The 72,089-nt window shown below is 35.3% G+C and overlaps 1 protein-coding gene across 1 annotated transcript; it reads right to left on the bottom strand.

Moving 5' to 3' along the window:
- Positions 1–22,632: 22,632 nt before the first annotated feature.
- lrig3 (leucine-rich repeats and immunoglobulin-like domains 3) lies at positions 22,633–59,933 on the bottom strand. The gene is made up of 19 exons (XM_039760863.1): positions 59,442–59,933; positions 52,624–52,695; positions 51,668–51,742; positions 35,976–36,110; positions 35,735–35,884; positions 35,282–35,425; positions 34,531–34,674; positions 33,160–33,303; positions 31,941–32,021; positions 30,986–31,057; positions 30,440–30,511; positions 30,168–30,331; positions 29,203–29,523; positions 28,696–28,977; positions 28,068–28,520; positions 27,693–27,851; positions 26,623–26,697; positions 26,107–26,361; positions 22,633–23,641 (listed from the first exon to the last, which is right to left on the bottom strand). Exons 1-19 carry the CDS (start codon positions 59,642–59,644, stop codon positions 23,406–23,408), a joined length of 3,237 nt encoding a protein of 1,078 aa, XP_039616797.1. The 5' UTR covers positions 59,645–59,933; the 3' UTR covers positions 22,633–23,405.
- Between the last annotated feature and the right edge of the window lie 12,156 nt (positions 59,934–72,089).

Below are 72,089 nucleotides of genomic sequence, written 5' to 3'. Positions count from 1 at the left end.
AAATGCTTCAGAAAGCAAAACCTTTGGAAAAATTTGTTGTCTAGTGTTATATGATGATTATTTACTTGCTTTTTCTGTCTTAACACAGATCAAGATTCTATATTAAATACATTAAATATAATATAGTTTGTGTAATATAGTGCTATATAGTCTTAGTCACTAAGTATTGAAAAAAATGACATGTCTAAAAAATCAGAAACATAAGAAGTGTTTCCTGTCACCGTGTCTTCCAGTGTGTTTTTAAACAAATTAATTCCAAATGATTTACAGGCTTCTATGCATAGTATGACTTTGCCGAGGTCCTCACGTTTTCTAATTACTTGCTAATAACTCTGCATAAGTGAATATACTATTTTTGTATGGGTGACCGTGTGCTGTGGCTAGTGTACTTTCTATGGTTGGTGCCAGAATAGACTCTGTTTCCCTGTGGTCCCTTAGAAGTAAGTTAATAAAATGGATACATGACTTGTGTGAGAGAGCAGAGTGTCAAATAATAAGCATTGAATTATATTACAAAACATTGAACAAAAAATCTATTAGGAAGTAGCTTATTTTAGATTTTCATATAAAACAGTATCTACACCTGGTCAAAAAAGGAAAAAAAAAATCTCTGTATAACAGCTGAAGAGTTTATAATTTCCAAAATGATGCAATGATAAAAACAATAAAGAAGCAATAATAAAAAGAAATAATAAAGGTCCAGTCACATACATTTTAAATTTGCATATATTGATATATACATATACAGTATATAAAATTATATAAATGTGTACATATATATATATGTAAATCTGAAGATACAGAAGTATCACATTTTTAGCTCTAATAAAACATGTATGAGAAAAAGTTCAAATTCAGTCCTATTTTTCTCTTAAGATGACTGCCATAGCTGAAAAAGCTGTCAATGAATGAATAAAATCAACAACCCTGGAAGCTTAAAAGTAAAGTACATACAGTGAATTTATTCAAGAAAGAGAGAAGAATGAAAACACACAAATTAAGCTATGAAAATCTTTTCTTACAAAGGTTATCAGTGACTTCAATGTATATATGACATTATGTAAAATATAGCATTAATTAATCAAACATAAAAGCTTCAGAAATGTTCAGGTATGAAAGCTATTTAGCACATGCAGGCTTATGCATGTAATCCAGGACAGCTGTTTCCCATCCACATCATTCCCTGAAATCTCCGGTATACAGTATCTCATCTCCCTACCTACTCCTGTACTACATTCTAACTGTTTATGACCTTTTCAGTAATGGAATTTTTATGTCTTTCTGTGTAAAACCAGGGCATTCTAAGCTTCACTCATTCATTGATTCATTCATTCATCAATTTTCATTTATTTCAGTCCAGAGTCAAGAGTGAGCAGAGCCAATCCTGGGCTCAAGGTAGAAACTATCCCTAAACAGCACAACAGTACAGTGGCATCTCCTGACTAGAGAAGCACGGCAAACTGTACATAACATTCTATTTAACACCATATCTATCTATCTATCTATCTATCTATCTATCTATCTATCTATCTATCTATCTATCTATCTATCAATGATTATCAATTTTTAAAGCCACAGATCCTGGCTCATACTTCTTTGAATTCTCTGGCCAAAGGGAAAAATCTTCAAGACTGCCAGATTGATCATCAATAACCTGTAAGAGGCAAGGCACATGTGAATCTGTATTTACATTAACCAGCCACTTTATTAGGTATACCTGGTCAGTTGCTTGTTAATGCAAATATCTAATCATATGGCAATAACTCTTTGCATTTAGGCACATAGACATTGTCAAGATGACCTGCTGAAGTTCGAACTGAGCATCCGAACGGGGAAGAAAGGTGACTTAAGTGGCTTTGATTGTGGCATGGTTGTTAGTGCCAGACAGGCTTGTCTGAGTATTTCAGAAACTGCTGATATACTGGGATTTTCACAACCAACCATCTCCAAGGTCTACAGAGAATGGTCTGAAAAAAAAAATCCAGTGAGCAGCAGTTTTCTGAGTGAAAATGTCTTGTTGATGCCAGAGGTCAGAGAAGAATGGCCAGACTGGTTTGAGCTAACAGAAAGGCAATAGTAACTCAAATAACCACTGATTACAACCAAGGCATACCCAAGAGTGCACAACACATTGAACCTTGCCACTCCTGTCAGCTAAGAACAGACAACTGAGGCTACAACTTGAACGGGCTCACCACAATTGGACACAGGAAGATTGGAAAATGTTGGCTGGTCTGATGAGTTTCAATTTCTGCTGCAACATTAGGATAGTAGGGTCAGAATTTGCCTTCTGGTGGTGGTGGTGTAACAGTGTGGAGGATATTTTCTTGACACATTTTGGGCCTCTTAGTACCAATTGAGCATCATTTAAATGACACAGCCTATCTGAGTATTGTATTGTATGACCGCAGTCATCTTCTGAAGGCTAATTCCAGCAGGATAATGTGCCATATTACAACACTCAAATCATCTCAAACTGACTTCATGAACATGATAGTGAGTTCACTATACACAAATGGCCTCCACAATCACCAGGGCCTCATGTATAAACGGTGTTAATGCAGAAAAATGTTGCGTAAGCCCGTTTCCACACTCACATCGTGATGTATAAAACCTAAACCTGGCGTAAAGCCACGCACATTTTCACGGCAGCTAAATACTCGGTTTTGCAAACTGGCAGCACCCAGCGTCAAAGCAGTGCTTTTTTTTGTGTGGTTTCACTTTCTTTTTTAGATCCACATCAAATACACTGAAATTAACTGCATATTGTTTATTAGTTTAAGGCATCTGATTGTAATTAACCTGTAACAATATAATGGTCCATGGAATGGTCAAACTATTCCAAATACCATAGCTGCTTTGGTGTTGTTTCTCTCAATGCACCTCTAAAAGTATTTATCCCACTGTATCTGAGTGTGGAATCACAGCTCTACAGCAGCTGATCGGAAAGAGAATTATCAGTATACAGCATCAAGCACACTGTGCCTTACCCATGCGCAGTCTATTGAACTGCTCTCAAACGGCAAACGCTTCAGAGCCTTTCCTGTATGGACCTTACGGTTCAGAAACAGTTTCATCCCAAGAACTACAAACGCAGTCAATCAGTCCATCAAGTGTTCCTTGTAGAACACTTTGTACTTATTAGTACAATCACCTCACTATAAACTTGCGATAGAGATATAATATTGCACATCCTGAGCCACTTTATAAAGCAAGTATTTACATATGATGACGATTTAATTTTTAAAAAGAAATACAGTAAAATATGTTTATTACATTATACAGACAAATATTAGCATAATTTAAATACCATACCATACCATACCATATTTATTTGTTGAGCGCTTAAAAACACAGCATTACAACTGACCGAAGCGCTGTACAGAATTAAAACAGAGATACTAAAAACAGGTCAGGGGACCAAATAAAATAGAGAAAATAGCAAAAGGCACATGGAAAATGAAACAGGTTAAGAATTAAAAGCCAATGTGAAGAAGTGCGTTTTTAGGCGAGATTTGAATGTGGCGACTGAAGTGGCTTGCCTAACCACTGAGGGCAGGGAGTTCCAGAGCCTGGGTGCACAGACGGAGAAAGCCCTTTCACCACGAGCTTTAAAACGTGCCTTGGGAACGGTTAGGAGCAGCTGATCTGCGGATCTAAGAACACGAAGGGGATTGTGACAATGGAGCAAGACACTCAAATAGGCGGGGGCTAGACCGTTTAATGCCTTATAGGTTAGGAGGAGAATCTTAAAATTGATTCTGAATCTAACCGGCAGCCAGTATAGGGTTTTTAAAATCGGTGAAATGTGTTGGATTCTGCTACTTCCAGTTAGAAGCCTTGCAGCCACATTTTGAGCCAGTTGGAGTCTAGAAAGAGTGGCTTTACTGATACCAAAAAGGCAGGAATTAGAGTAGTCAAGCCGGGACGTAATGAATGCATGGATTACTGATTCCAGGAGGTGGTTAGACAGAATAGGCTTGAGTTTGGCGATTCGCCTTAGATGGAAAAAGCAAGATTTTACTGTGCTGTTGACTTGAGCATCCATTTTCAGGAACGTATCCATTTTGATTCCAAGATTGGAGACAGACGAAGTTACTGGAATGGGAAGAGAAATGAGACCAAGGGGTGGAGCCTGTTTGCAGTCGGTACTAAAAACAATGACCTCGGTTTTTGAATCGTTCAGGTGAAGGAAGTTTACAGCCAGCCAGTCCTTAATGTCAGATAGGCAGTCGAGGAGAGGTTTGGTGGAGTCAGTTGGCTTGAGGGAGAAATAAATTTGGCAGTCGTCAGCATATAGGTGATATGAAATTGCATGTTTTCTAAAATTGCACCTAAAGGCAGGATGTAGATTGAAAAAGTAGTGGCCCTAAAATGGAACCCTGGGGGACCCCACATGGGAGTGGGACTGATTCAGATGAAAAATCGTCTAGCATGACTCTGAGAGTCCTGTTGCAGAAATATGACCTGAACCAGTCGAGGGCTAAGCCAGATACACCAGCCCAGGATTCGAGTCGGGAGATCATGATGTCGTGGTCGATTGTGTCGAAAGCAGCAGATAAGTCGAAAGAACCATAACCACCTGGAGCCCTGAGTCCAATGCCAAAAGGACGTCATTTAGGACACGTAAATGCGCAGTTTCTGTGCTGTGTTGGGGCCTAAAGCCTGACTGAAAAAGATCCATTACCTGATGGTCCTGTAGGTGATGAGTTAATTGCTCATAAACTACTTTTTCTAGTATTTTTGACAAGAAAGGTAGTTTGGAGATTGGACGAAGATTGGAAAGAATGGCAGGGTCAAGATCAGGTTTTTTCACAATTGGATGTACAACTGCGTGTTTGAAAGCACAAGGAACTATAGCCGAGGATAGACTACTAGTTATGATCTTTAGGACATCATATCGAATCACAGGAAACACATCTTTCAGCAGTCTGGACGGCACCACATCGTCCGGAGAGCCCGAAGGCTTCATTGAGCCGACGATTTTTTTCCAGATGGGGGAGCGAAATGGGTTCAAAGCTGGTGAGGGAACCGTGCGCAGGAGCGGCTAAATCAACAGAGCCAGAAGAAGAAATGGAGATCTGGGATCTAATGTTCGTGACCTTATCCAGAAAAAACGTGAGGATCTGATTACAAAGAGCAGTGGAGGCAGAAGAGAAAACAGTTACGGCTGGAGAGAGGACAGCATTTAGTGTTTTGTATAAGACACGTTGATTGCCAGAGTTTTTTGAGATGATGTCAGCAAAAAAACGGTTCCTTGCACCTCTGACTGCTCTCTGGTATTGGGACCACGCGTCTCTCATGCAGTCGATGGTAACAGTGAGACCATCTTTCCTCCATTTACGTTCTAGCCGCCTACAGTTTTGCCTGATGGAGCGAGTTTGTTCGTTTAGCCATGGGTCATGCTTGACTTTGGATTGTCTCCGTTAAAATAATAAATAATCTATATCTATACTAATAAAAGGCAAAAAGGCAAAGCCCTCACTAGCTCACTCACTCACTCACTCACTCACTGACTCATCACTAATTCTCCAACTTCCCGTGTAGGTAGAAGGCTGAAATTTGGCAGGCTCATTCTTTACAGCTTACTTACAAAAGTTGGGTATTTTTCTCCATTAACTGTAATGGAGTTGAGCTGGAATGACGTGGGGGGGCGGAGTTTCGTGTGACATCATCACGCCTCCCACGTAATCACGTGAACTGACTGTCAACACAGTGCGTAGAAAACCAGGAAGACCTCCAAAAAGCACTTAAGAAAACATGCATTATATAATTGAGAAGGCAGCGAAACAATAAGAAGCGAGCGAGTGACATATACTACCATATTCATGGTAGGGCGCCAGCTCGTCACTACCACTGCACCACCATGTTCCCATGTTTAATAACATGCTTCAGTTCCTATCATCATGAAAATTATATCAAGTATACATCTCAGTATTTTAATTATTCAAAGAGCTGTAATATCATGAATGTAATGGATTCTGTGTCCTGTCGGAGGAAGAGAAAGCCCGTTTAAGAAGCATGTAGTGATTCACACACATAGAGCACATAGAAGAACACATACAAAACAAAGCATTTAACATGCTACTTTAGTTAAGATGGTATTTGAGAAACTAGTAAATTAAATGATTTAAAGATGAAGTTCATGATGTTCTACTTTAATGACAAAATAAACTATGTGATTAAAGTGGAAATTTTGAGATTAAAGTTGACATTTCGAGCATTTTTCCCACTGTGTGCCTATTTTTTTTTTCTTTTCTCTGTACCCTAATAAGCTTTCATATGAGATTCAGACAGTGGGCTTTTTCACAGTGACTTTGATATCTGACAACTTCTTTTTTATTTTGGGCACTGTGCGACTTTGTGAACTTGAGCTTTCGAGTTTTTCTGACACTTTATGTTACTCGATCAACTTCCTTTTGTTGTTTATACCACTGTTAAAACCTCCACTTGGTATTCGCTGAAATTCTTCTATTTTCCCCTTGTGCTTTTGCCATTGCCTTTTCACAGAACGCTGAGCTTAAGGGCTATTTATATTGATTTGCATATTCAAAGAGGCGTAATTCCGGGAGGAATTTGGGAGTGGTGGCAGGCGTGTGCACGTGCATTACTTTTCACACTGACCGGGATTTATGTAGTGGAAGAACATGGAAGTTGGTGAACGCACAGATTTATGCATCTTTATTTTTTGTGTGTATGCACATTTCTGCTTTTGTCCATATGCCATGTTTTAGTGTGAATTCTACACACAGCGTTATGAGTGAGACCCCAGATCTCAATCCAATACAGAACCTTTAGGATATATTGGAACAGGAGATTCTCATCATGGATGTGTAGCTGACAAATTTGCAGCAACTGTGTGATGCTATCATGTCAATAGCGACCAAAATTTCTCAAGCACCTTGTTGAATCTATGTCACAAAGAAGGTGATCCAACCCAGTACTAGCAAGGTGTACCTAATAAAGTGTTCAATGTGTGTGTGTGTGTTATATATCATTTAGTTTTATTTTTAATTGCTGCTTAACATGTTTTGCTCAAAGTATAAATTTCTGAAGATTTAAAAATAAATTGAACTGAATATTTAAATGTTAGTAGGGATTTACATACATATACTGTAAGTGAAACATAATAGTTTCTGTTAAAAACGACATACTGTATAGCCAGAACTCATGCAATTTTGTACTGAAGTACTTTTAATCCAAAATTAGATAATAGTTTCCTCTACAAATGATTTACCTTGCTACCTTATATAAATCAGTGTGTGGTTCTTTAACAAGCCCTTGAATTTTTAAATAAATAACTCCTTGCACTAATCATGAAAAAAATCAAAGATTAGCTTGCTAATCTTTATAAAGAAACCTAATGTTTCAAAGCTTTAAGCGGTTAAACGTGGAAGGTAGCTCTTTCAAAATAATATTTTATAGGTTATCTGGAAAGTTACTCATTTTGTTCATTCCAGTGTTTTTATTGCATTCTACACTCAATGAGCGATACATCAAAGTACAGAATTAAGAGAGTCAAGTCTTTGCAGACAAAATTTAATAAGGCTGTAAACAGGGGCAGTAAGTAATAGCATAAGTTTTAAAAGGATCTTTGTTCGCAGCATATTCTGTTACATTCGTATTTTCAGAAATATGTGGTTATCAAAAGTCCACCTGCAACATTATTTGGATAGAACAAAAGAGAAATAACACTTTTGAATTTAGTTGCCAAAATCGTTTAAGTAAATCGACTAAATACACGCCAGGACTAATACTTGTACACCCTGTGTGAAATACAGTACATTACCTTTAAAAACTAATATACTGGCATAATTAGAATTATACTTTATTGAATAATTGAAGTAGAAAGCACAATGGCAAACTCAAAATGTCTTTTTATATTAAAGACCTCCTTTAATTTGCTTGGGTTTACTTAAGGACTTTTCAAAGATATGACTTTAGGGAGATTGGCAGCTCCAAATTTACCTGAAGTGTAATAGTTTGGCTCTCTCTCAAAGGCCGTTTTCTGGATTGTTTATTTTGAGCCCTCTTTGTCAGGCACATACAGAAATGTGTTCTAAAAATGGATGGACAGATGAAACTATGTATTTATTTATTTTTTAATTACAAGGTATTGTTATACATGTTATGTTAATGCTGTAGAAAGAACACGTGTGCTGGCTAGCTACTAATGTAGTTTTAAAAAAGAATCTTTATACGGTTACTTTGCTTCCACTTGAGTTAATCTACAGATAAAAACAATTTCAGCAGCATGACATACTGTATACTGTATCACAGGACACTGTAAAAATCATCAAGCAGTGAACAAATACTGTATGTCAACACCAGTAGCCTTATATGTATATAAACGGTTTGCACACACAAAAATGTTGTGTATGCCTGTTTCCACGCTCACATTGTGATGTATAAAAACTAAACTTGCTGTAAAGCTACTCACATTTTCACAGCAGCCTCAGACCATGTATATGCACATTTTGATTGGATTTGTAATTGGGTGGCTCCCAGCATCAAAGCTGTGCTGCTGATTCTGTGTGGTTTCCCTTTCTTTTCAACAGGGAGATTCACTCGAAAGAGGCCCCAGATATTCTGTTGTAACTCCCATTAGGATGAAGCAATCAGAACCAAAAAAAAAAATACGCTAAATACCTTGATGTATGTGTAATAGATTGCATTACATGAGATACTGGAAGTGGTTTCCATTTTCTGCCAGACACATTGTGGGGTTTCAGAATAGCAGCAATTTCACGTTGGATGTTTTCCTTCAAATCTTTCACAGTGTGAGGCTTGTTCCGATAGACTTTTTCTTTAAGCATACCCCAAAAGAAGAAGTCTAGTGGTGTCAGATCTGTCAACTGTGGGGCCTCTTTGAAATTACCCTGTTGCCAAAGAAGGACTCAATTTCTGCCATGCTTCTTGCTCATGTTTGTCACGTTGCTCCATCTTGCCGGAAGTAAACTTCCATTAACTCACGATCATCCAGTTGATTTTGACATTGCTTAAACAAATTGGTGACCCAATAGGTTCACACCATGAAGATGGGCTTCTCAATACTGTACACCACCATCCTGATGAGAAGTCGAGTGACTGAGTAAATGGGTATGGGTGGTATGCACTCAGTAGGTGCAAATGGAGGTTAAACATCGCAATGGCTGTCCGGCGCCTACCTCATTGCTCCAAAGCAGGGGTATCCTGGCTTGTTTAAAGCTCCATATACCGAGGAGCACATTGCACATTGTTTCGTTTAGAATGTTTCATCCTAGCGAGAGTTATTACAGAATATTTGAGGTCTCTTTCGAGTGAATCTCCCTGTAGATTTGAATCCATGATGTGGGTTTTATCAAATATACAGAAATTAATTGCATATCATTTACACATTTATAACACTTGATTGAATCAATCTGTAACAATGTAATGGTGGACAGAATGGACAAACTTTTCCAACTACCATGGCTGCTGTAGCGTTGTTAGAAGACATCGCAAATGGAAGAATTAGAAGTGATTTATTTAGAGACCATACTGATTTCTTCCAAGTCAACTTCGACTTCCAGGAGTTATCCTCTTGGAACTGTGTTTTTGAGAAATTGTGACACAACTGCTTCCTTGCAAGGTCTGTCCAACCTCTGGTTTTCAGTTACAGGAGCTTTTCAATGTGAACTGGCAGACCAATCAGGTATTTCTCAGTCATCACTGAGTTACGCCATGCCAACCTGTATGGAATGGTATTTTCTGCTTGTCATCCAGATATATAAGATTTCTTTATACTGTGGTTGAATGGGCAAATATCAAAGCATAATTTTCAGCAACATCCAGTTTTTCAAATGTATTTGAAGTGGTCGACTACACACAGATTGCTGTAAAGGCGCTTTCAGAGAATGAATTTACTTATGTAAATAGAAATCATTTACATTCTTTGAATTTGAAAACTATCTGTGTAACTTGCTGCCCAAATGGTGTGAGCCCTGGAATTCCGCTACCTCCTCCTGTTGACACTCAGATGGTAGGCTGCAACTCACCTTGTTGTGTCGACTTTGATATCTGACCACTTCTTTTTTATTGTGGGTACCGTGCAATTTCCTGAACTTGAGCTTTTGGGTGCCTTCACCATGCTCTACCACTTCATCAAGTTCCTTTTGTTGCTTATACCACTGCTTAAGCCACCAACTAATATGTTTTTCCTTGCCTCCACTTAACTGAGCAGGACCTCCATTTCGCATTTGCTGAAATTATTTTTTACACGTGCATTTGCCATAGTCTTTTAACAAAACATGGAATGGAGGGAGCTATTTATATTGATTTGCATATTCAAATATGCAAAATTCTGGGAGGAGTCAAGGTAGGGCTGAAGGCTTGTACATGTGCATTATAATTCACGTTGAATGGGATTTATAAAGGGGAAGTGCATAGAACTTTGCTTACATAAAGTTTTAGGCAGTATGAATTATTTTTGTGCCTACGCCATGTTTTAGTGTGAATTCAATGCAAGGCATTATACATGATTGTGCTGAAAAAAAAAAAGATCAAGAGTTGCCCGATTACTGATAACTGATTGGGAATTAAGATCATCATAGAGGATACCAAGAGGCTAAGCGGAACCTCATAGGATAACAAAATAAAAAATCAGGAAAATCAATCTCCTGAAAAGGCCAATTAAGAGCATGGATCTGTACTCTAAGAGTGTCATGCACATTGAATCCTAGAAGTTTTACTGAGGGTGGCATGGTGGCGCAGTGGTAGCGCTGCTGCCTCACAGTTAGGAGACTTGGGTTCGCTTCCTGGGTCCTCCCTGCGTGGAGTTTGCATGTTCTCCCCGTGTCTGCGTGGGTTTCCTCCGGGTGCTCCGGTTTCCTCCCACAGTCCAAAGACATGCAGGTTAGGTGGATTGGCGATTCTAAATTGGCCCGTTTGTGTGTGTCCTGTGGTGGGTTGGCACCCTGCCTGGGATTGGTTCCTGCCTTGTTCACTGGGATTGGCTCCAGCAGACCCCCGTGACCCTGTGTTCAGATACAGCGGGTTGGAAAATGGATGGATGGATGGAAATTTTACTGAACCTGAACTCTTCTAGAAGAAAGAGTGAGATAAAATTGTAAAATCTGATACAGCCTTACATAAACAGACTTATTGATGTTACCCTAGCTAAAGGAAAGGTACTTCCACACTTGCTATTTAAATTAGATGAAAAATCTGTGCAGTCAAGGTGAACATTTTTTATTTTTAATTACTCAGTCTACAAATGACCAGTTTATTTTTCACTTAAATATATTGTTGATTAGAAGATAAAATATGTCTGACATAATTTGTTCTTGATCTCATTCTTTAGAGGTCAACAAAAGGGTTTTTGTCTTATCTGTTTAAATTTTCTCTGAATGGTCTGATTTTCATGTCACATTTCAAAAGCATTAATTGTCAGCTATGAACTGATCGTATGCAAGTAACTGTGTCAGTGCATGAATGAGCAAGTGTGCTGTGTAATGAACTGATGCCTCATCTAGCTTTAGATCCTCTCATGCACTCAACAGTTCCAGCATAGGCTCAGGCTTCAAAAATCAGAAAATATATACTAGGCAGGTTCTCCGCATGAGTAAGTGAGTGTGTTCTTTTTTTCATACTACCTCTGAATTCTTGAATTTTGGTGAAATGTAATGTTTTGCTGTTTTTTGTAGTTGCTCATTATTATTGCAGGCATATCTGCCATTGATTCCCCAATGGTTGCTGTTGCCCATTAAGTGCTTTACATGGATATACTGATGTGGAATAAAAGTATAACAGCAGTTTTGACAAGAGTAGGCCATTCTGCCCAACATAGCTCATCTATCCGTATTCCCTTAAAGTAGCTTTTGCAAAATGTCATCCAGTTGAATTTTAAGGTCTCCAAAGTACAAATATCCACAATATTTCATAGTAATTTATTCCACATACAGTATTTAAGGTTCTTTTTGTGCATAAAAGTAATATTACAGTTGGATAATAAACTGAGATAAATAGTTATAAATAAATAAATAAATAGATAAATAAGCTAATAAATCTGAGCTAGTTACTCATCAGTTCAGAGCACTTTCAAATTTATGACTTATAGAATAATAAAAGAAAATATTTGCTATCTCTTGCTCTATGTGTACCTTCAGCGTATTTCCTCTGTACTTACTTATGTATGGATTTCTCTTCACTAGTGTTCCCTCTCTTGAACGAATTCCAGTAAAGTCTGCATCTCATACTCTTTCATTATTTGCAAGGCAGCTTTCTTGCCTCCTGTCTGGTTTTATACTTGCCAAAGTGCTCTTTGAAGGTCACTCTTTCAGCGTGGCTGATATGCCTTTACTACTCTGTGTACGTCTTACCCTTGCACTTTTTCATTGCGTCACCAAAGGCAAACTGACCAACCAGATTGCTCTGAGGGATTGGACACAAGTACCTTAGTGTTTTATTATACACTAGATATTTTTGTTGACAACAAATTGAAATATTTCTATAAATTATGATATACGTCTGCAGTGGGCTGAGCGGATGATATACTTAAATATGTATGTGTTCTGCCTGACCAAATAACAAAATGTAATTTATGACTTTTACATGGTATGCTTAATACGAAAGGTACCAACAAACTTTTTAGGGTTTTTTCTTAATTGGGGAGAAGAAGAAATGTCAAAAGCAGCTTTATAAATCTTACCTATTATGGTCAAGCCAGGGTTCAATCACCTAGCTTATGATTAAAGTGTTTTATTTTTTTGCCTTCTTTGTTCACTTTGCATTAATATTTTTTTTCCATCATTAATTATTATACAGTATATGGTAGTTTTGTTCAATTATTATGTGTTACACATTTTTTTGTTAATTTGGTTTTATTTAGCTATCGTTTTCTATTTGCTTAGATGTGTTCACTGATGTTCCATACATTTTGTGGCTGGTTCCCCTAGGGGAAGCATGTCCTTCACAGTTCAGTAAATGTGCTTGGTGGTTTGTTTCTTTGTATTCACTGGGTTTTGTGAGTTCTGCTGCTATTGTAAGGATTCTGATTTCTGTTTTATATACTGGGACTTGTTGGCTGAGGAAAGCTTTTTAGATAATTCCTGTTCATCTCATTTGTGCCTTTTCTGCACATGTTCTATTTCATTTTTAATAAATCTTCAGCTTTATAAGATTTCTTGTAGACTTCTTCCACCCCACCAGCCAGAGTTTTTATGGTTCTTCCCCTGGAGAGATATACTTTAAGTTTTTGACACTATGTGCTATTCCTTTTGAGTTTAAAAACCTGACCACCATTTTGAGGCTTAGTGAGACTTTTAGCCTCCCATTTTCCTGGGGCCCAGGCTTGCCTTAGGGTTTTGAGATGGGCTAATTTTCAAGACTTTAGCCTTTTCTATTTTGGGGAGCTAGAAAAAACATAACATTACCTGTCTCACTTTTTCTATTGTACCCTGTATATTCAACCATACGGTCCTCTAATGGCAAGCTACCTGCTGACTGGGTCTGTATTTTATTTTCAATCCTTTATTTTTACCCAGCTTACTACCAATAGAGAGCTTTGAAAATCATATCCCTTAAGGGACCACAGCTAGATAAACAATGAACAGAGACATTGACTTAATCTTTCATTTATATATATATTACTGTATTTTAATCAAAACCAGTAACAGCAAATATAAAGTGATATAAGCAATTATACAAAATGGGTGGTTGCATGGAATCTTTATTCAGTTCCAGATCCGATGACAATTCTTAGATGGCTTCTTTTCTTCAGGTGAAAAATGTAATTAAAAAATGAAAAGAAAAATATTCTTGCTGGAAAGAAAGAGCTCTTTTCAATGTGTCCATCAGCTATCATAGAGCTCCATTTAAGTTTCTGTTTCAGCTAGAGAAAAGCTTCTTGCAAGTGTCCATTTTTTACCAAACAGCAACAGAGTTCAGTTCTTTCCAAAAGTAACAAAGAAACAGCAACTGAACTATAAGAGAGCTCAGTTTTTGGCACAAGCAGAAACTGAGATAAACATGTTATTTAAAAAAGTCTAATAGAATGCAGCTGCTTTCTCTTCTCTTCTTGCACAGAGAAACCCCTTGGTGCTGTCATGCAGAAAATATTTCTTAATCATTATCACAAGCTCAAGGTTATTTTCCAAAGGATTCAAAAGCTAAAACTTCTAACTAAGCTAAATACTTTAAATCCTACACTGCTTTCAACTTTCCCAGAATACTCTGCATTTCTGCTCAGCCTGAGAAGACTTTCTGGCTTTAGGCCGGTTACTGGAGATATGCCAGCTGAAAAGGTTAAAGTATCTCCAATACATTGACCACTACAAAAATCCAAAGGAAGCCAGCGGAAGCATTTATTTTTGATTCAAAAGGTTTTTTGTTTTTTTTCTAAGTCAACCTAGAAGATGTCTTGTATGGCACTAATGTACGTTTTAATGATGAAATCTTAAAATGTTGAGTATCTTGAGGAAAGAAAAGATGAAAATTAAAGTGAACAGTGAAGAGTTAATATAAACATGTTATTGATAGTATCACTAGGATTCTGTATATGAAGGCTCTTTGTATGCCTCTGGCATCAGCAGGGAGGAGCTGATGCCCTATATATTGATGTTTTCATTCACTATTTATTTATTAATTTCACCCCACTCTTCACAAGAATGCATTTATCACTGTCAAACCACAAAGGGGAAAACAACCCCTTCCCCCCATTTTTGCAACTACATACTGTATATCTATATCTATATATATATATTTATTATCTACAGATTATTAAGGAGAGTGTTTGAGAGAGAGAGATCAGGACTACATGTGTTTTAGAAGGTAGCTGCTGATTGCCTGATATAATACGGCAACATGCTTTTCTCCCCATGTGGGGGACACTCTCCCGTCAGAGCTGTTCATCATCAGATACAGCGGCAACATTTGATGCTGGAGGTACCTACCTTCCGCCAGAATTGCATTTTTTAAATTTTTTTTATTGATTTTTAAAGTTTGTCCTGTTTCACTACTACATGGGCGGAGGTGCTGGGGACAGCTAGTATATATATATATATATATATATATATATATATATATATATATATATATATATATATATATATATATATATATATATATATATATATATATATATATGTCATTGAATTTGAAACCTCAAGAGACTCCCCTACTTTCCATCATAGTGCATTTATTTAACCATTGCCAAACCACAAATGTGCAAACTCGACTCCCAACTAGGAATGTAGCTCTTCTATAACCGTATATGTATATTAATGCATTAGAAATTCAAAGAGGCTAAGAAATTGAAGAATTTCAAACACATTACAAGGAGGAACAAAACAAAGAGTACTAACAGTAATTTGTAATATGTTTTGAGATTAAATGAGAATGCAAGAGTTCAGAGAACGATGCCCCTAGACACCCTTAAAGGGTGCCAAGTCCTTGATACCATCAAATCCAACAAATACCCTGGTCTATGATGAGGTTCAGTAGACTGTGAAGATTTTAGCAACACTTACAGAAGAAGTTAGCAATATCTAAATGCAGGTGTCTAAAAGATTTTTGATATATGCACCATCCTGTCTTCACATACTTTCATCCTCACCAACAAGAAAGTGAAAATGCAGCTGCAATTGACCTGATTCAAGATGGCATGTATACAAAATGGAATATATGAAAGTGCCATTGGTGCTTTATAAGTTATGCATGACTAAATGAAAACTTGAAGTTGGTGATGATAAAGCACCAGAACAATAAGTTTATATTTTGGTTTAACTAAAACTAAACAAAGTCCCCTATACTGTAGTATTCTGTAAAATTCCCCAGCAAAAGAGTGTGTGGCCAGTTGCTCTAAGTCTTTCCAAGAATCTTGGCCAACCACAAGGTTTATTTCCTCTGAGATCTATATCATCTGAACTTGTTTTTCTCTCTTCAGTTGCCAGAATGTCTTAGCCAAGCTTATCTCAACAATTTTGCACTACATTTCCACTCATTATTAATAAATAAGGTGTGTTTACTTTTGCAAACACATCTCAGTTTTTTAAGATAGCTGCTGACAAATAATTACATTTTTGTTGGGCGATGTCACTTCTAAATAAAAATACAGGTTAGATAAATATGTGCAACTATCCAGTGGTATTCCTGAAAAATCTGAAAATGTGTAAGGGGGTCTGAGAATTTTTTCAAGCATTAATTGTTAAAATGTATTACCCAGTGTGTTTTGCTTTACTTTGAATTTCTTATTTTTGCAATTACGTACAGCTCTCTGATCCTGCACTATATAAAAAAAGCCAAATTTAAATTGATTTTGGCTTAAATACTTTGCATAAATATTACAGAAATATGTTGTTAAATTGGCAATTAAAAATGAGTGAATACTGTAACAAAGGCACAATGGAAAGTGGAAGGTCAACATCTTGGTCAAGTTTAAATGAAAATAGTATTTTGAGGTCAGGGAATGTGACCCAATAGGTCTGAATTGATAGGACAGAGAAAGCCAAATAGCATTTAAGTGTTTTTATGTTATTGGATTATTATAAGTATTGCAATTGGTATTAATGGTATGATATTTGATTAAACAGATTAATAAAAAAATGTGAACAAACTCACAAATATAATTTTATAAATACTGTACTAGCCACTGTATCTACCCACAGGTGGTAGAATAATTTAAATTTATTTGGTATCTCTTGTTGTACGCATACCTTCAGCGTATTTGTGAATACCTCCTAACCAGAGCTCTCTTTCTTGAGCCTGTTTTCATAAAGCCTGCTTCTCAGTCACTGTCATTATTTTCAAGGCACATATCTTGGTTTTATACTTTCTATCTTTGAAGGCAACTTTCTTTGCGTGATACGCTGGTTTGATATGCTTTTACTCCTCCTCGTGCATTTCACACTTGCCAAACTTACGAATCAGATTACTCAGATCGATTGCACAGAGAGACCATAATGTTTTATTAGATAGCAGACTAACTGTCTCCCCACGGCTCCGCACATGTATTAGTGAAACAGGACAAACTTTAAAAATTAAGTAAAAAAAATGTAATTCTGGCTAAGTGGAAAGTAGGTCCCCTCCAACATCAAAAGTTGGCACTGTATTTGATTGTGTTCAGATCTGACGGTAGAGCATCCCCCGTGTGGGGAGAAAAGCACGTGGCTGTGATATCTCTGGTAATCAGCAGGTACCCTCTAAAACACACATAGCTCTGATGTCTCTCTCAAAAACTTCAAATGTTACTCCTTAACAATCTGTAGATGATAAACAGGTATAGCTAGCTAAGTGGAGGCAAGGTATGCTCCAACAGGCTGGCGTGTAATTGAGGAGGGCCCCCCCCCCTTCCCCTTGGCGCACAGCCTCTCTTTCAGATTCACGCAAATAAATCAGTACCATAAGCAAACTATGATACTTAGAGCGATGAGGGATTATATATATATACTGTATATACTATATATATATACTGTGCCCTGCGGTGGGCTGACACCCTTCCCAGAGTTTGTTTCCTGCTTTGTGCCCTGTGCTGGCTGGGACTGGCTCCAGCAGACCCCCTGTGACCATGTAGTTAGGATATAGCGGGTTGGATAATGGATGGATATATATATATATACAGTATATATATATATATATATATATATATATATATATATATATATATATATATATATATATATATATATATAGTTTAAAGGTGCTATATGGGCGCCAACCTAACACAGACTGACAGGCACACGTAAAATAAATAAACTTTTTATTTTTCTTCACCTGTGGGGCATGTCTTCCCCGTGACTGCCACAGGCACAACACAGTCCCAAGTACAGCAAACAAAACACCAACACTCCTCCGTCAAGCTTCGTCGTCCTCCTCCCTTTTATAGTCCACCTGCTATAGATTGCAGAGTTCCGGCTGCAGTTCCAGGTATGGCGAATGTAGAGCCCATACGGGCTCAGGAGTCCCAGCTGCAGCACCCCCTGGCAGTACCTGTGGGTACCAACAGGGCTGCACCCAACTCCAATTCTCATGGAGCCCTGTGGGAAACCAAGGCACCGCTCCAACCCAGGGGGGAGGCCATCTAGTGTCCAGGGGGAGGTACTGCACAGTCCATGGCTGCTCCCCCTGAACAAATAGCGAAGGGGCGCCTCAATATATATGTGTTAATGCATGCATGAACAAAATTAGAAATGTGCATTGCTGCTTATGAAGGACCCTTATTTGGTTGCAGTCCTTCGTGACATGTAAGCTACTGCCTCGCCAACTAGAAAAATGTTCTGGAAATGTGAGTCTGATACAAAAACTATACAGTTATGCAAAATGTCAAATGATCGTAAAATTATTTTTCTATATATTTCATCATATGCTAAACAATCCAGAGTATCCAAGTACGTGCATTCATTCATGAGCTGAAGGCTTACTGTGTTAATGTTGCAAATTTAGAGTGAGAAATCTATTTGCTTCTGTTTAGTGGAGTTTTCATATTATGATATTTACCTCAGTATTATTATATATATTTAGTCTCTATATGATTTATTATAATTTGACTCATGTATTTTTCTTCTGCCCATCCATCGTTTTGTTTACAAACTCCATTTTTCTTCTTTAAGATGGAAGGAAATCAAAGCTTATCAAGACAAATATTAAAATGTTCAAGTGATTGACTGTATTATTGACAAAGAAAAACATTCAAACCATTGATTGATTTGCACAAAAATAATAAATGTTTACTTGACATGTAATAGTTGCAGAATAATATGAAGAATTTAGGGGCGAGAAGGAAAAAAAAATACTGTAAGAAAGAAAACACAAAGAAACTCTTATCCAGGCTGGACTGTTCTCCATTAAAATGTGCTATAGTCGATATCTGTAGACAGTTTAGTCATTAATCATGATGTGTTTGTGAGAGTTCCCTAATTTTACATTAGTCCTGTCAAAAAGGTATTTCTGTTAATTTATTAGATGGCCGAGACAACAGTTTGCATTTATTTTCAATGTTGAACAATCCTAAATTGCTACCAGATCTTTCTGGCATTAAACCTGTAGGGAATTTGTCAATGATCAGTACTTTGGTAATTTCTGAATATATTTGAGTAGAACTGCTTGGGCACATTGATTAGAAAAACATGGGATTAAATGCTTGCAGTTCCCTAAACGACTCTCATGATATCGTTTTTTTTGGGATGATGCGTGTGGTGAGTTCTGCCAGTAGTAGCAGGAGCAGTAGTGGTTTAAAGTATTATCTTGTGAAGGTATGGAAGGAACAAACCACATGCTGTGGCTCAGCGTAAAGAGGTTTCATTTATTTGACAGCCTGGACGTCCGAGGTTCGATCCCCACGAGGGGTGCAGTGGAGTGTGTACACCTAATGAGCCCAAATAAGGGCAAAACACGTGTCATGTACTCTTTGCATTATATGACAGTAAACTATGTAACATTATATACATACATATATATATACATACATATATATATATATATATATATATATATATATATATATATATATATATATATATATATATATATATATATATCACGTGAATCACGTATCATAAAGTAGTTTTTATTCCTGAGCTTTCAACCCCTACCATCAGAGGATAATGCTTAGACTTAAAAGAATCAAAGGCAATATATAGCAATAACTTACGGGGGATGGGGGTGGGGAAGGGTGGCTAGGTCGATGTGTGTTATTGGGTGTAAAGTCTTGTTTATTATGAATAAGTTCTTCTTAAGTTTGCATATGTTGGATTTATGTCCAAGTCTCTGTTGATGGCGTTCTCATTTGATAGCCAGGATTTAGCCAGCCCTCTCTAACACTTTTAGTATTTGCTTTAAATTTTACTTGTACATCATCCCAATTAAATGTATGTCCTGTTGATTTAGTATGCGTATACTGGCATTACAGCGCTTAAAAGATGTATCCGTCGCCGAGGATGGAATTATGGTCTCTTTTGACGTTGTGTCGCTATACACCATGATACGATTCATCTGGCCACAGAAACACTATTAATAAAACTGGAAAGTGACCCCACTATAAGAACTAAACTGTCGATTAAAAAAATAATGCACCCAATATCACTGTGCCAAAAAAACTCAGTTTCTTTTCAACGGCAAATACTACTGTACACTCAGAAAGGCGGCATGCCAATGGGATCGCTATTATCAGGACTTCTACCAGAATTGGTAATGCAGCGATTTGAAAACGTGGCTCTCTTGGTGCACACCCAAAATTTGGATAGGCTATGTAGATGACACATTCGTCATGATAAAAAATGATCAGCTGAATGAATTCTACAACCACATCAACTCAATATTCCCTGCAATCCAGTTCACAATGGAGAAAGAAATTAACCAACACATCAGCTTCCTGGACATCTACATCGAAAGAAATAATGACACCACCCTCACCACCAGTCTTTACCGTAAAGAATGCTACTCAGACAAGATATTACACTTCGCCAGCAACCACCCGGTATTTCATAAATGGAGCTGTGTTAAAACTCTATTCAGAAGAGTCCACACCCATTGTAGTATGAAGGAAACAAAAATGAAAGAGAGACATTATCTCTTCAACCTTTTCCCTTAAAACGAATACTCAAAAACATTCATTAATCAAAGCCTACACAGAAGACGCCAAAAAACTCAGTAAACAATTGACTTGAATCAGAACCCCCACCCGACACTCACTCCCTTATCACCACAATATGTCTGAAGGTGCTGCACGCATCTTGGCCAAGTCAGGTGTCAGAATAGCACACAAACTCATGAACAATCTGCGCTTGGTCCTCTTTAATGCTAAAAACAAGAAATCGACAGCAGAAACACGAAACTCAGTGTACAGCATTCCATGCAGTTCTTGCCCAGCGGTATACATTGGATAAACTTCAAAAAGAATCGCAACACGTATACAAGAACACCGCAACGGCGTCAGAAGAAAGGACTCACTATCATAGATCTATATGCATACTAAATCAACAGGACATATATTTAATTGGGACGATGTACAAGTAAAATTTAAAGCCAATAATAAAAGTGCCAGAGAGCTGGCTGAATCCTGGATATCAAATGAGAATGCCATCAAGAAACACTTGGACATAAATCCAGCATATGCAAACTTAAGAAGAACTTATTCATAATAAACAAGACTTTACACCCAAAAACCCACCCTCCCCCCACTTAAGTTATTGCTATATATTGCCTTTGATTCTTGTAAGTCTAAGCATTATCCTCGGATGAAGACCCCTGGTAGGGGTTGAAAGCTCAGGAATAAAACTACTTTATGATATGCGATTCATTTTCTCCCTTTGTGGATCTCCAGCTGCAAATATGCAAATCGTATCACAGACCTTCTCTTCCAAATAAATATATAAAATCCAACATCTATCTGTCTGTTTGCTTTTCATGAGAGAACTACTTAACAGATTTAGATCCGTTTTTTTCTATAATTTGCTTGAACATTCCGGTTGACTTTGACTTCTTTCATTGCGCGAAGTATCACAGTTCGCTTGCAGTTTCAAATTATTTGCGTGAATCTGAGAAACACGCAGCAGGCTGAGAGAAGGGGGATGGGTCCCTCCTCACTCACGTGCCATACCTCACCTCCGCTTAGCTAGCGGATGAAAGAACTACTTAACAGATTTAGATTGGGTTTTTTCTATAATTTGCTTGAACATTCCGGTTGATTTTGCAACTTCTCTCATCATGCTAAAAATCATAGTTCGCTTGCAGGAGCGATATATTCACACTAATCCAAGACAGAAGCTGCAGGCCAAGGGGAGGGGAAAACCAGGCAGGGCCCTCCTCACTGTCCCGTTTCACTACTATGTAGGCGGAGCCACGGGGGAAGGCCAGTTTATAATTTATATAGGATATATAATTAATGTAGATCTTTATTTTGTGAAATGTCTTTTTGTATTGATTTGCATGCGTATATAAAGCTTTGTAAAATTCCTAAAAATAAACATTATAGTCAACAACATTATCTGTGCTGAGTATCTTAACTCAAAAAATAAATAACACATCTGTCGCTCTTGCTTCTGTAATATGCAAAAACCTGACCCTTCAGTGGGCACAAATTCTTATCACTACAACCAAGTTCAGCTTCTAAAGCTCAGCTGGTTTAATTTTCATAAGGACTTCCCCTTGCCCCTACAGCCAACAGGACTGTTCGAGGATCCATACATGACTGCAAAGGAGATTGAAACAATCAGACTGATTTCTGCCCCCTCCAGAAGTATCAAGGAAACAAGACAGTTTCTAGGTCTGCACCAGAATAAATTAAAGGACTCTAAATGTAGTTACATGTAATTATACAATTTCAAACTGTATTTTTTCCAAGCCCCAACAAGTTATATATAAAGCGATGAAGGCAGGGGATAATAAAGAAAGTTCTTTAATCACACAGCTCACAGGAAAGGTTTGATATTTCCTAATCATGAACCTCATTTTTTTTAAACTAAAAACACTGAGGCAGATGTTACGCCATTATAGATTTTTTCCTTTTCCAAATGTAACACCTTTCCTTCACATGAGCAAGAACTGTTTTAAAGTATACATTTTGTGAAAAATATTAAAATTTGGATGATACACGTATCCTATTTATTTTTCAAAGGGGCGGAAAGACTTTTGTGATTTTTGAAGTAAAATGTAAATAACATATTGTACATTCTTTTTCAGCAATTTTTTTACTTAAATATATAAAATAAAAAGTATAACTTTTGGCATATTTACAGTTTATACAAAATCTGCAAAGGAATACAAACTATTTTAACTGTTGTACTCTGACATATTAAAGGTAGATGTTGAACACAAATATTTGCAATCTAACAATAATTCTGAAGATGTTTTTTATTAAAATTGTAAATTTTGTACACTAGTGCTGATGACATTTATTCAATATGACTTAAAATATCTTGAAACAGCTAACTAAACATATGCAAAATATTTTAATGAACTTCCTCTTCTTTGTCAATCCCAAAGTGTTTTTTTTTACTTTTGTTAAAGTTGTTGCATTTACCGTACAAATATGTAAAGTTTCATTCAGTAAATTTATAGCAGCATATGTGTACATATTTATGTGCAAAAGATGCCCAAATTTGTTGGAAAAAAAAAAGCCTAGTGATAAACTGTAAAACATTTTCATGAAACATAGCAATTAAGACATTCCACATTACAAAAATAAGTAAAATACCTATTTACATAATTAATTTACAAAACATATACTTAATTAAAAAAAGTATAACATTAACAATATGTTAAACCTATTTATTATACTGTATTTCATTTGCAAAGTAAACAGCACATGCTGTTATTGTTCTTTCAGTCCTCGACTTGCTCTACATTCCCATTGAACGATTGTGCATTATCAGTTCAAATCTTGAACACAGTTCAAAACTGAGGTAGGCATTTTTTCTTTAGATCCACCATGCTGGAATATTGTGCTTGTGTGGCTATGTGCTGCTTCTGTAAGACTGAAAGCTAGGAGTCCTGATATTGTCAAAAGGCTGCTCATAAATGTCTGCACTCCGAACAACACAGTTCAATATTTTATCATCTTCTGGCTCTGAGCCACTGTCCATTGTAGAATAAGGATTTTCATGTAAAGTAACGGGGTTGTAAGGAGTTGTTTGACTACAATTCAGAGAAAACTCTTGTTGTGGCCTCCATATTGACTTTCCAAACGTTCCTAGAGAGAAAACAATCACAATTACTAGATTTTACTTTGCAGAAAAAATGCACAACATTAAAAACCTTACACAGAATGGGCAGAACTCTAGCTACTTTTGAGAAAAACTAAATTTTTCTTTTGTATGAACTAAACTTTGAATACCATGCTACAAAGAAGACCATTTTAATGTAAATAGGTGCTGGATGATAGAGCACACGTCTAGTATAATTGTTTACCAAATATCTGTTAATGTACCTTTCATCAAAAACTTGAAGGATAACACTTAAAAGAAGACGGGTAATGTCTGCAGGACACAGTGCAAGCAGCACATCAGCAGAACACTACTAGCATATAAAGTGAGATCACTTGAAGGATGAGTTCCAAGCAGCAGATAAACATTTACTGTAGTTTAAGAAAAGTTCAGTAAAACCTTTACCACCACTCTCAGCATTTTTCAGGGAATTTATGATGATGAAAGCAAAGCGAAATGGACACAACTATGAGGGCTGTACAAATGATCACAAACAGATCCAAATAAAAATAAAATAAGCATACAACAAATAGATACACATACATCATATGAAGAATCTGATTTTCATTTAGAGCTTGACAGAATTATTTGGGATGTGCTGAAGAAATGATTTATAATTCTAAACTTGAGTGTGTGTGGCACTGTTTCATGTTTTATTGACAAACCTTCAGTAACAGAGTATGAGGAAAACATGACATATCTCTGCATAAGTCTAGTTTTTCTATGTCAGTCACAATAGTGTAGACCAATAACAGGATACCTTTATAATATATTTCATGTTAGTGGACAACTTAAACCTCTTTGCTCTCTTAAACCTCTATAAATAGGGCAGCCTACTACTAGTATGAGCTGCTGTTTCTAAATCGCTATGTAGTAATTAAGAAGTCCTGTATAGATGAAATGATTTGATATTTTATTCCCAAATTTAAAACCGGGATGTCAAACTCACATCCTGGAGGGCTGTGGTGGCTGGGGGTTTTCTTTTTAGACGCTTACTTAAGTAGTAGCCAAAAACTGCTACTAATAGAAAAAGCCCTTAATTTTACTTTTTTCCTTACAATAATGAAATGCAAAGACACTCAACAGATGACCTGCTAACTTGAACTTCTTTGCACCTATGTATTCACCATACAATATACAGTATATCTTTGTTAAATGTATGTGTTGATCATCGGTTTCCTACTTTTGAAATGTTCTTTCACACAACCACCAACTGATAACTTCTCCCCTATAGCACCCCAAAAACTGTTCAAATGAACCTATTTCAAAAGTAATCTTTCTCTGTGCTGCATTTTGTAACCTCTGGGACATACACCAAGACCATGCTCACCAGTCATTTATTAGTAACCTAAAACTAGCAGATACAATTTCACTGGCACAGCTTAACTGACGAGAAAAAAAAAAAAAAAAGTACTTTATGCTCTTCCCATTGATGTCTTTTCCTTTAAGTCAGATTTCTTGCACATTTCTTTTCATATACCCAGCATGCCAAGCCTTAATACTTGTATGTTCCATTACACATCTTCATCTATAAACTATAAATCCTCCAAGCCACCTGAAAGGCCTTTTCACAATTCATTAATTCTGCCATACTTAATATTAGATCGGGTTTGCCTCAAGTGTAAAGTGACCAGATTTCAGAACATTTAATTGCAATACTGAGGTAAAAAAAACACTCTGTGCACTTTAACTGCATATTTGACACTTCTTCTTCTTTCGGCTGCTCCTGTTAGGGGTTGCCACAGTGGATCATCTTCCTCCATTTCTTTCTGTCCTTTGCATCTTTCTCTGTTACAGCCATCACCTGCATGTCCTCTCTCACCACATCCATAAACCTTCACTTAGGCCTTCCTCTTTTCCTCTTCCCTGACAGCTCTATCCTTAGCATCCTTCTCCAAATATACCCACCATCTCTCCTCTGCACATGTCCAAACCAACGCAATCTCGCCTCTCTGACTTTGTCTCCCAACCGTCCAACTTGAGCTGACCCTCTAATGTACTCATTTCTAATCCTATCCATCCTTGTCACACCCAATGCAAATCTTAGCATCTTTAACTCTGCCACCTCCAGCTCTGTCTCCTATTTTCTGATCACTGCCACAATATCCAACCCATATAAAATAACTGGGCTCACTACAGTCCTGTAGACCTTCCCTTTCACTCTTGCCGATATCTGTCTGTCACAAATCACTCCTGACACTCTTCTCCATCCATTTCACCCATATTTGACACTAAACACATGCAATTCATTATTAAGTAATGCAGTTAATACTTTATCTTTAAAACCTAATTCATACAATTTTATATGAAATGTGTAGCTAGATTTTTTTTTAGTTATCTCAAGTAGATCTTTTATTTTCTACAAAACCTCCATGACAGAAAACAAATTAACTTACAAACTCATGAAGACAGAAATACATCAACAGAGAAGACAGGGTGATGCTTTACTTACCCATGAAACTGCAGGGTGGTATTCTCTCTTGAACATGACTTGACTCTGGAACATCATTGTCACACATTACATCATTTTGATTATGAGTAAAGTTATGGTGACTTCCACTTGGCAACTGCATCATTATACTGTTAGATGGAAGCTCACCAGTGTCTTCTAGAGTGTTTTTACAAAGATAATAATCCCTCCTCTTGGAGTTTTTAAAGCCTACTTCATAAGGATCAATGCAAATAGCTCTTTGGTCAGGTGTGCAACCTTGAGGGAAATATAAAATATCCGCTCCATTAAAATCTCAAAATGGATCATATATATATGTCAGCAATTTCTAAAATTTCTCTCTGCTTCTTTTTTTGTTTCGCCAGAAACAAACAACATGCTATAGGGAGATATCAGACAGTACCAAGACCAGTAGTATACTTTAACATCAAAATAAAACATCAATTTAACACAAGCAAAAACTGCAGAAAGTTACTCATCTCTGTTTATTTTCTGTTTTGCAAAAAGTCCATATTTTACCTTGATAGTGACAAAGCAGAGGATCCAGTACAGCATCTATTTCTGCTTCACTCCCCGTTTCTAAAGGACAAATTCCTGTAAAAGGAAAAATAAACACATTAAATAAGACATTTAAAAAAATATGACCATTTAGTTCAGCAGTCTTTCTTGGTTTTCTAACAGCTAGGTTACTCCACTATCCCATCTAGACTCTTTTCAAAACCTTTCAAAGTATATGCTTCAGGTATGTAACTCGGTGCTTTTTAATCCCCACAACCCTGTATGTGAAGTGTTGATACCGACTTGTCTCTGTAATGTACTAGCTCATAATTTTAACTTGTGTCCTTCAGAATTGTTTACCATTTAGCTGAAAAACTTTGAGAATTTTGAAAACCTAACCTGGCTGCCCATGTGGTCTTCACTATTCGATATATATTATGTTTAAATGCCTTTGCCTGTCTCAGAAGGAGAGGACTTTTAATCCAAGGGTGCACATGGATGCTCTTCTTTGTGAAGCCTGTGAAACTAAACTTGTCTTTTTCTAGTATAATCTGTAGACAGTGCTCCAGAGGTGATATAACAAGTGCATTTTAAGAGTCTAGTATATTAAATGGCTTAGAAATCCAATTTCAAAAGTTATCTCCCATGCCAATGGCTTTTAGCATCAGAATTAATCTTACGCGAAGAAGGGAATCAAATGCTTTTTTCAAAGTTCAACCAAGGATGCTTTCCTTTTGTTTGTTACCCAAGTTGTCTTGTAAAAAAATCTAACAGATTGTAATCGACAGTTTCCTTCCTGGTGGTATTTATAATATGCCTGTGTTGGAGTGTTTCAGTTTATAATAATAAGTTTTTTCAAAACATTATAGCCACACATTGCACACAAAAGCAAAGAGGCTCATAAAATTGAGCTAAAGGTTTTTTTTTTTTACCAAAACCTTCTCCATAAAAATGTCTCTTCGTCATTGAACCCAAATTGAAAAATCATTTCATAAGGTAAAAAAAGTACTTTATAAAAATCTCATGTTTCCACATTTCTTACTAAGATTTCAATTACATTCATAGAATTATTTTGGCATATTAGTAATTACCATTAGGGTCTCTCTGCTGCAGGTAATAACCACTAATTGAAGAGGCCATAAACTGGTGATGACTACCATTTTCAGAAGCCCCATAGCCATCTTGCCGTTCTGCCAGTGTCCCTTGTGAAGACAGGTAACTTGGAATATCTGCAGGCAGGTTTGTTTCATCTAACAGCAAAATAAATAAAATTATGTAAATGTCCTAGTAAAAACTGGGGATAGTCACACAGGAGTGTTACAAACCTAGAAAACCACAAAAAAACCTTTAACAGCACACCAAAATGTTTATAAAGTAACTAGAGTGCCATTATATAATTTCATGATACAAAATTTCAAAAATACAATGTTGTAACATTACATTCTGTTACACAAAATGTTGCTCACCTGTGTTTGTCACACTACAATCTTCATTCCTCCGTCTCGTGTGATATATGATAACCACCCATACTAATGATGTTCCAACAACACAGCAAACAACTGCAATTATGACAATCCCCACCGTTGTCCATCCATCCTCTTCTAGTGTTTGCCCAACACTCTGAGTGGCATCACAATTTGGACCAGGCATTACATTGAGGCGAATATTTCCCCTTTCTGTTCCCAGTGTATTGGACATTTCACAAGTATACTTCCCAGCATCCTCTACATCAGTGTCCACAATAATAAGCAGTTGATTTCCTGCAGCAAAAAAATGTCTTTCTGTGACAAACAAAGGGTTGTCATCTTTTGTCCAGTTCAGTTTTGGTGGCGGACTGCCACCAGCAATACACTGAAGAACTGCAGTTTCACCTTTGGCAACAGTTTTATCCATCAATGGACGCATAAAAGAAGGAGTTTCTAAGGTAAATATTGAAGCAAAAAATGCAATTAGTACTATACAATACAGATAAATATCACAATACACAACTACAAAAACAGAAAATGAAACTCTTCCTAAATATAACATATTTTGATTACTACCTCCATTTTTCACCCAGCTGTAATATACTTCAAAAAGTAACAGCTATCTTACCCAAAACAGTTAAAGTAGCATTTGCAGATATTGTTCCAGCACTGTTCTGAGCAGTACAACTGTAGACACCTATATCTTCAATTTTTACATCTACAATAAAGAACACATCATCTTCTGGCATAACGTGCATGCGTCTTTCACGGGCAGCTGGGAAATCAGTGCCACCGTCTTTCTGCCAAGCAATCTGTGGTGTTGGATGTCCAAAAGCTGCACACTCTAAACGAGCCATTGCTCCTGCTCGGATTGTAAGATCCATTGGTATTTTTGTAAAGGATGGCAGCACTGCAGTACAAAAAAATACAATTCATGGTAAATTATCAGTGTCTTAAAAATGCTGCAGGTAAACTCTTTCTCTTAGTTTATGCATTGTTTTCTTGATTTCTGAATGAGACATGAAACCAGCAAAAATTAAACATTAATGAACTGTACTTCAATATAATACATCATAAACATAACCACTTGATGTATCAGTTAATAAATAAACAATAGCCTTAATAGTCAACTTACTGTTTACAGTCAGTTTTGCTTTAGTAGAGTACGAAGATCCAAAGTGATTAGATATCACACACTGGTATTTGCCTTCATTACTAAAGTCAACAACACGCAACCTCAGTATTGTAGTGTATTCCATAACATCCCCTCCTTGAGTTCGGAGGTGGGCATAGTTTTCAATTTCAGCTTCATTTAAAGCCTCGTTATCCTTTTTCCAAGCAAAGGTCATTGGTGAATCACTGCTGCTTGCAGCAGAACATATAAAACTCACATTTGAACCTTTAATAGCCGACTGAGTTTCAGGCTGCACTGTAATCTGAGGTTTAGGAAAATCATCTACAAGAAAAAAAAAAACCAAAAGGCAGTTTGTAGAACATGACTTGGAATGAGGCAATAATTTGCAATGGTCAATACAAAAACTGGAACTTGTCCATGACAACTTATTTTACTTATTGGTAGTGGGTTCTTTTATTAGAGCGAGTGCGAGAAAAAAAAAAAAAAAAAAACTCACATATATTTACTGTACCTAAATGTTAAAGTAAAATATATTTGACATTTATTTTTCCCTTTCACTCTGCTTTTCAAATCAGTATGTTGCCAAGTCCTACTGTGCTATATGACACCACTGAGTAGTTTAGTGTTTATTTTTTTAAACTAGTGAGGAGTGGTGCTTGGAAGATTTTGAAAAAAATAACTAAGAAAGAAAAGAAACGAAAAGAAAAAAAAAAAAAAAAAACTACTGCTCTGACTATAAGATCAAGTAGGGTGGCCTGTTACCCAGAAAAACTAAGAAGAGAGGAATGTAATTAAGTGGCTAGTCAAATACTGAACAAGTGCTAACTGAACTTTCAGTGAAATTATAAATATATTCAACAGTAACCTAACTATTTTAGCTACAGCTTTAAGTTTTCCATTTGTCAAACTAATTACTCTTTATACTTTAGAATTGTTGAAAACACTGTACAAAGGTTTTAGCTCACCACAAACAAAGTCATCTTGGTTCACAGTAAATATGCTTTTCCCTTTCAACAATTGGGGATGGGCACAGCTGGCATTAATGAAGGTCTGAAACTGGTTATCCACCACCCATTGAGGGAGCCATTTCAGCTGGCAGTCACATAAGAGACTTGATGTGTTCAAGTGCCTAACAAAAGAAATTAGCCTCACAATTCACTACATATAGCAAACAGTAACAAGAAAAAGAACAAAAGCAGAACATAAATACTGGAAGTGCTAAGAATTCCACACTTACAGCTCTAACAGTTTTTTCATTTGTGAAAATGCGTTTTCTTGAATAGACATTATTGCATTGTTGCCAAGATCTCTGTAAATGAAAAGGAAAAAGAAAGATTAAACAGTTATTAAGTGACGCTCCCTGGTCTGGATATCAAAAAAGTATTCAAACAAAATAATTGGAAACACCTAATAAGGGCCAATTACATTTAAGTTTTAATGCCCGTTTGTTATGTAGCTCTTAGCTTCAGCTCTTAAAAAATAAAAATGAAAATTCCAAGATGCCTGTGAAAGACTAATTAAAATCATGTGTCTATGACGCTAAAAAGCACTCTTCCAGCCTACACCCACACATACAGTGATCGATACAAATTCCACCAGATGGAAAGTCTGACTACAACAGACTGCCTGGTTTCTTGTCTGAGCTAATTTATGGAACAGTATGAGGGGAGACTATCTGATCTCAAACAGCTGGTTTGGTTTAAAGTAGTCATACATTTCCCAAATACTGACTTAACTGCTTTAAATCTTGAGAACTAACTAAGAATCATACTAGGATACTCACAGGTGCTCAAGTGCATCCAATCCAGAGAATGCCTTTTTAGTAATGGATCTGATACGGTTTCCCTGAAGATTCCTAAAATGTAGAAGATTTATAATTAAGACAAACATTTTGTAAAGCCTATTTTTATTGTTATGAAAGATTTTTTCATTGAATATTAGAAATCCATAAAATACATTAACATGAACATTTTAAACCTTAAGCTGTAAATGTGTTTTACTTTATTTGCAAACTTTGCAAAAATTAGGAGTAACAAGTAACTGCAGTGCTGCCTCATTACTACGTTCACTATTACAGGTAAACTTACAGCACTTAAGCATTGTACATAATTGTACATAATGCATTTCTTTTTCTTTCGGCTGCTCCCGGTATGGGTTGCCACAGCGGATCATATTCTTCCACAATATAATGCATAACTATTTCTGAATAAACTGAGTATTTCCAAAATTTAATTTGAAAAGATACAAGAGTGAACATTGGTCTAACATTCAGTTAGGTGAAGAAAATAGGCAAAAATACAAGCATTCTAATTAAAACTTGATGCAGAAAATTGCACACATATGGAAAGCTTAATACAGCATTGAATTCTATACCAGATATTTAGTAAAATAATATACAATAAAGGTCTAAATAATAAAGATATAATCTTCATACTTGTGTTATTTTCATCAAAGCAAACAAACAAATAATTCCAAGCATTGTTAGCTCAAAATTCACCAGCAAAAATATGAAAAAACTCAAGGATACTTCAAACTTAGATATAAACATTTTGATTCTATTGTAATTTTACTACATTTCCTTTGATTGCACATACTGTATAACTACAGCAATATTATATTATTTTCTTTGCTGTCTCAAAGATGTCAGTTGCCTCTGCGTACAGTTATAATCTGACTTCTTGACTTGGTGGATTTAATGTCTAAAAGTTGCTTCATTATAAAACTTATCTTTAACTTACAGTATTCTTAACTTGTCAAGGGCTGAAAAAGCTCCATTCATATCTTCAATTGTCCAGGAAATCTCATTGTTTTTTAAGTCCCTAAAAAGATGAACATATAAAACAAAAATCTCATAACTCTATGAACAGTTGTGACCTCGCCACTCTAGCCATTAAAAAGAATAGGTGGTAAACAAAGTCTTATGAAGCACAAAATTATAAAAGTGCACCATGCTCCTCTTGCTTTCCATGGACCAGAGTTACTTAATTTTAAAAAGTTTCCTGCAAATCTTGTCGGCCATTAATATACAGATGAGTTGCTTTTCAGGTTACTCTAAAGGCATATTTGCATTTCAGCGGGCATAGACTCTTAAATTTATATATATATATATATATATATATATATATATATATATATATATATATATATATATATATATATATATAAATTTATGTCTGAGGAAAAAAGGTCACATGAAAGAAAACAAAAGCAATGTAGAAACCATTGAGAAACAAACTATACCTCCTATAGGATCAAATACTTAATTCTAAATAACTTGTGGATTGAATTTCAGTCCATTCATGCATGCAGATTCCCTTCTTTAATTATTTTAAACTATCAGTTTCCTTATGTTCATGCTTGGCTAAAGCTGAATGATCTAGGTTTCGTTACGTTTGAAATGGTTCTTTTAGACAACTCAGTCATTTCTTTAGCTTTAAAGAAATCTGTCTTTTAAAACAATTCATAAGGTGATGTGAAGAAAAAAAAAAACACTTTAAAGATGTACAGTTATATCTTAACAGCCATTGTATAAACTTTCAAAGTAGGATTCATAAAAGATGCAATGTAAATCAGTGAGCTAATTTACACATATTTTACATTTTAGTAGTAACACACTAAACACATTATTCAATGATATGAATCATTAAGTTATCTAAAATTATCAGAAACTGTATTCTTTCAGATTATATAAACATTGCACAGAGTATATAGAAATTTTACTGCAGGACAGAAAAACAGCAACACATGTTTGATGTGCCAATGGGTGAGGGCAACTCGTGAAAATTAACCTAGAAACTCACAGTCAACCAATTATGCAGTTAAAATAATTGGGGAATTTCGGACTGCCAGTACACCAGTACAGCTCCTGCTCATTTAACTACAAAAAGAAACATGCTCTAGAATAAGGGCTAGCAAAATTCCACCAATAGTTTATATTAAAATAATTACTACACTTACAGAGCATATAAACTGGAGAGACCCCGGAAGGCGCCATCAGCAATGAAGCTCACTTTGTTATTTCCAATGTGAAGTTTGCCAAGCAGACTGAGGCCTACAAAGCTGGACTCATCTAACCGTGCTAATTGGTTTGAGGTGAGATCCCTGTGAAAAGAGCAATGAAGCAATTAAACGTAGAATCAAACTGAATAAAAATATCATCCTAGAAATTTAAGTCTATTCCACCGTATTTTAGATAATTTCATGTAATCAATTAGTTGTAATCCTAGGACAAAGGAAAACTAAATATGTACATATAATTCTACATGAGAAGTATACAATGAAGATTTTATGCCATAAATGAAAATGGAAGAATAAAGACTAGAGTCAGCAATACATGAAAAGAATAATCATCTCTTTTCTGCACCCAATTTTTCCAAAGGCGATATGCAAAGCCAGAAATTTCCCTGACACCTATAGCCCCGAGGCAGTAACTTGTGTTATATCAGAGGCCAGTTAATCACAGGACACAATCATGGATGCACATACACCCGGAGGTAATATTATGTTGTAGTGTATTGTGAGAGAAAACTGAAAAAACCCATACAAACAAGAAATACACACAGGCACCAAACAGAAGGATCCACAGTTAAATGCCGAGTCTAATATTATTTTTGACTTGATTACTCACTTCCATATTCATTTGATATTATATTACCATTACTCAAAAGATATATTACTGTTAACATGTATAATTGGGCAATACTTGCTCATAGTCTTGCTAAAAAGTATTATTGAACTTAATATAAATTTTATGCTGTCCATGCTTATTATTACACAGTAAATATTTGTTATATACACCTATTTTGTAATCCTTTTTTCTTAATTACCAAGTTATGGGGATCTGGACCTAAACTGAATAGGGCAGTTTTAATTCTGGACTGTACCTTCACTCATTCAGGGAACATTAAGAGACATTAATCAACCTTAATATGACAATGCCTCCCTAGAAATTATGCTCTCAGTGTTATATGATAGAAAAGACACAAACTGCAACACATCAAGCAGCCCTAATACTAATATCAAACACAATTTCTAAAAATGTATTATTTATCTTTTTGTGAATGTAATAAGCACATTTCCATGAACGTACTTAGGACTGTATTTTCCTTTTAATCTCATTCCCTAAGTTAGGCTACTCTGTGATATTTCTTAGAGGTCAAATTTGATTTTTCACAACAGAAAAATAACTCACTCTTCACACAAAATGTTGTTGTCACCCGTTTGTCACCTTGGAAACTTTGTTATGAAAAACTCACAGATCACTGGTAAGGGGCTCATGTTTTGGCATGAACTCTGTACTCTAGCTGGAAGAGAATAAAAGCAACTCACAGCTCACTGAGTTTCTGGCAAAACTCCCAGGCATCATGTCTGATCCTGCTGATGGCATTCTGGCTGAGGTGCAGCTGCTCTAACATCACCAGGCCATACAGCCATCCTTTACTTACTTCTGTTAAATTATTATAGTCAAGTTGTCTGCAAATATAAGAAAAGACAAAGCTAAACATCATCACGCATAAAGGTCAAAGAATTGTCTTCTTGAAAACATTTCATGAGATTCTTCTTTCTTCAAACTTTCATTTTAATGAGACTTAATATTTATAATAATCTAATCTGTATGCAGTATGGGGCATTTTTAAAGAATACTGGCCTTTAAAGGAAAGAATCAAAATTTAACCATACTATAAATATATTAAAACACTAATTATGGAATGATTCTCTTTAAACTGTACAAATATTCTTCAACTATCAACAAACTGAAGGTATCATACATTTGTCAAAATTACTAAGATATCTCAATACAATTCTGTCTTTAAAAATTCAATCTTTTGCACTTAGCTAGTAATTATCACATACAAAATAAAAAAATCTTCTGGAAAGTTATTTTTTTTTTTTTAAGAATAACATTGAGATATTCACACTGTGAAACTCACATAAAAACACTGAAATTAAACATAATTAAGAAAATCAGTTAAATGCCTGAACATAAGTAATACAAAGATTATATTATATGGGTCATTTGAGAAACAGTCACCAGAATAAGTGATAAGCTTAAAAAAAAAAAAGAAAAATTAGCACTTACAAGACCTCCATATTGCTTAACCCCCAGAACGCTCCATCCATGAGTTTACTGATGCCATTTCTCTGAATTTTCAAGGACGTCAGTGCAACTAATCCTTGAAAAGTAAGTCCATCTACTTTTCTAATTCTGTTCCTACTTAAATCCCTAAGAAACAAAAATAAAGGTAATTTATTTGAAAAATATTACAAAATTCACTGTGTTACTGTATGTCTGTCTGTTTAAGAGTACATTTATATTCATAGGTCTCAAATCTATTGAACAGTAATTAAAATAATACATGGTAAGCACTCACTATAGTTATCCACATATAATAATACATAAGTGATGTTGCTATTTTAATAATGCAAAAACTGCTCCATATCTCAGAACATCACAGGACACATAATTAAAGTTTACATGCTACATCCTTAACAAACTCAAATATCTAAATTCATTAGACAAAAGAAAACTTACAAGTGTTGAAGATGTAATTGCGACAACTTAAACATCTTGTGGGGAATGGAGGAAATTTTATTTCTGTTTAATTTCAGGACCTGAAGAGTACTGGAAAGATTATCGAAGCAACCAGCCTCCATTGATGAAATTCTGTTATTACTAATATACCTTAAAAAGAAGACAGTGACATTTTAAATTTTACTTTAAATGTTACATATAATGTTCACAAAAGATTATATGAAAACTAAATTCAGCTTACAAATATTTTAGGTTCATTGAAGGGAATGACGAGCTTTTCAGCTTAGAAATGTTGTTATTACTTAAATCCAGAGTTTCCAAGGAATGAAACGGCTTCAGTTGCTCTGAATTTAACTCCCCTATTTTGTTATGTGCCCTGAAATAAAAGAACAAAGAAAATTTGTTGATACAAGGCTGCTGGCAGTTTAATTATGTGCACTTTAAGTTCAATAGAATAAATTAAGCTTAAATTATAACACTTGTCCAGACAAGCCCTTTTTCTATTGTCATATTACATACAGTACCTTCATTTTTTCATTGTGCTGTCCTTATCTTAATAAACAGCTATATCAAATACCAACAAATTATGTATATTTCAGAGTGTCACAACAGTGGTATTTTCCCTAATTAAAAATAACAAGTTAGGTAACAGGTCACACAGCCCCTGGTTTATACTGTGTTATTTTGTTTATAAGGTAATTACTAACAAGGTATTAAAACTGGCAATTACTTTAGTGATGAATAACATTCCCTTAGTGAAAGCGCACCACAGCAGAAGCCAGCAATTTCCTGAACTGCACGCCTCCTAAATTGCAGTGTGAAGCAGCTCAGTTATAAACACAACTTACACAGAGTGTTCTTTGTACAAATGCTGCAGCAGAAAACAGAAATTCTTTACAAATGCATACAGGAGTGTGTGTTGCAGTGCTCCGAACTCTATTAACAGCATTTTTCCAAAAACATTTAACTGATTCTTCATTTTTTTGACATTTAAAAATTCACAGACTACATGATAAACATTATTCATTATATATAACCAGAGAAGGTTTAATCTTTCTTTAGATGTATGGCCTAGATGGAAAGACTGAATCATCTTGAAGAAGAAACTAATATCAGATATCTTTTGTAATTTAAAATGGGTATTTAAATTTAGAAGATAAATCATATTAAACCATCCCAATATGATTGTGTATTTGTGTGTTAATGACTAATGATTTCTCTGCAACCATTTATACTTAATGCACTGTAGTTTTAATCAATCTATAATTTAGATTATGTTTGTTTTTAAATGAGCACCATGTCTAAGAGCATAAATGTGCAACAAGCATGGCCTGCAATGACGTCAACATCTCCAACAAGCAGAAACTTTTACTCATTTCAACTAGTCATACTATTTAGATAGAATACACTTATTTAAAAGCAAATGTCAGATTCCTTAATTTCAACACAGATAATGGACAGAACACTCCATATATCTAAAATCTACAGTAGAAAAAACAGTTCCAGCTGAAGAACTGACCTTAAATCAGGTAGAGTTCAGCAAACAAACATAGTAGCAATACCTAATAGATACATTTTGCAAAACACAAGTTACAAAATCTGCACTCGCTACAGTTTAGAAAATGTGACTTTCAGTGATCATAACAGTTTAGCTTTTCATTTCAAACAATCTCTTAATCAGTGATTAATGTGTACTTTGGAATCAGCCTCTCCAAATTATGGCAAGAATAACACTGCTTTTGAAAGTACTGTACATGGTACAAAAAAGACTATTTAGAAAACTGCCTCCTTTCTGACAAGTATTCCAAAATGAAGTAAAAGTTTCCTCAAAATACAGAGGCTGAATGTGACAAAATAAGACAAATGTATAAAAAAAAAACTCCATCCATTCATTCATTTGCAGTGGCAAATTTAGGTGTACCAGGAAGTCTGGACATAACTGGACACGAGGTAGGAACCAACCCTAAACAGGTTGGAAAGTCATCACACCCATACTCATAGATACTAGGCCAATTTTGAGTCAGCAAGTGGGAGTGCTTGTACCCACAAAACCTGAAATACTATACAAACAAGGAGAATGTACGCTTAGCATGAGCAGTGATTAGACAGGAGTTCAAAAACTGCCAGTCTATACATTACAAATTCTGCATTTACATAGAAGTTACAAGCAACATCCACTATACCACTCAAATTGAAAATGTTTTGTTTTTTTAAAGTAAACAGTCTTATTATAAATGTCAAAATTAGTATAATGAACATTTTGACCAAAAAAAAAGACAAAAAAGAAACTTAATTAACATAATTAAAAAAGTATTTGTAATGCACACCAGTAGCCATTAAAGAAGTTTCACTAATTTTGCCCATAAAAAAAATTTTGCAAGTCAGTTGGCTTAAATATGTCAATGTCGACTTTATTTATATAGCACATTTAAAACAACATAGGAATGCTGTGGCCAAAGTGCTTTACAATAATAGAATTAAAGAAAAACATACAATTAACATGAATAACATAAATAGAAATAAAATAAATTAACATAAATAAAATAAATAATAAATAGAAGTAATGCTACATAATCACAATGAGGAAACCATCAGTATTACTGAAGGTCACGGAATGCAAGTGAATAGAAATGAGTCTTTAATCTTGTTTTGAGCAGTTCAATTGTAGACGACTCCTTTATGTAATAAGGTAAAGAGTTCCACAGGTGAGGAGCAGCAGCTGCAAAAGCCCTGTCCCCCTTAGTTTTACACTTGGTACGAAGGACAACAAGAGACAACTGACCAGAAGATCTAAGCACTCTGGATGGCTGGTGAAAAACACACAATTTGGATAAATAGGCAGGAGCAAGCCCATGTAAAGATTTAAAAACTAGCAACAAGATTTTAAAATCAATTCGAGAACTGACAGGCAGCCAGTGTAAAGAAGCTAAAATTGGAGAAACAGTCATATTTTCTTGCCCCAACCAGAAAGCGAGCGGCAGCATTCTGGACCAACTGTAACCCGTGTGTCAGGGATTTGCTAATCCCAGAATACAGCGAGTTGCAGTAATCAAGGCGAGAAAAGATAAAAGCAGCAGTAGCTTTCTCAAGATCCCTAGAAGATAAAAAAGGCTTGATCTTACCTAATAGACAAAGCTGGAAAAAGCAACTCTTGACTACAGAATTAACTTGCTTCTCAAAAGAGAGGTTACTGTCAAATATAACACCTAGACTGCAGACTTAAGGTTTGCAAAAGACAGAGAAAAAGCCGAGAAGTCCAAGACCAATTTGGCCGTCAGTTGATGGACCCACTATAAGCACCTCCGTTTTATTTTGATTCAGATCAAGGAAATTATTAGCCATACACGATCTTAGTTCAGAAAGACAGTTGTGCAGTTGATTTATTGCAGAGTTGCAGACGGGAATATAAACCTGTGTATCATCAGCATAGCAGTGAAAAGAAATGTTACATTTCCTAAAAATATAAACCACTGTCAGTATTTTGTTATTATTTCTAAATTGCAAAAATAGATGGAATGTGTTATACAATTGTGTGTAGTAGAATATCTCGAAACAGATAAACAGATTCCAAAAATAATGAATGGAGATCTCACATTGTGTTATAAAGTACTAAGCCAAGGTGAGCCAAATGAGCAAAGAAAATGAACCAATGCAAATGGGACAATTGGGTAAACAACTTTAGGAACAGCTCACAAAGCACACAAGTATCACAGAACAGCAGGAGACCATTTATCAACTTCACACATTCCTTAGAGCACTGGACTGAAACTGAATAAAGAATCCTTTTTAGGTATAATTTCATTATTTGCAGGTCGCCACAGTGGACCAGGGCAATATTCACTACTGAACAGTAATTTTCCTAAGGAGAATTGAAGTCAATTTTTTCTTTCACAGAGAAAGTTAGAAATTGGAGAGTAAGCTAGTTCAAGCTTTTGCATTGACGAAGGTGCATGGTATATTCATTTTGTCTGAAAGAATTCACTATAAGGTTGTGGTTAGCACTGCTGATGCACATCTCCACAGTTCTGAATCCTGGCCTGGGCTTTGTCTATGCGAGTTTTGCACAGTCTCACACATCAGCAGAAGATTCAATCTCCTAAATCTCTACCTCAACCTCATTTTGAAAATGTAAAACTTTGTATGTGTGTTAATTCAATTGTCAACCCTTAATTCAACTTGTATGAATAGGTGTGGTTTTGTGCAAGAAATGCGAGTCTGTCCAGGGTTGATTCCTGCCATGCAATATAATGCTTCAGGGATAGGTTTTGGCTACTTTAACACTTTTCAATTGGCACAAGGTCACAAGGTGCTCTATTATCCGTTTGCCCCCCCACCCCCTCAATCTCTATTAATTTCATATTGTTGTACACTTTATGAAAGTACCCTAAAATTGGCAGGCAGTATGATCTAGTGATAAAAGATCTGGTTTGGAAAACTGCCATGAGTGCAGGATCACATGTCACCTGACACAATATTCTACCATAAACAATGCACTTAAACACTGTGTACAAAAAGTTTGCACCTACACACACCTGTAAATCTGTCTTGCAAGGTACCTTTGCGAGTGATGCACTACTGAGTGTTGTTCATAGACTGCAAATATACCAATATAAATATATCAGTATAAAAATAAATGCATTATATATACATAAATGAAGCGGAGGGTGCAATATAAAAGACAAATTCATGCAAATAAGAAGAGAATACCTTAAATGATAAAGGAAAGATATGCATAAACATGTTTGTACGGTGTACCACCTGTGTCATAAGCAATATATTGCAAGTTTTTTTTTTCTCCCCTGTTGCAATAAGAAGCCAATAAAAGGTACAAGTTTGTCTTTTGTGTGCGGATTTGCAAGAGTCTTTGAAAAAGCGCTAGGTTACCAGACACAGACAAAGACATACACACTACCCTGGTTTTATTTTACATGTACTCCAAGCTAAAATACATGGCAGTCTTCAGTGGGAATAATAAAAACCTGAATTTCCAGTTTTAATGGGGGAAATCTAACCTAGAAGACTGCAGGCATCTACAGAATAAAAAAAGAAAGCAAATGTCAACACTCCGAGAGGCTTCATGCCTTTCAGACAGTACTCAGCCCTGGGCTTTTCAGCTGCAATGCAGTAACAGGATGTGTGGGCTTTGTGCCTTGCTGCCACCCTTCCAGGGATATAACCACCTGGTTAAATACGTGCTTTACCAGATAAAGGTGTTAACTTGCACCTAATCAGTCTGAAGAAAAGAAATCTACAAAATATAGTAAGAGGCTTAGAGGCAGTTTTGCAAAGGTTAAAAAGGTTAGACAGAAGAAAAAAAAAACCAAACAAAAAAAACAACACATACTCCCCTGTATTTTTAAGGGATGTTTTTCATGCCTCCAAGTTAAAACAACATGGACAGACATCTCTCTTTAATATCTGTCTTGCTTGAGATACTAACTGAATTTTCTGCACAATTTACCATGTTTAAACATGTAGCTACTGTGTAAAATATTGAAGTGGAAGTGCCAAATACTAACAAATGTGAGCCTACACACTGGTCACTTGTTCTTGAGCAGGGCAAGTCAAAAGATTCCATTTCACTCAAATGGATTACAGCTCTGTCTGGTTTCCCAAAACCTTTTTATACCATGTTTGTCCAAAAGGATTAATAAAACTTATGAAGTAAGTGAATACAGTATTAAACTAGTGTTACTATACACAGCAAATTCAATATAAACTCAAAAACGGGGGACAGCATTAAGTAGTGGTCTCCTTTTCATTCATAAGCAATATTTATGACAAACAGAAAAAACATGACAAGGTATCCTGGAATGAATCTACCTTGCACTACGTAATATAAAATTAAAAGAATGACAACAATAAATAATAATTAGAACAAATCTAGCATCATTCTTACAAACTGCAAAATTTAATAAATGGACCAAAGTTTTGGTGGCGGTTCAGCAGTGCAACTGAAATTAAGGACTGAAACACTAAATCAATACGCACATTAATTTTATTAAAAAAAAAAAAAATGAACCTCACAATCAGAAGAAAGACGAGTCTTTCTGATATCTCATGTTTTATATACTGAAAAATAAGGTCAAGCTGCATTTTATTGGTCATCACAAAAGAAAAAAGGAAAAAAAAAGGCATGGCTGTGCTAGAAAGTGGACAATGAGGTGGCAAGTGTGACATGGGCTACAATTGAACTTACACAGTCTAGAGACAAGAGCAGTCACTGCAGTGGGCAAATCTGACATACCCCATGACTAGAAATTGTATAATGTTAACATGATTCCTTGACCAAAGTGTAGAAAATCTATACTCTCTTTAAATGCACAATTCTTGAATATATTCATGTTATGGCATTCATATCATAACGGCTGGCAAAATAACTGGATCCTCTGTTGAGATGAGTGTAATTGTATTAGTATTATCTCTATATATAGGTGAGGCACCTCAGTGAAACCTAAGGATATGAAGTCTTAATTTTGTTTGTTAATAACTTTTCATGTGAAATTGCACAACACAGTTTCTGCTAAAATGGCCAAACTACAAACAGAAAATGTCCCTATACTAATTTAAGCAGGAAATTCTAACTTTATGTTTTCCTATGTAACTTGGGCCAGTTTTTTCAGACTGTTAACTGTTAAGTTACATGCCAGTTTTACAGTATAAATGTTAATGATGTTATTAATACAATTTGACTCCATAAGGAATCCTGGTATAAACACTAATAACCAAGATCGTTATGTTTGTTCTTTCTTGCAGCTAAAGCTTTATTCGCCAGAGTGCAAACACTACTGTACATTCCAGTTCAGCCTTAGATGTTTCGGAGATTCCCAGTTTTCCTTTATTTTTCTAAATTTAATTTTATTTTAAATAGAGCATTTTTCACATCTTAACACTGTATAGACGCAGAATAGTGAATTTACAATAACAATTAAGGAGTACGCCTTTGAACTTTATACCAGGCCTGGTACATTTCCATATTATGCAGTCCACATATGTATTTTATTTTTTTTTTTTGCTCAAGATGCCTGCAAGTCTGCTACAAATAAGACAGCATCTGAAGTGAATATCCCAAACAGACAACAGCACATTCACCCCCACCCCAAAACATCCCTTTGGCTCTCCCGGAGGGCTGTCGACATTTTCTTCTGTAGGGAAAGAGCAGAAGTTGCATGTGGAGCAGCTTGAAGCAGGTCCGCTGACTGTGCAAAATGCACTTCATTAAATATATATGCATACATACCCCAGCAAGAATCCAAACATATCAGATAAACATTTACTTCAATTAATTCCATATTTGAAGTCAACAGACTCCCTTCAAGTTGGTCAATATTGATCATCTGGAGCTCAGAAGGGGCCCAAATTAAATAATAACTTAGAGGGGTCAAGACTGTTTTAATTTTCTTTTTGAACTAATCTGAACTCTTATTTTTAGCAAGACCAAAGTATTGTTGTACTGTAAATATATAACAGTGCAAGTATGGAAAGTCTAGTCTTGCCCAGAAAACCCAGATTTTTGATTCAGTAGCATTTAATTTGGATCTAGAAGTGTGATCTTGTAGAATGACAAAAAAAATGATAGCTAGGACATCTACTAAAACATGAATATAAAAATAGCAAACAGCAGCCTTGGAAAAAAGGAATAAACCAAAAACAAATAATAATAATAACAATAATAGTATGCCCAGTCTGAGCCATGCAAACAGCTGCCCTAAATTTTGAATCTGTTGGAAAGTTCACCTTCTTAACTTTCTCTCTCTGCTATATATTCCCTACTGTTCTCTCTTCTCTTCCATAAATAAATTCTTACGTTTGGGGATAGAAATATTTCTTCTGATCTGACAACAACCTACACCCGATTAAAGAGCTTTAAATAAATACCATGACACTTTGTAGTTAAGGACACACCTAATGAGTGTTACATCTAGAGTATAAAGCAATGCCAAATATTGGGTCTGCACAAAAGAAGAGCTCTTTAAGTGACTGAAGAAAAAATAATTTTTAAAATTTAAAACCTTATGAATTAAACAAATATTTCTGCTTCTAAGGTGTCTGCCCTGGTAGGAATATTGCTCAGCTTGCTACACTGCCTATTCAGAAGTCCAAGCAGACACCCTTTGGGTGATGAATTTTGCATGCCTCATAGTAAAGTGCAGGGACCCTCTGGTGATATGAGCTCTTCCAGAGGCAAACATAAATATTCAGGGCCCAAAAGTGAAGTTTTACAAAGAACCACAGGTAGAACTGAGGACTTGTAATTATTCCCTGCCACAGCTGAGAAAAACTGTCACTGAAAAATGTTGCAGAGTCCTGTGACAAAACCAACTGAAATCCTGAAGGAGGTTTGAAACTACTAGTACTTGGTAAGCTGCACAGAGGCATACAGTATGTGGATGTCAGGCCTTTAATTGATATACTTTTAAATTCAGAGTATTTTATTCCCAGTGATCAACCTGAAAAAGTTCTTCCCTTATGCAGCCGGTCAAATTAACGTTAATGATGACCCAGAACTTACTACAGTGGGCTTTAAAATACTCTTGCTAACAAAAGGTCTATATGCTCGCTGATAGGTTATCTGGTGAAGTAACTGTTATTGTCACTTTTTTAATGAAAAGTTTTGGAAAAGACAATTTGCCAAGGATAAATTGTTGTCTTCTTGTTTGCCCACAAACTTTGGTCTGCCAAGTACTTGGTAAAACACAGGATCTAACCCAAATCAATATTGTATTTTTTGTGAATGCAGTCATAATTGTTGTCATTCACAACCATTGTTTTCAATAAATTATAAAGGGGAGCACAAACAAATGTGTTTGCATCTGCTGACTTACAGGGAAAGAACTTCTGCAATCACCATGAAATGTGTGGTCTATTTTATGTGATTACAGCATTATTGAAGTGCATTACTGTAGCAAAAATGCATGTTTTTGCCATCATATGCTTGAATTAGACTTGTAGTTGAAAAGGTTGTGGGCTGATTTGTTTTGTTTTATGGAAGGATCACATGTACTACACCATTGGTGCTTTTAATGAGTAAATAAGTAAAAAAAAAACATACTGAGCTTCAAACCATAAGACTACAGTTACAGTTTCCACCCCCATCTGCCAATTATAACAATGCATGCAAAAAATGGTATCAAATTCTGATCTGGTAAACCAAATTGTGTAATTCCGCCTACCAAAAAATAAATAGTAACAAGAACAAATTATTCATTAGAACAATAGGAGAAAAGAATGAAAAAAAGAAAATGAAAAAGAAAGACTTAATCTTTCAAGTTGCTCCAAATCATCTCACTTGCTCCTCAACTTACAAACATTCAACTTGTACCCAACACCACCCCCAGCAATCCATACCCAGGCAAATGTGTACTCAATGCCAACAAAATGATCCTTCTTCTCAGTGTTTTTAGCCAAAGTACATGGTGCAGTTTGGAGTTTTCATTTACTATCTCTTTTTCTTTGCTCTTCAGGCCCAACAAACTAAGTATTGTTTATTTGACTAGAGACACATCAAATTTGTTCAAGTAATTTTCTGGTAAATTAGATTATTATGGGGAATTACTGTGCATAATATTTTAGAAGGACACTCTGAGACCATAGAGGAGGATGGCTAGAGAGCAAAAAAAAAAAAAAATCAGAAAGATCAGTACTTGTCTTACCCATTTGTTTAAACAATAGTTAGATATAATTGGTATTAATCAGTATTAAAGCAGCAATGATGCTTGCTACAAAACTATGAAAAGAAAGAAAACCCAAAAAACTAAGTAGTTTGCATGAAACAAATTACCTTTAGGCAAGTGGCATTCTATATCTCCTACTCATAATTTATATGTAACAGAGTTTAATCAAGTCATTGGAAGAATTGCTGAGTAACTTTAAAAGAATGCATACGTTTGTTATTCTTGCGGTGAAAAGAAAATAATAATAAAAAAATAGCAAATACTTTCTGAAAGCTGGGCTGTGTTACCCTCAGCACCTGGATGATCTGTCACTGTCTCATTTTCCACACGGTTGGTTAATAAACAAAGATCTGCCGTCAGAAACGGCAGTGTCTGTCACTTGGCACCTCCGCCCGCTGCCTTTCCTCACTTGAAAGGAGTTCTTTGAAACACAGTCTACACATGTTTAAGCACTTAAAAATGTGTGCTCAGATCACCTGAATTAATAACAGCAGTAAATTAGTTACATCAGCTGCCTTGCAGCCTGAAGAGGAACGCATAAGCATTATAACAAATGTACATGGCCTATTTGAATGTATTTATTTAGCAAATACCTTTTAATCCAAAATGACTTACAACTATTAAATGCATGAACCATTATGTGAAGGAAGCTTACAAGTACTCAAACAATATTTAAATAATAGAAGGTTTGTTACAATGTTTTCAGAAAACAATACATTATACATTAAAACTAGAACATATTAATTCTAATTGTTATAACTTTCTTAATTTCCCCCCATTCTATCAACTAGAACCACTTGTGCTGTATCATTCTCATAGTCTCCAAAAGCTTTAACACTTTGGTACTGCAATTTGGTTTGGTGGCATCCTTCAGTGGTTAACACGCGGACATCTCTTTTGTAATAAATGCATTATTTGGGCCTCCTTGTATTAGTAGAATGTATATAAAATATTTTTATTGAAATAGTAGATCAAAAAATTAGAGAAAGAAAATGATAATGAAATGTAGTGTCTATGCTCACACATATTACGTCAGACTAAAAATTTAACAGTCTTTTTGAAATGTTCTATGGTTACTAGCACAAACCCCACTTGAGTAAATCACAACTGAAACTATCCCCTGGCTTTGAAAGGCCTAGATGCAAAGTAGTTCTTATTCTCCACCTTCCCAATCTTCAGTCTGAGAATCATTAGCATGTCACACCTCCATGACTCTTGTGTCTCTGAATGCTACTTTAGACTTCAGTGTCCTTTTTTTCGCTATGATTCTATGTTGCACTGCACAATTAGAAAGTATCATGTCTTTCAAAAACAGACCACATTAGCTGTAAGTCTTCCTTAGAGCCTTTCACTACAGTTTTTCTTTACCTGCCTCCTGTCCACACTCATAATACATTTGTTTTAAACTCCTCTCAGTAGAAACAACAACTTGTATATACAGTATTCGGAAGCGTTCCAAGTCAAGCTAAGTCAACCCAATGACAAATGTGCCTCTTCCCTGATGCCACTTAGAAAGTGAGAGAATGGGGACACACAGAGAAAACAAAACTTAAAAACATGTCTACCCTCATTCATTGAGGTTCCATTACCAGTAAGCACAAAAAAAAAAAAGTTTTTTTTGTTCTTCAAATATTAAACACTGTGTGTTAATTTCAATACAACAATGGACAAATTCAAACTAATTTGACATATACATTACACAAGAAGGCATACAGTGTGCTTTCCTGAGAAACACATTACTGAGTAAGCTTTTTTCCATTCTCTTCTCACCCCCACTACCCTTTCTTATTTCTTTTTCTTACACGAGCTTCGTTTCCACAAAAACCACAAAGGTATTGAATGTCACTTAGCTCTTATTTAAACAGCCAGGCAGACACAGTGGCTGCTGCAGCTGACTTTGCTGACCTGGGCCTGAAGAAAAAACAAACCCCAATAAATCACCAGCTGTAGGTAATTGAGATGCGATCATTTTAATTAATTGAACAATTTCCCAGGAATTTATGGCATTAACTCTACAGACATCCAAAGTATTTATTTATATTTCTTTGCAGAGAGAAAGATTGAGAGAGATTTTTTTTTTTAATTCTGTTTACATTGAAAACTGGCAAGTTTCTACTTTCAAGGCATGGTTCGTCAATTCCTATGTGATGGATGAAAACTTTAGTAACTTTTTTTCTTGCTATTTTAAAATCAATAAGATTGACCCAGCCGATTATTAGAATGGCCAATAAATAGAAGCCACACAGTTGATTTCTTGGCAGTTTCAAATGCTCTTTAAAATATTTTACTCATAAGTTTTTTTTAAATGCAAACCAATTCCTGGATTTCATTAAAGGCGCCACAGCGCCTTAAAAGAAGTCATATGCTTGCATATGCTTGCATTTAGAAAACTCTGTTCTTTTTCCAATAGGAAATACCACACACACACTCAGCAAGCATAGTGCCAGCACTGGAAAATGGAGAAAGAATTGGAAAAAAAGGAATTTGCGATTTGTTTTTGGCACATAAACTTCAGACTCAACGTTGGAGACACCATGCATTTGCACGTCAAAAACAACTTTAGAAATATGACTGACTATGTTTAAGTGGATTTACTCAAGAGTCTCTTAATAACTGTAAAATGTGGAGAATTTACTTACAGAGAGGACAGAAAACCCAAACAGTTGAAGAAACTAAACAGCTTGAAGACAATTAGCTACAGAGAGATGGATCGGTCAAAACCTCCTGTTAAATAAATAAATACATCTCTGAGGAATGGATAAGCTTTTGTGGAGGAGTGTGTTATTGGCAGACCTTTGTCACCCCTTCCTCCAATTCAAAGTGCTTGTTTACACTTAATCATTGGTTTTACAGGAAGAACAATAATGCAAGAAAATTCCAAGCTCACACATGAAACAGAAAAAGGAAGTGTTAGCTAGAAATAGAGCGATACAATGATTAAAAATACATGCTGTATATAACTCCTGTCATCACTGAATATAAATAGTTGATGTACACAGTATAACAAACTTTAGTGCTGTAATCTAAGAGAAAAATGCCCCCTAGTTTGTGTACTACTTAATATAATCTGCTACAATAAAAATATCTCATGCACTTAAATGCATTTATTTTTTCTTAAGTGCTTATAAACATTTACTCTCTCCATGACTATATCTTTGATGGCTTAAAAACAACCAAAGAGACCTTTCAAGACTAAACTTGTATAAAACTGGTGATCACCTAAAAATCAAACATACTTAAGTCCCTACAATAAACAATACCAATAATATTGGCCATCAAAAGATAAAAAAAGTTCTGAATAACTAAACAAAAAACACATTTGTGTTTAAAGATAGATAAAGATAGAATGAAACTGCTATACTGATCAATAGATGCAATGAAGGCTCAGTGTACTGTTTGTTTGGGTAAATTTTGCAATAAAAGTTTAAATTGTAAAACAGGGAAAAATGCTATTCCATTACCTCATAACTTTAAGAGATTTTGTTAGAATCTCAAACCTGGTCTTTACTTGTGCGATGTTTGCATAATGGGTTTATGCGAATTTTTCCTGTGGTTTTCCTCCCACATCTCAAAGATTCTATAGCACAGACCTGTCAGGTATCACACTTGGTGCCTTCGGCTGTCCAAATGTATTGCCTTATAGACCATTTTGTTCCATATCCATCAGCGATCAAGATAGCCCCCCCGATTAGTGCAGCACTTGCTTGGGACTGGCATTGTAAAGTCTTGCAATGTGCATGCTCCAAAGAATGGCACTGCTTTCAGACAGTACAAAAGATTTGTGGTATTACTTGTCTTTGTGGGAACATGCTTTTGACACAATTTGCAGTGCACGCTACTCTACTTTTTGTTGGACTTTAAATAGCAAAAATATTTCCACACTACCAAATTCCTCGAACCCTTCTTTTCAGCAATATCCTCATGTTTTGAGCCTTGGGCTGTGTCCATTGGGGCATTTTCTGTGGTAATTTGGTTTTCATGAACATTTTCTGTCATCATTTTCTCTTTTATCTTGCTCCCACTCCTGATGTACTGGCGTGTGCTTAGCTGCTGCAGCCCAAACATCAACATGTGTGCTGCTGCCAGCTGCTACGCTACATGCATCAACCTAACCTGACATGGCTGCAACTCTGTTCCAGCCACATGATTGGTTTGGCTGGCACAGCACTATTTTCATTATCATTGGATTTTTGTGTTGTCTGTCAAAACATGGATGGAATTAGAACTACTGACGTCTATCGACAATTTCTTATATTTCTATTGATAAAAAGTTATGATGTGATAATTATCTTTATCGTTTTTATTATCCAGCCCTAAACAATGCCATGTCATTCAAAGAGTAATCAATCATATGATTGCCATAGAAATGTTTTCTCCTGGCATGTTGCTATCATAGTACTAGAAGAAAACATAAAAATACATCAACATGTGAAAAACTTTATTAATCTCATCTTGGTAAAAACCTAAATAATGCGTTTCTCATGCATTTTGTACTTTCATTACAATATCCAACTACAGATTGCTCTCTAGGCAGTCAAACTCCTCCTAAATCTTCTTTTCTGTAAATATCACAGTCTTTCAGCATGTGCACAAACACCTATAACTACAATGCATCAACATTAAACAACATTTACATAACACAAATACACAAGCTACATTAAGCACACAGAAAAACTGACAAATCTGTACATCTTAGAAGAAAATCAGGATTTAACCTACAACAGTAGCTTTTAGTAAGTAGTCTATTAACATTGGCTATATGCAGTAACTTAAACAGAATGTCATGAATTCCTTGAAAATTAATGTATAGGTCAAAAAGATGTATGATGAGCATCAAAACACAGACAGTGACATTCAGAAGATGCCAACTGCTATTCAAAAAATAGCTGATTTTTCAAACTTATTATTTACAATTCTAAGTGGACATCACCATTAGTCAAGCCATTGTGATACTGCAACCATACCTGCATCAGCATTATTTTACACTCAGGTTCAATATCCTAGAAAAATTTGACACAAGGTCTGGCTGTAACTCTGATAATCAAAGCAATAACACCAGTGGGAAAAATAAAAGTAGCAGCAGTCTTAAGCAGACAACTCCTTTAACAAAGTGATAAGCATGTAAAGCATGGAAGATAATAAAGTCTCAAACAATTGATTACGCATATCTTTGTTAACAGAGAAGAAACAACGTCATAGAATAGAATTCTTCTTTCTATGTGTGCAGTTTCATTTTTTCTAGTAAAAAATGAAACAGAATATACAGACATGGAGCAAAACTTGTTTAGATCACAGTGTTCAACCTCAGATACTCTTATGGCCACTGGTTTTTGTATTAACAAGTACTACATATTTATCAGAATTATATTTAGAATGTTAATTGGTTGCTTAATTAGATGGTTTACTGTGCACCTTATATGTGAAGTCAGGAAAGCAATACAGTGTGCACAGGAAGGTAATTAATAAAATAAAGGTATTTTTAGCATTCTGTCTCACTTCTTTTATCCTAATTTGCTTAACTGTGTAGTCTTTGTCTTAAATGTTTCAGAATGAACAATGAGTGGATCAAGTAATGTATTCAGCAAACCTGCAAAAACAGTGTCATTAACAGCTGAATAACATCAACTTTGTACCATTGTTTAAAAAAAGGAAAATCAGAAGAAAAGGAAGAATTTAAGAAAGGATACTACCTTCCCTAAAAACAAATATACTTACTATACAGATAGATTTCTTAAAATTATAAGCCTGTGCTAGTTGGAATTTTGACTTAAAGATTGAACACTTTCAGCAATAATCTGCAGATTCAGGAGGATCTGAGGACCAGAAGTTAAAATGTTGGGTTTAGAATCAGAAATTCCAATCATTTAGGATTTGAATTTCAAATTAATAAATTTGCATATAAAAAACAGTTATTGTCAAGAACAGAAACAGAAAAGACCACTGTTCAAGTCAGCCATTTTTTAAATGGAACTTTTCTTATAAACACAGCACATACTACTAAGACACAGTAATTTCTCTTTCATAATAAAGTAGAACTGATAAGGGTCCCTTCTTGAAGGGAAATGGATAGTTTTTAAAAAAAGTTATTTAGCTTTTGGCCACTGCTTTTTTTTTTTCCAGATTTGTCCCTCCAACTACTAAACTTGTGCTCTTAGACCAACAAGAAAAAAAAAATTCTGCATGTCTGTGGTGAGAAAGAAAAATCCTCTGTGAATTGAGAAGAAAGGACACACATCACATATAAGGTATGTTTACTTACAAAGATAGCAGTGTAAGGTTCTCCGATACTGGCCCCAGGTCTGGGATGAAGTCCAGGTTATTATTACTTAATTTTCTGAAAAGGAGAATAATACATAATTTACAAACATGAATGCACATACATATACATGTACTTGCATAAATACATACATACTACACATACAAAATGTTTATCCAAAATTAAATTTTTACAAATGTTAACAGTTCAGATACATAAAATCAAATTTACAAATTCTGAGTAATGCAACAGGCATTACAAATTTTAAAGAGCAACATATGCCCCTTACATAAGTTGTTGCTTTATTGTGTAGGATCACCTAAGTACTGCGAGTACAGACATAAACTTAATCTATGAAAAAACAACAGCCTAATGCACTGATGCACATTACTACACATATTGTATTCTAGAAATGATAGACAGGAGTCATAAACAAAGAAATAAGTAAATTAATCTTTTATTGGTATAAGCAAACAGAAGTTAACAAAAAACAAGACAAAAATATATCAAAATTTGAAGGACTGGTATATCAAAGTAATTCTTGGAATCCATTGTACAAGGTTTTTTTGATAAAACTTAAAGGTGGTTAACAATGAAATTAATAACATAACATATTAAGTGTTTCCTGGTGCAGAAGGCTGTAGATAAACTAAACTACATAACACTGTTGACTGAAATGGACATCCTGTGGTCCTTGAACATATTTAGGAAACACCACCTGATTAGAAGATCTATGTTTAGTTGAACTGCAAACTTTTTTGTATTGCTCTTCAGTACATAATATAGTACTCTAGAAGAACATTAAAATGTTGGTTCTAGTACAACTATTAACATTATTTAAAATAGCTATATACAGCATGTTATACATGCTCTACACTTTATAACCAATTTCTAGTATTTACACTAGAGAGAGAAACAAATATGTATAAATAAAAAAAGTCGCTCCCCATTCAACTTACAGTTCCTGCAGGTAATGGAGCTCACGGAAGGACTCAGCACTGATTGATTTCAATCGGTTCTGGCTCAGATCACTAAACAGAAGTAAAATAAATGGGAGAGGGATTAGTTGGTGTCTTCACTTTGTGTGGATAACGTCAAATTCTATAACTACTCAAAAATACCCAACATCAGTCTAAATATAAACTTTAGATACAATTTAAACAGACCAAAACAATTTGTACCAGTAAATAACTGGAGGCTGAGTCACCCCACTAAAGCAAATAACAGAGTTGCTCACAATTAAAAGACAGGCTAGGTATTTTATAAAAAAAAAAAAAAGAGAGAAAACTCCCACAAAAGCTCCTAACAGACCTCATTGAAAACCTGAATTCTTAATTAAAACACTCTTATTTGAAATGTACTGCCAAATAGTGCACCACAAAGAGGCCAACATGAACAGATATGTTCTAAGGAAGGGTGGAATTAACAAACTTGGCAATACTGTCCAACAATAAATAAGTGCCAATTTAATCACTCTGGAGGGAGATATTCATTACTCTGTAAACTCACTTTCATTTATGAGAGAGACCTACACTTTTGTTAATGAACTAATTCTGCTTTTTTTTCTATTGTCAGCATGGACTGTGACCTGTTAACTACAAGAACTTAAATGCACATGTACTGATATGTTGTTAAAAAACAAAAAAAAAAAAACGACTAGTACTAAATTCCTGAAATTGGAAGATAGATAAATCAAGATTTGCCAGATTAGGGATGTGTGTTTGGTTTGTTTCATCTTAGTGTATCTGAACAAAATAAAAATATATCTCAGTTAACAAGAAACAATGATAAGCGTTCTTTTCTTTTTTTCAGTACATGTAACTTTATATGGGATCTTGGCTGAGGTAAACTTTATACTGTGCTTATCTTTCAAGGCTTAATGTGATTTGCTTATCCCTCCTGTTATCTTTTTTCTAACACTTTGATTTTTTTTTCCTTTTTCCTCAGTAAGATACACATTTGAACATTATGAATTTTCAAAAGTACTTGCTGTTGATCAGTTCTTTGAGAATGATCTGCCTTTTGTGAACTGAAAACAAAGGAAGGAGGAAATGGCTGATACCTGCAAGACAGCTTTACCATCATATAGCATTGCCTTGGCTAAAAGAACATTCACAAAAAGCACACTGAAGACAACACATAGTTTATACTCATAACAAGTTACCAACAGCATCAGCTTTATATGCTGTTTAAGTCCAGAAATATAACTTTTTGCTAGAACTGCTTTTTCTTTTTTTGTACTACTATTTTTTCCTAGATATACTGCTAAAATTTTCTATGCTGCACACATACAGAAAGTCAAGCTTTCTGTTTCAAATGCAAATCTAACAACAGCTTTTTAATCAGTACCCTTAGGGTCTTTACAGCTGCTTATTCAGCAGAAATGCAGAGGGAAAGGGAGCTGGGAAACAAAGGGCTGCACTGTTACTACTAAGACAGATCCAAAAAGTGATTCAAACTGGTGTTTTATATGGCATGTTACATGGATGCAAGCCAGAAAATGGCAAATGAAACAGTGGCAGGTTGATGTAGAAAGATTAGTAATTTCTACACTGCATCATCTTGTCACCAAAACAAATTAACATTAAACTAACTTAGTATTTACAAACTTGGACTATACGAACATTAAAATCCACAGTCAGGATTTTTTATTTTAAAAAGAAAACTGCATTTTATCGACTTCAAGAGAACATTTCTTTCTTCAATGTATGACTTTACACAATATAGCGGACGGTGAATTAAAAAAAAAAAAAAATCTTAAGTGCCTACACTGTACTCACTAATGGCAGCATTAAAATGGTATAATGTAATATATGAGTCAATAACTACCAACAGAATTTAACAGTCCATTCTTAAATACTTTACAATAGGACACACTTTGTAAGAAGCTACATTAGGATTAAATCAATTTTCCTAAAAAAGGAGCTGTTGAATTTGTATAGAGGGGTGCCAGTAGGTGGTAGGTGATTTGCAAATGACTTACTGATATGCTGGTTACAAAAAAACATTAGCAATCAACATGAAAAAGACTTACATTAAAAGACAAATGCCACACATATAAATAGGAGCTGGGTCAACCCCCCACTCCTCCTGCAACAATGTGAAAACTCCTGAATCATTTTAACTACACAGTTTGCTTGAATTTGATTTTTTTTTTTTTATCTTTCAAAATCTGAAACCTACAAATATTACACAGTACCACACATTTATAAACAGTTTATCTAAAAAATTATTGATTTAATGTTGCTGAAATTGAATAGTCTTGTTAAAATACTTAATTGAATACTTTGTGAAACTTGCCAAGTATGGGATGCATCTCAGTAATGATGTACAGTACTATATTTTCAACCTGCTTGTACACTATATTCTAATCTTTATTTTCCTCCCGATTTTACTTACTTTCTAAACACTCACAGAGTATCTGTTTCTTTATTCTAAACACTGATCCTATCTCCAGACCAAGTTTAATTATGTGAGTTCACAAAATTGATATATTAATAGATGGCGAATATACCAAGCCTTTATTGAGATACATGTGAAGCATGTAATAAATATCTTGTCAAGCCTTAGAACCTTAGGAGTAATAATAATTCTTTGCATTTATATTGCACTTTTCTCACTACTCAAAGCACAGGTTAAGGGCCTTGCTCAAGGGCCCAACAGAGTATACTTAAAGATACAGCTGGCTTGATAGATTTAAAACACAATACTGTATACATACCTACACAAAAATATCCATAGTCCTGCCACATAAACATATAAGGAACATACAGCCTTCCAAAGAACTTACACAATTCAATTTTATTTATTGATATGCCCAAGTACACTTTTAAAAAATAAAGCTTACAGAGTGGTTATTCAGAGTGATGCCATTGGGGAGCCATTTTTGATTCCCAAAAGAGCCATCCACATTAAACCTCCAAAAAGAAATCTTTACTTATTTAGAAACATAACAAGCTCCATAAATAACGAATAGATATTCGTTAATAATAATAATAATGAATAGATAATAGTAAGATTTTTTAAAATACCAATGGGTCACTGACTTTATAAGGACTCTTACTTCATACGAGAATACCAGCAAAATTCAGGTTTTCTTAATCTGTCAGTATCCTGTTAGGTTATCTACTATAAATTAATGATTCCTGTTTTTTTCCACATATTAGGGCCATTTTCAAAACCCAAGGAACTGTAGAGAACCATTCCCAGAATTAAATGGCTCTTTGTCCAATAATGGTTCAATGAGGATCCAAACAACTAGGTAAAGTGCCATTTCCAAGACCAGTATTTTTAAAAACTGTAAATATGACAACTTTTGCAATGCAACTAAGCAGACTGGAGTTATTAGGGTGGTGTCAGTGAAAACCCAACTAAACAAACTTAAACAGCTTTTATTCACAAGCACCATAGGTTTACAATGTTAAATTATACTTTTGGACATTTGCTTCACTTTTTTTAACCTTTGACAGTTCTTATTTGCCACTCAGTATTCTTTTAGATTAAACATCCCCAATCCTAAATTTTACTAGATGCCCTGCTAAACTGTATGATGGGTGCAATCCAAAAAGAACCACAGGTAAAAAATATGGGAAAAGACGTATTGGTGGACTAACCCCACAGCCACTATGATGAACATTTTAGCATGACAAATAACCAGAAGAAACTTGCCTTCTGAGAGTTTCCACACACACCTGAGTAAATATGACTTGGGATTCAGATTTCTACTTGGAAAAGTGTCTTATTTGCATTATACTTTGTTTTTCTTAACAGATGCATACAGCCCTGACATGCTCCATACTCATTTGATAGTCAGATAACTCCACATAGTGCACAGTCACCTTTTTCAAACAGGGAAGAATTTGTAATAAGGCCTAATATTTGTAGACTCTGCTGGCCTTAAGCATGTCGAGTGCGGCGTCTCTGCTCAGTGGACCCTGGGGCCTCAGGTCACTCTGGGCCTCTTGATGAAGGCGAGATTTTATTACTCTCAATTACCCCTTGACCTCAGCTTTTCCATTGTAAACAAACAGCCAGACACACCAGGGCTCTTGGAAAAAATGAAAGAAAACTGGGCTACCTCCGCCCAGATCTCCAAAAAAAAAAAAAGGCATTTGGTGTGGCAACTGATGATCGTTCCAGAATGGAGGTTCAATTTCACATCTGGCAAGCAAAGTTAGCTACTCCCAATAATTTAAAAGGTTTTTTTTTTTGTTTTTTTTTTAATATACTGTTTATTTGCATGTTGTTACACGGGCCTATGGTAGCATATGTGGCTACTTTAAAGGTATATTCTGGTAATTAAAACATTACTATTTCAGTGTGGTAGCACAGAGGTTAAACAATACACTTCAGAACTTCTTGAGACTGAATCTTTGCCGATAGCAAACTGTGTACAATTTACACGTTATCCCCATATCTACAGAAGCTCTTCCACATTCCTAATCCGTCCGCGTTAGGTTTATACGACTGAGGGCGAGTACGTAAACATGCCCTGCAATAGCCTGGCGCCTAGTCCATCATCGATCCTCCATGACCCTAGTGAAATTTGAATATGGATGAATGTATTGTTCTGCTGAGCGTTTTATGACAGTAATAAGAAAACTCCAAAGTAACTCAAGACATGGATACACTAAGAATTTGGCCAGGATAAAATAAATAACAATGATAAAACACACATAACAATAGCATAAAGGACAGTGCCAAGAAATGCGATTGAAAAACCATCGCCCGCGGACTGGAATCCCCGCAGCCCCCGCACATTCAGCGTTTGTCACAAATAAAGCAATAAAACCCAAAGGCGAAAAGGTTAGCGCTTTGTAAGCGAATCGCCATCCTCATTGTGAATTCATACAAGACGGGCACCCTACGGACATCCAAAAGTTAAGCCCATATGTTGTCAATACAGCCATTCACATCTCATGAATAAGACGGCGTGACCTCCTCGAGAGGCTCTGGCGCGGAATTAGCCGTAGCTAATTGAAAGTCGTCCTGCTCGGGGCCAAATCACTAGCACAGTACGCCTTTAACCAACTTTTAACAGATGATGTGACAGCAAAACTACGCGCCCAGGAGAAAACCGCTTTTACTCCGGGCCTAAGTGATACAAGGCTGAGGTGAGATGAAAAATATTCTTGAAACAAACCCCGTTCAGCTTCAGGAATTGTATACGACTGTGCTCTGCTGCCCCTTTTCAAAAGGAAACAAGATCGGCCTCGGCTTTCATAATCACACACATTGATGGGTTGTCAGACATTAAAATTTATCAGGACGTCATTATTAGTCAATCTTTACTCCATATAGCGCCTTTCAAGAGCATATTCTCCTGTGTTCATATATGCAACACTATCTAGCTTGTTTTCTTGCCTAGCATAATTAACCTAGTAGGTATGTATAAAATAAAAAGATACCACTCACTTGTTTCTCAGATTACTTTATATAGTACATTTGATTACAGTCAATTCTACGAGCACTAGACATGAAAAACTACAGACAAATTGTATGTCAAGCCTACTAAAACAAGTACAATTTCTGGAACATTACTGACAAATGCTTGAATCATTGTCGTGTTTTATATACTGGTTATATTATAAGGTGGTCCAGATCGTCTGGATGACTTTTATTTATGCGGGGACGATTCCAGTTCGGCGCGAAGACGATTCTTCATGTCGTCATTTCGCACACATCTCGGTGGTTCAGGATTTTTCAGTGATTTTCTATGTAATAAACTTAAGTTATAGCGTAATGAAAATTGCAGAATTACATCTGCACCACCCTATAGAGAGTCACTTAGCCTCCGAAGCCGCAGACGCTAAGGATATGCGGACAGCATCGAACTAAAGGTAAGACCTATACCTGGAAGGGATGCCGGGCAAGTGCATGCGTTGTCACTCTCTCAAATCTCTAATTTCAATTACTTATTTTAAAAAAGCCGAGTGCCCGGCAATAATTTTGGACCCCGGCATAAACTTCATCACGAAAGCACATTCAGCCATATCGTTTACATCAGGACACGACATGGCGAACATCGAACTGTACAGAGACATGGGAAGAGCGTGCAAACTCAACACTGACGTTCGAACCTGATCTCTTGACTACAATGTAAAGTTCATATTTTCTGTGGACAGAATAGCTGGACCATGCACTTTGTTTAACGGGAGTATTCCTTTTACAAAACGAATAAATGCAAAGAAACATAAAGTACTGTCAATAGGAACCAAAATCTTGAAACGACAAATAGGTGGATAACTTATAGTATATCCTGGGCGTACATTATTTTAGAAAAACAAATTAAACTGATGTACTGCATTATCTTGATCTACCTTGACTGAAATATTGGCCTTTATTTAGCTAATCTAATCGCCATTTACAATAAACACCAACGTATTGATTCTCTTTAAAAACTTGAACTCAATTAATATAGTATATTAATTATATTCGAATATATCAATTTCTCATTAGCCTTTCCCTGATTGTACATACTAAAGCAAAAAAATCTAATCTTAAAAATAATTTTGTAAAGTAATGCACTTATCAAAGTGAAAGAGGCGCGCCGTGGACGGCCCATCTTGCGGATTCTACTAAACTTACTTAAAAGAAACAAGGCACCCCCTCACTTCTTCCATGAATCAGTTTTAGTTAACAACTATTAAAATGAAAAATTATCCTAAAGTGTGTTCTGTACTGGTAATTTAAAGCGGTCAGAAAAGTTAGTGCATTAGCGTTTAAAGTGTCTTGGGGCCAACACTTGAAATCCCAACATGCGAGTAAATACACTTACAGTTGCACGATCCATCCCGGGAGCTGTTCGGGTACTTTTTCCAGCTTCCTCCGGCTACAGTCCATTAGATCCCCAACACAGGAGCATGGGGACGGACAAAATCGCGATTTCCCATAAATCCCGAAAGAATATTCCAATTCCGAAAACAGCAGTATGAGGATGGAAATCCGTGCAGGAATAAACGACTGCCTCACAGCAGACATTTTTGGAAGCCACTTAAAATCCACTACCCTTTGAACGTCTCGATCCTTTCACTCCCACACGAAAATCAAAATCCCAGAAGAAAAAAAGTCCCAATCCGAGGACACGGCGAGCAACTGAATGAAGGTCTAATAATATGATTCCATCCGATTCTTAGTAGCAAAGTTATGCAAAGTCTTCATAAAGAACAACACACTACAAGACACACGAAGACCACCCCGCATTCCTAGTTGAAAACTTTTCTTTACTTCGTTACCACCGCCACAGTTTAGTAGCGAGCTCCCTACTGCGACAACTTCATTGGACCAACTCACCAGGGCACGTGACACAAGTCCGCCGATTCTGAGAATGGCGCTCTTTTGCATGGGAAATGTAGTCTAAACAAGTTAGTTTGTACAATCGTGCTCAAAGTGACAGAAACAGAACGACTATGAATAGTTTTAGTAACAAGAAAATAAGTTGAACGAGTTACTTTATTACATGTACGTATAAATTTGACAATATTTACATTCAATTAATTAGCGACCAGCCCAGTTCTAGCCCCCAAATTTGCGACCACTGCTCCCAGATGTGATTCCGACACTCCCTAAGCCTAATCATACAGTTGGATTGATCGTGTTGCGCAAATGGATGACTATGTTGGCAACTGTAAGCATAGCTGTCCGATACAGCTAACGGAAAAAGACTATAAAAGCAACGTTTTTTGGCGGGGTATTCAATTCTTTGTTATATGCGTTTAAAAAAAGTTTTAAAAAGTTTCGTGCATTTTCTAAATCCATCCGTTATCCGATCGATAATCTGGCAGCTTCAGACACAAAGCAAAACCATCCATAGACTAAACCAAGATACTTGTCAGAGTTCTTACAATTAATAAAATTACAATATTCAGATATTAAGGCAATCACGTAAATATTTTAAAAAGTGTATGTACTGGACATCTTTGTGTAAACGTAAAAGACTATGCACAGCCTTGTACAGATTTGCGACTTGTCTCCTGTAGCTGTGGCATTCAGTAAGCAATAATAATAATAATAATATAATAAAACGTACATACACAATTTAAAAATTAGTATTACCCCAATTCCCAAATTCGAAAAGATGTATTAGGGTGGGTGCATGTGTGAGACGTAAAAAAATAATCTGAATAATTTAGAGAATGTAAACAACCGTTGTTCATATTGTATATTTAACATTTTAAATGCGTATTCACTTACTTCATGTGTTTTTGTATGTCATTTTTTTTTAAACGGATGGACTGCAGTTTTGTAAATCCAGGTATATTAGATTATTACTCTACTACAAATCCCAGCATGCACCAGTAAATCCAACAGTGCTGCGGTTTTGGAACGTGTGAAGTGATGACTCTTATCTGAAGTGTTTCTGAAGGCTACAGATAAAAACCGCACTTGTTGGCTTGCAGCTGTTGAAACAGCACTGAATTGTACAAGCTAGTCAACGGGTTAGCCGAGTTGAATTCTTTCTTAAAAAAGCAATGCAAAATTCTTCTTCAAGACTGCAGATATTTGTATGCAACAACAGTTTCCGTGTTATCATAATAATCAGCAGAATTATGTCCTACATGTTAATAAGTTATTTACAGACCAATCAACTAACTTCATCTTGAATGTATTTGGCGAAGCCTTTAACCGATGTCCTATTATAACTCTTTTTGCATATTTAAATAATAATTAAGTACACATCCTGCAGATCTTGTGTGCCAGTCTTTTAGAATTGCACGCAGACGATTCCACTTAGGCCGTAATTATGATGGCTGTTTTTTATGATTCAAGACCTAAGCCATGGAAACCTAATTATGCATAACTCAAGAATTCGGATTGCGAGCAGCAAAAACAGATGAACTCTCCCAGCAAGCTTCGCCTGAGGCAGAAATAGTTTAACTTTTGTAGCTTTCACCCAAGTGCAGAACACCTCCTCTTCCTATTTCTCCTTTTCATTACAAATGAAAATTGCACATCCTGCAGTAATTTCCATTTAGAAACAATTAAGCGTCTCCCAGGCATGTCCTACTCTCATGAATCTGAATGTAGCCAGGCACTGTTTTTCATCAAAATGTACAGCACCACACTGTATGTCTCAAAGTTTGTCATGCACTAGTTAGCTCTTCAGCAAATATATGATAGATAGATAGATAGATAGATAGATAGATAGATAGATAGATAGATAGATACTTTATTAATCCCAAGGGGAAATTCACATATTTCAGCAGCAGTATACTGATACAAAAAAAAAATAATAATTAAATTAAAGAGTAATAAAAATGCATGTAAAAACAGACAGTAACTTTGAATAATGTTAGCATTTACTCCCCCGGGTGGAACTGAAGAGTCGCATAGCGTGGGGGATGGATAGATAGATAGATAGATAGATAGATAGATAGATAGATAGATAGATAGATAGATAGATAGATAGATAGATAGATATTTATTTAAGCTTTGACAAAACACTGTAAGTGTAAATAGCCAGTTTTGTCATTTGTAATAGATATAAAATTTCAAATCAATTAGGTAAACTTTATACATATTATTATTAGAATTAAATGGTTATTTTTACACCACTTACCTTAAGATTACTTAAATATTAGAAACAAATTTGTTTTGTGCAATATAATACAAAAGTGATTTTCAATAAAGTGCAGATTATGTAAGAGTTATTGCATTCAGTGTAAAACAGCCAACTGTCTGACACATTATCTTAAGATTAAGATTGTGCTTTGTATTGCACTATTGATAAATGTGACGATTTGTGTCATTGACAGGTTTACTAGGAATCCCAAAGATATGCATACTAGGTTGATTGGTGATCCTAAACTGACCCTGTATTGCTAGTGAAACCCATAAAGTTTGACAAAGAAGGAATATATATATATATATATATATATATATATATATATATATATATATATATATATATATATATATATATATATTAACTATACCAGTGTTTCCCAGCCTCAGTCCTGTAGTCCCACTGTGGCTGCAGGTTTTTGTTCCAGCCAGATTCCTAATCAGTGACAACACCTGATAACACTGATATCATTTAATTTACTGGCATTATTTTTCTTTTATTCTACATTCAGAAAAGCACAGCAGCATGATTTTTACATTTAGAAATATTTCTGTTTTTGCTATAGATTTCAATGCTTAACTCTCTTTTTGTTGATTTCATTATATTTTACCCTTTCTCTGTGCAGTTTTCACCCTTCATTGTATCTTATTATAAGTGCCTTATTAATGACACTTAAAAATGTGCAGAGCAGACATGCTGGCAAACAATTTAGCATCAGACCCACTAATTAGTAAATAATGGATTAATTAAACAATTAGAACACCTAGAGAAGTAGAATGAAAATCAAGATGAAAATATTGTTAAAAAGAAAAAAATACATTATTCCTATGTACTGTAACTGCTTGGTACATTTTAATATATATATATATATATATATATATATATATATATTTACCAAACTTAGTTTTCTAATTTCTATATTGTTCTTAAAACACAGAACTTAGGAAATAACAGCTCACTTAATTAGCCCAGGAGTCCAATTAAAAACAGAAACTGGTTGGAACAAAAACCTGCAGCCACAGTATGCCCCCAGGACTGAGGTTGGGAAACACTGCACTATATATTGGGATATATATTGTTAATGTATATGCATGATCATAATATGCTTTTCCAGTCATCATCTATTTTGACCCTTTTTTATTTTCCAGCTTCAGATAATGGTTTTATATGAAAATCTATCTCTAAGAGCATCACTGTTGCAGATGACACTGGTATTTGGTGTGTATTTAAGGAAGAAGCCAATTGTAAGCCTGTCCTGTAAGCCATTTGTTTCTGAAACTACAGATTCTAATGTCATTCTCCTCTTATGCAGTTGTGCATCTGGGCCTTCCCCATCTTTCTATCCTGGTTAGAACCAGTTGGCCCAGTAACAGATACGTTTGTATGAAGTAGTCAACTTTTCGTCAATCTAACACATGGAATTACCTTCATTGTATATAATAAATAAATAACTGAATAAATAAAAACATGGACATGTTTCTTGAGAAAGACCTTTTATATTGACTATTTATGACTCCCAGAACTGAACTTTAGGAATGTCAGTACCTTGCAGCCCAAGGAAAGACAATTTACTTGCTTTATTGAAAAGAATAACAGGTTTCAGTGGTGCAAAAGTAATTACAAAGGTTTCTCTAATAACCAATTAGCATTTAAACATGACTAATTAAGGATAAATGAAGGCAGCTTACCATTACGACATTAAATGAACGGCTGCTGAAAATTGGGCTTTACTGTCATATGGGAATAATAAATTAAAAATTAGTAATTTCAAGCAGTAGTAGCCATTAGCAACACTAGTATTGCTTAGCTGTATTTTAAGTCAGTTTAGTGGCATCTTAACAAAAAAGTATCAATTTCTATCAAAAGCACAAAAGTGTGTGGGTGATTCCAATGTTTTGAATGCCAGTGTATATGTACTTTAAGTATTTAAAGCAATTTATTATTATTAATATAATAATAATAATATATATAGTGCATTTCAATTAATGAATGTCTGTAGAATAGGTGCACATTAAGGAAAGAATACTAGCTGCTAGAAAACAGTCCTGTTGTTCATATAGTTTAAGCATCTATGAAATTCAATCCAAAGTTTACATTTCTATACATCCATTCTTTAAATCGAAGTTTATGGTCTAGAGTTGACTATGATAGTAACAAAAAAGTTAAAGGCTTAGTCCTGACTTATGTTTTCAATCTTTGACTACAATGTTCTGGTCAGCTTGTAAAATATTCTTTATCCTTTGCATTGTTGTTTAATATAAATATAAAAAAATACAACAGGGAAAGGTTGCTAATTACTAAAACATTTCAATAAGAATTTTGCAGATATTTTAATGAATCAGAAGAGTTCTACAGTATATGTTGCAGTCAAAAACATTTGCTCTTCCATTATCCATTGTAGAAGATTTTTTTTTATTGTATTGGTAAATTTCAGCTTTAAACCTTGAAGATTAAACTGAGTTTCTTGGAAAGATTACTGTCTAATCTTTAGTCAAGTTTATGTATAAAATCGTATCCCTTAGCTGGTTTCACTATGGATTTATAAAAAAAAAAAAGTTGATTTATTCGAAGCTATGTCATCATATTCAGTTACCACATATTAGGATGACTTTTTCTTGTCATTTTGTTCTGTGATCTTGTAGCTGAAACAGATGTTGTAAATTTTGTTTGAGGCAAATGGAGAGAGGGTGAGGGAAGAAAGTCTTCAGAGTAATCCCTCGCCTAAATGACAACAGCAGTCTCTCCTGGGCCAGTTTCTCTCAAAAGGAAAAAAGTGGTTAGCTGAAAATGAAATTGTGTTGATATTTGTACTGCAATTTTATAATCACTTTTCTGTAAATACAAATGGTCAGTATATTTGGTATCATTCTTATATTACCAGAATACATTTATACAATATAAAATAGTACATTCTGGATGGAGTTTTATTCTTTAAGAATTATTTACAAGTATACTGAAATTTTACATAGAGGTAGACAGATGCAACTGAGCATTATATAACTCTCTATCTCAGTTTCATCTGAATACACTTGCATTCACATTTCTACATCCACTACTTATTATATAAAATGATCACTCTACACCACAAGAGTGTTACTAGATAGATAGATAGATAGATAGATAGATAGATAGATAGATAGATAGATAGATAGATAGATAGATAGATAGATAGATAGATAGATAGATAGATCTTAATTTGTCCTTAGGGGAAAGTTTGGGTTTTTACAGAAGCTCTTTAAATAAATAAATACTGTAGATAGATACAGAAAGAAAGAAAGAAAGAAAGAAAGAAAACTTTTGACTTGGCAGTCACAGTCACAATGAGGCATTATACAGACGTATTGCTGTTGGTATAAAGGACTCTGTGTACTCTTTCTTGACATCTTTCTGCTGAATAATCCATTGGCCAGAAAAACTCAGTTTAAGTGTGTCAGAAAAAAGATGTGCAGCATGGTTCATAATGGTACTCAGTTTTGTTTTAATTATCTTCTTTGCTGCTACTTCCAGAGTGTCCAGAGTGTGTCTTATAACTGAGCTTGCCCTTTTTATTAGCTTGTTAATTCATGGGCCTCTCTTGAAGTGATATTACCAGCCCAGCATGCTGAGTTAGTTGGAGCTGACAAAAGGTTGAGGGTAACCCTCAGTAACAACATGTATAACAAAGCCATGCTTTTGTATTTTATTGTTGGTAGAGAGATCATTATCTGTCACTTTGTTACAGGAGTAAAAATTCTTCTTAGTTATTTAATCTTGTGTCTGTATACTTACCCATTTGTTTCTTCCACTGTTTCCAATGGTGTGAGCTTCCTAATAGACAGAAAAACAGAATTTCTTTGTAGTCTGTATTTGTGAGATTTGTTTTTATTTCGTAAAAGTGCACAGCAAGCAAATTATTAGGATGTTATATAAAAGAGAATGCAACATCATTTGCTTTTTTATGAGGCATCAGCCTTTGAGTAGCAAAGGTCAAAAAAACTAACCATTTAAGTTCATAAATATTTAATCATGACAGACAATTTATGGAAATTTGTTTTTCTAAAGCAGAAGGATTTGAGTTTTGCTTCACTGATGAAAGCTAATGTCTTATGTTCATCACCAAGTTCAGACAGCAAAAAATATTGCAAGGTTTATTATTAGGTATTCATTCCTCCATTGAATTTTCTAAACCTGTTTTATAAATTACACCATAATGGACAGTCTTCTCCACAAGAAAGATAGGCACTAACGGTGTGAAGAATGTCAGCTCATCACATGGCACATTTACACTCAGTTATTCTGTGCAATTTTAGTGTTGTCAGGTAATTTAGCAATCACATCCTAGTGATGTGGGAGAAAGCTATGGTACCTGTAAAAAAATAACATGTCCATGGAGTGAATGTGTAACATCTTTACAGAATGTGATTGAGCTTGGATATAAACCTAGATTACCGGAGGTTTAAGGTAGTACCATTAACTACTGTTCCACTGTATTTCCTCAAAATACAGGTAAAGTCAAAATGTCATGAAATGTAAAAATACATAGCACATGTGTATAGCAATACACATACAGACAAATGTCTAAGAAACTTGTGGTTAAGCCCTAAGGTCACAATATTTAGAATGCCTCTACTCACATTGGTGTTGATTCAATGTTCAATGTTACATTGGATGTATTTAGTTAGATTTTCTTTTTTGTAGCCCAGTTGTATTTATTTTTTTTTTTACTATTCACAATAAAATGTCTCACTGACTTCACTGTCTGGCTCTGTGCTAACTTACTTCAGCTTGACACAAATAAACCTGAATTACAAATCAAGAGAATCAGTTTAACAAAGTCAATTTCTTCTCACTAAACTTTGTTTCGTGAAAAACTATAGAATTACCTTGGAATTATTCTTAGCACTAGTCTGCCCTTTATATCACACATCTCTGCTGCAGTCAAAAGCAGAAATGCCAGAGTCCAGCCCTACATCACAGAATCAGATGCTGTAGTAATTGGCCATGCTTGTTAGTTTTCCACTGAAAAGCTGTAATCATCTCCCTGCACAAACTATTAATAGTTTCAAAATGCTGCTGCTTAATGACGTCAATAAGACACTCTGACCAAGTTGCTCTACAGTTGGCTTGTCTACACAGACTTCTGTCATATGTCAAATCATTGTTAAAGACTTTCTTTGGGGATTCCAGTCTATGGAAGTCTTTCTAGGTCAAGGCATAAGGCTCCATCTGTCTTAATCTTCAAATTCAGACTGAAGACTGGCTTCTTCTGTCTGTTTTTTAAACTGTTTTCTCTGCATGTACAAGTTTCAGTGACAACCCCCCCATTTCACTGTGGTAATACTGACACCAATGTCCTGTATACTGAGACTGCTAGTTTTAAAAGGTTTATGCATAAATTATCATTCAAGGTAAGATGATTACATCTTGCCTGAAGAAGGGGCCTGAGTTGCCTCGAAAGCTTGCATACTGTAATCTTTTTAGTTAGCCAATAAAAGGTGTCATTTTGCTTGGCTTTTCTCTACATTCAAGGTAAGGTAGATTAAATGTAATTTAGTAATAGTTATTGATGACGGTGCAGTTGTGTGGTGACATGTTGCATGTTCATTAGCACATACAAGAAATTTTGTTGTACATGTGACAATTTTTGACCCTATGGATCCTATGAACCATGTTTCTTTTTTCCTAGTTTAATGTTAATACAGTGTAGCCACCTTTGACACTTCCTGTTTAAATATGATAGGTCTGCTCCCAAGTATGGTAACCATAAGTTCTGCATATGTTGCTTTTATTATTTTTTTTAGTTACTTGATTTTATTCTAATAATTATATTTGATACAATATTGTAAAATCAAAGAAAGCACAACACAAATCAATGGGACAAAAGTGCACCAACAAATACACACTGACAATTGCACAGAGGAAAAATTCACATAGCAACAAATGCATGCAGCTAGTAAACTGACCCAGGGTTAGTTTTATTCAAAATAAAACTGTAAATATTTTATTTTTTATAACAACAATACAAATTAAATAAAATATGGTAAAGCAAGTAGATCACATGAGGAGAAACACTATAAACAAATGAAAAGAAACCACAAAATCATGTAAATAAAAAGGTAACTCTACTGTGCAATTTATTGCACCTCATTGTGTGCAGTACTTGGCAATAAGTCTAAAAGTGGTATCCAACAATATTTCTATATTAACTGCTGCTGGTGGCGATTAAGCTGGACATATATTGATTTGGACCATGGACACATCAAGCTCTGTTTAGGAAATAACTACAAAGCCTTTCAAAAGCAGCAGATCTTCATTGTAAGGCACAAGATAGGACGCTAATAACACATAAATGTCCAGGAGGTTGTTTACTGTCAACTCTGTAAATGTCCACCATACACTTTTCCCTGCCTAGACAATCCATGATGGAAAAAAACAGATCACTAGCTATGTGAGCATTTTAACTTCACATATTTGTCACAGCATATTTTTGTCAGCATGCTGTTGTGCTGTGTCCTTTTGTCATTGTGCCAATATTGAATGCTGTTCAGATTGAATTAAGTTGCATGGGTGTGCAGTAAGTCAAAAGTCCAAAGACATGATGGGCTGACTGCATCTTGTAATGGAGTAGCATCCCAGTAGGGTCCGTTTTCTCTTTGCATCCAGTGGCGTCAGGATATGAATAGGTTTATTGTGACCCTCTTCTAGATAAACATGTTTAGAATTGCATAAATAAGTAATGTAATAGCAAGTGCAAAATTAACAGGAGAAATCTGTCAGTACACCAGAAAGGAAACACAAAATAGCAAAATGAAAAAAAGTGTTACAAGTTCCATTTGAAAACTGAAAAAGTGCAAAGTCAGTTTTCCGTTCCATTGGTCTGTAGTGATCATTTCAGACTTGAGCAAAGTTTTTCTTAATCGCTTTAAAATGTGGCAGACTAAAAGAGTAAACAGCTGTAGGCGGTGTTTATTAGGAGACTCCTTTTACAATATGAGGTCTTTAAAAGGCCACGGCCATAAATGTAATTACTGAAAGAATGGTAAATACATTATGATAGAAGTATCATGCTTAGCATTTTATGAGTAGAGACCTTACTGAAATTCTGTTTTATGTTTTGTTCATCTCAAAGAATGAGACTTTATATTTTAAAGATGCAAATAATTTGACAGTATGCATCTTGGTGTTTTTTTGGTTCCTATACTAATGTGTAGAATAGTAATGTCATTAGACAAATTAACACACTTCTGTTTTCTGTGCCATACAGGTTCACTGTTTTGAATTTCCATCTGCAGTCCCTAGTAATGGCTACAAAATCCTTTCATTTTGGCAATATTTTTTAATACATTGTGCTTCTGCAAAGACTTCTCTGAGACACATTTCAAAAGTGCTGACGCAAACTTTAAACATTGTTCATCATTCGGTGTTATTAAAATGTTATAATTTAATCTTTTCTTCTCAACTGGAATAAAAACGTTGGCTGTGTCATCCAGCGACTTAACAGGTATGCACACTTTTGATTATATGCTTTACATTTCATTTGGATTTCTGTAATCTTTTTACCATTTAACATCCTTCTTCTAGTACTTGAGCATAATAATCCTGCTGTGCCACATATGGTACACTCAAAATTGTCCTATTATTTGGAGCCATAATAAGCCAGAAAATGTACTCCTCATTTTTCTCATGTTTGAAGAGTCTGTGTCTCTCTCTGAAAGCTGTTTAAGTAATCAGCATGTTGCAGGGCACTAATCCATTTGAAAAGTCTCATGATAATTGCTTTCTTAAGGCATCTGTTAAAGCCCTTGATTTGTTTACTCTTCACATTTTCACATGGCTGTGCTGTCCATTTGAGCCTTTGGCACTTGGATTGTAGTGGGAGAATTTGAAGCACAGGTGATGAACTAGCAAATGTAAATAACAATTTTAAATTAAATGCAAACCACAACTATTATCTAATTTGTTTTAGCTCCTCTTTGACTGATTTTTTGTCTTTGATTACTGCTTCAAAAATTAATATCTTACCATATTGGCAATGGTTGTTTCATCATGACTTTTTAGGTCTTATGTGGACAGCATGGAGGCACAGCAGGTTATGATGTTATCTTACAGTACTTACTCCTTGCTTTGATGCCTAGTAAGAAGTTTGAATGCTTTTGTAATCTGCATGAAAATATGATATAGATAATCCATTTTGGGCCTCAAGGGCATGCTACCAGAGTGATAGGTGATTCTAAATTTGTTCATGTGGAGGATGCTCTAGAATGAAGTGCTGCCTTGACTCCATGTGGATCTGTAATAGGAGGTTGAATTCAGAAAGTGGATGGACATGTGTGGAATTAATTCATTATAATACACAAGAAAAAACCACAGAGGACAATGTGCTCAGAACTGCTGTCTCACACATTCACAGTTTTTTGTTTGAAATCCACACCCTGTTGTTATCTATGTGTTGTGTCTGCATGTTTGCCCTGTGCTAGGTTGAAGTGTTAATTGTAGATTTTAAATTGAACTCTGCAGTGAACTGGCATCCCATCTAGGCCTAATTCCTACTAGTAACATATTCATTTAACTAAAACAATTGATAGGAAATATTAATTTATTTGCACTGTTCTTCAGTTTGAAAGCCATAACAAAATGGATTAATACCAAATTATAATTTTAATATAGATACAACTTTATCCATTGTCACACATTTGCGAATAGGGGGCAGCAAACGGGCCCGACACACCGCGAAAACAACAACCAGGGGAATATGACATTTATCACTAATGCCTCTCTCTTATCCTTCAGGAAAACAGACAATTATAAGAATTACCTTCCGAAAACTCTGTTCAAAATCCATCCAGGAAACAGTCCTTTTCTGGGATTCGAGTCCATTAGATGATCTCACTTCCGACTCACTCCAGATGACCTCAGTTCTGTCTCCAGCCTATCCTATCACATCCGGCTCACCATTTCAACATCACTGTCAATTATCATTGTCATTTCATGTCCGTCACATATAAAATCCCTTGTATCATGCAACCAATGTCTGATGGAAGTCTGTATTATTCATACAAGACAATTGTCCTCAAGACCTGCAATATACGGGACTGGGTCCCAAACCTTTATGTGTTTCTCTGTCTTCACACCATATAGAGCAGAGGGAGATGTTCTTGGAGTTATGCAGTCATTCACTATGTTGAACCCATTGTCGTTTTTTCTAGTTTCATAGAAAATTCTACTTAATTCTTGAATATACTTCATTTGGTAGCAAATTAATGCATATGAATATATCATGCAACAATTTCCAAAGTCATCTTTATCCATAGCATAATTAGCAGCATGGAGGAAAAGGTAGATAAATGTAAGAAAAGGTAGAATCCGCCATTGATAAAACCAATCCATCCCATAGCCAACTCACACACACCCAAGCTAGGCTGATGTTCCACTAATTAACCTGCCCTACATTTGGGAAATGTACCCCTTAATGAACCTGAACTGTACAGTAAATATGTCTAGCATGTAAAGAAGTTATTTGGTGAAATAAGTGAGATCTGATTTTTTTGTTAATATGAAAGGTCAGACAATGCATTTGAAGGATATACATTAACATACTAATAGTGGAATAGTAAGAAGTTGTGGAAACAGAGGTGCAAACCCATTATGGTCTTTTTTGTTGATTTTTACACTAATGTAGAAATGGATTACAATAAGAATGAGCATGTATTACAATTATAATTATAAGCCAGTTCATAACAATCGGCGTTCTTATTTATCATGGCGCAAGACAGTATTGTTTAAAGGCTATCTAAAGAGCTAAATCTGTAACTGTAATTAGATTATGGGATGCTAAAAAACGGTCTTAAGCCTTGATTGAAAAGTAGAAGACTGTGGAGCCTC

This window comes from Polypterus senegalus, chromosome 8 (genome assembly GCF_016835505.1).
Source record: "Polypterus senegalus isolate Bchr_013 chromosome 8, ASM1683550v1, whole genome shotgun sequence".
NCBI classification, from domain to species: domain Eukaryota; kingdom Metazoa; phylum Chordata; class Cladistia; order Polypteriformes; family Polypteridae; genus Polypterus; species Polypterus senegalus.
The sequence above is the reverse complement of the archived record's forward strand: the minus strand, read 5'-3'. Positions and strand labels throughout refer to the sequence as shown.

What these genes read in the sequence shown, in the direction of transcription:
- lrig3 (XM_039760863.1), bottom strand. Translation starts at nt 59,644, where the DNA reads ATGTCTGCTGTGAGGCAGTCGTTTATTCCTGCACGGATTTCCATCCTC. An exon ending in TTAAGCAATATGGAGGTCTT is followed by an intron (nt 34,675 to 35,281) that starts GTAAGTGCTAAT and finishes TTATATTTGCAG; the next exon opens with ACAACTTGACTATAATAATT. An exon ending in GCAGCAGAGAGACCCTAATG is followed by an intron (nt 26,698 to 27,692) that starts GTAATTACTAAT and finishes TTCCTTTTACAG; the next exon opens with GAATTTGTCCTTTAGAAACG.